Here is a 60948-nt window from a genome sequence, read left to right as displayed (position 1 = left end):
TTCACACACAGGCCATAAACTGCGACTGCTTGGGTGAGGATCTCTGAGACATTTCCCAGGCCAGCAGCGGCTTTTCGCCTGGTTGCTGAGCCCTGTCACATTCCACCCCGGTCACCAGTCGCTGCCCGCGGTGGCTTCGTCACCCTGCTCTCTCCGCGAGCTGGTCTGCATCTCTCAAAGGCTGCTCTGCCACCCACCCCAGCGTGCTGGTCTCCCACCGTGCGCGTCCTTCAGTCTTCTCTTCTTGGCCCTGCACCTCTGCGGGTTTCAGGAATGCTGGTTCCTGATGGGTGCCTCCGGCTGGGGTCTTCTCGCTCCTGCTGCCTCCACAGTGCTGCACTCAGGTGCCCCACGTGCACCCCCAACTCGACAGGTTTAAACAGCCCTCACTGCAGCCCTCCCAGAACGCTCCTATGCTGCTTCTCTTGGCAAATGGCCCCGTTGCCTGCCTTCTTGCGCCGGCCAGAGGCCTGGGAGCCGGTCTCGGCGCCTCCCCTCCATGGCCCACCAAACCCGGTCAGCCAGGAGGTGCTGTCTATTGTATTTCCTCAGCATCTCTACAGCTGTCCCAGCCTCCCGCTGCCTCGGCGCGGACCTAATTTTCTCCTCTGGAAACCACCTCCTCACGCTCTCTCTTCCCTAATTGTCTTCCAGGGATACCAGGCGTAGCTTTCTAAAACTTATATCTGATGACATTTAAAAACCTTAAAATCTGTCCTTGTTTAAGAAGCTTAATAGTGTCCCAATCACGGAGCACCTTCAGGAAAGTTCTGGTTCCTCCGGCCCATAGAGCCTGGTGACGCCCGGCCTTGCTGACTTCAGCTGCAAAGCGGCCACAGCTGACTTCCCCGTTCCCAGGACACGCCGTGCACTCTGACACTTTCCTAACCTTTCCCTTGCTTCTCTCTGCTGTGGAATGCCCTTCCCTCCCTGTCCCTATTTGCTGGCCTTCGGTCCCTCACCCTTCAGAGCACTTCTCTCCAAACTACACTAAAATCTCTGCCCACAGGGCCTTCTAAACGATGAGTTGCTTCCTTTCCCTGCTCCCAGGCTCCCAGAAAACAGGTAAAGACACTTATCGCAGCTCTAATCAACTTCCCATTCCTGCCTCTGTCTCCCCACCAGGCTGTGAGCTCCTTAAAGGTGAGCCCTGTGTCTTACCTTGAAACCTCAGCACCAGGACAGACATTGTACACAGCAGGCACTTAATGTTACTCAATGCCCGAATGACCTGCTCCGGGTCACTTTCCAGATCTTCTGGGCAGAGATCCAGGGATCCCTTTTTCCCATGTCATTGCCTCATCTGCAAAAAGAAGTTTGCACAGTAATCTCAATGTCCCCTTTAGTGCTGAAAAATTCTATGGCTTTTACAAACAGATCCTGTGGGTACAAACGGTTTCATAAATCCAACTCCTGCTCTCTTCTCTTCAAGGAGCCACAAAGCTTCAGGTGTCTCATTGGACAGCCCCTGTGACCAGGTATTTCACAAAAAGGCCCTAGTTTTTAATATGCCTTTGGGAAGGCTGATTTTCATCTTATTTATTGTCATTTTGCAGTGATAATGCGCAGAGGGCAAACAGTTTTCATGGTCTCAGTTTTTACACTGTATTTTAATAAACCATATATCCTGAGAAATTAAACTTTGAGAGTCTAAACAGCAGGTTTGCTAGAAACTAGGTTTGCAGTTGTGAAAATGAGATCACTAAATCACTCAGTACTTTTTCCCTTCGGTTTTCGGTTTTCCTGAGCCCAGGCCAGGTTGCTAATTAGGTAACTTCTTATCATAATTACCTAGTGGGCCTCAATGGCTTCACACATGCCACTCAGCGGCTCACAGGTCCTGTAGGACACTTTTCAATTTTTAAAACAGCTGCTGAGTTCCTGCCCAGGAGGCTGGGTGCTCCGGTTGGACGGTGGGCAGGCGGGAATTGGGGGGGGGGGGGCACGGGGGCAGCGGGACACGCAGGCACAGTGTGCACCCTCCTCCTTACTCCTCCTACCTCCTCCAGTTCGCTGGTCTCCCACCCCGTCCCCAAATCAATTCTGAGCCCCCCTTATTGTGCACCCGGGTCTCCGTGACGGGGCGACGCTCCCGCGTCCGCGTCGCCCTGGGTTTTGTAGCTTGGAGAGGGGTCCCGACCGGCCTCGTCTCCTTCCCCCGGCCGCTGGAGGTAGGACCGCAATCTGCCCCCGCGGCGCTGCCCCCGAGGGCCCGGGTTCGGGGAGCGCGGGTCGCGGGGCGTCCGAGTGTGTGCTCGCGCGCGCGCACGGTGGCGCGCAGCGGGAGCGGGGAGGAGGGAGGAACCGGGAGGCAGCGGGCAGCAGGGGGAGGAGCGGGCGGGCGGGCAGCGCGGGAGGGAGGCAGGGCTCGGGGCTCCGGCGGTGACACTCGGGAGCCAGCACACTCCCTGTTCGGAGCCGCCAAAGAGCGGAGCGAGCCGAGCCGCGCGCCCGCGCCCGCGCCGCCGCCCGTGCGCCCTGCTCCCCGCGCCCCGCCGCACCCGCGCCCGCCGGGCCGAGCACCTCCGCCGCCGCCCGCTCCACTTCGCTGCAACTTGGGCGGCCGCGCGCCGCAGCCTCGCCGCCTTTGAAGTTCGCAGCGCCGCCCGCAAAGTTGGGACGCGCGGGCGGCTGTTCTCTCCCGCTGTCCGCCGCCTGCGCCGTCCCGCGGGTCCCGAGCGCCGCGGGTCCTGGACGTTCGGCGCCGACACCGCGGGGACGGAGCTTCCCTCCCCCAGGAAGAGCCAGCGGATTTTCCCCAGGTGAGCGGGGAGAGGAAACCCCCCGACGCCCGGCGCCTCCGCCCGCCCCGGGACCCGCACTCGGGGCGCTGCCGCCCCCTGGGAGGGCCACGCGCGTCCCCTCACTGGGCCCGGGCGGGCGAGGGCGCCGGCTCCCGGGATCCGAGGGGCGCGGGCGGGTCTCTGCGGCGTCCCGGCCTCGCGAGGGGGCGGCCCGAGCCGCGTGGACAGGCTGGGACCGGGTCCGGGGAAGCCCCGACTCGGCCGGGACGCTCACTCGGCTCGCCCGCCGGCGGCGGCGGCTCCCTCCGCTCCCGCCCTCCGCGCGCCGTCTGCGGGCTGCCCGGGCCGGCGCGTGCGCGGCGCGCGGGGTGCGGGCGGCGGGGCGGCGCGAGCTCCCGACCGGGCAGCGGGCGCGGGGATCGGGGCTGCTCGGCCGGTCCTCCCCCGCCGCTCCGGCTCCGCGCTCGCCCTCTGCGCGGCGGGCGAGAGTCGTGGAAGTTCCCGAGCTGAGCCGGCGGCCGGGGACCGGTCCCGCTTTGCCGGGAGAGCCCCAGAGTCGCGGGACGGAGAGTCGGGCGTCGCACCCCGGCTGGGCCCGGGCGCGAGGCGGGGTTCGCTCCAGCTGGCGAACCTGCAGGACAGAGCTGGGAGCAGCCCGGGCGCCCGGGAACCCAGACTAGCGGTTCGGTTCCAGCTGTGCCCTCCGGCACGTCGCAGGCTGCTGCGCCCGCCGCGCCCTCCTCCCCGCGCCCGCCCGCCCGCAGCCCCGCGCCCGCGCCCGCGCCCGCTCCACGCGGTGGGCGCCTAGGTCCCCGCGCCCGGCCCAGCTGTCGTGCGGCGGGGTCGCAGTCTCCCTCCCGGTCCCCTTCGGGGCGCTGTCCATCTCCTGCTTTGGGTTCAAGGAGCTGCCTGAAACCAAGACCTTGAGCGGGAAATGAACCTGACCAAACGTCTCTGGGTTTTTTTTTGTGTGTGTGTGTTTTTAACTGAGTTTTGGAGCAACTTAGTTGGGTTGTTAAAATTTGTTTACTTATTTTCGACTCGACTAAATCATAAAGAAGAATTTATTTCTTCGTGTAGCTGCTAATCTCTCTAAACACCCTGCCCCCCGTCCTGCCCGCCCCCTCCCCGCGCCTGGATTCCAAACCCTTTCTCTTCGGAAGGGGGCTCCCCCACCCCTTCCTCTCCTCCCACCAGCCGGGCGCCGGGGGAGCCGGGCGCGTCCTTGGAAATCAATAGGACCCGCTCGCTTCTCCGCCCCCCGCGCGGGGCTGGAGGCTCCGAGCTGCAGCCTGCAGAGCTCGGCCCTCCCCGGGGGGTGGCGCGGGTGTGAGGCCCGGGAGGGTGCTATTATCCCGAAGGTGGGAGGCACGGATGCCAGAGCAGACAGGCGTGCAGAGCCCAGCGCATTCAAGGCGATCGGTGTTTGTTATGATTCATTATTGTTTATTAAGAGTGATAATAAGGCCCTAACCCTGGCCGACGACTGGGCTTACATTCGGCTTTGATTATTCGGTCCTCTTACTACAGTGGTTCCAGAAAGTGGAAACACCGAAGGGGCATTAACTCCTCACACTCATTCAGTATATGCCATGAATCAGATGTCAGAAGATACTGTCATTTTATCAGTTTTAAGTCTTGAAATGTCCTCATTTGCCTCCTCCGTCTGGCTTCTTAAAGTTCAAAAAACTTGGCAACATAATTAATTATAGTCCCAATTCCCATTTTCAATCTAAAGGTATATTCAGGATTATATTAAAATATCACATCATTTATCCTTTAAAAGTGAGTCTGATGATTTTAAATTCTTGGGGCTGGGTCAGTTGGGACTGAGGGGCTCAGAAGTTAGAGAAATTAGTACTCTCAGAATACTCTAAAAAGCCCCAAGTTCTTCCTTGAAAGAAACGACAAGTGCTTCCTCGGCACAGCTCTTAGCTTCGGTGCGCCGCGCACTCGGACGTAAGGGCTGGCAGCTTTGTCCGCGTCGTTGCTTTTTGTCAGGACGTTTTCTGCATTAAACTTGTGTGCTGACTTCGCAGGCTCAGCGTGGTGGGGACACTCTGTTTTAATTAGTAACTATCATAAAAAAGAAGCTAGAACTCTGTAATGGGCCTAAATTGCTATGAATTATGTGTGGTTTAAATTATGCCTTTATTTCAGCAGAAATGAAACCATGAGCATAAAACATCTCTTAATGACTTGCAGATACAGCTTTTATCTAAGATGTAACAACATATATAATTGAAAAATATCCTTCTGAGCACAAGGGCAGCCCCCACTGCCAGTTTATTTGTCCGGGGTCCTGTGAACACCCTGTAGTAAGGCGCGGACGGGAGACAGTAAAGAGCAAAGGTAGAGCCCCGGCCGTGGGGCCCAGCGCACGCCGCGCTCCTGCAGCCGCCGCGGCCAGCCTTCCCGAGACTTCACCAGTGACCCTTTCAGCTGCCGTCGTGGAGCTGGCCATTCAGATTTTGGTTTCCTCACTTGGATTTACTGACCGGACTCTGTGGATATGGGGGGGAAATATGTGTTGTAAAGCTAACAGATTTGAAATGAAAAGGGGAAAAGTGGAAATAAAAGATATCTGTCTCTTATCTTCCTGTGTTCATTTCTGTAGTGGTTTCATTCAGGCTTTATCCGGAGGTCAGAATTTTCATTCCAAAACCGATTGTGTTTTTGTTGTCATGGTAATTAAGACAGGACTGACTTTTTCATTTTGGCTGATGGATGAGTCGGTATTGGAAATGGAATGATTGTGCCTGAATAAACAGATGGCATAGGGGTAGTGTGAGCTGCACATTATTTGTGCTGATAAATATTATTTTAAACTTTCTTCCGTAGTTTTCCCAGCGGTGAGGTGGTTGATTGCAATGGCTAAGAAGTGCTCTCGCACTTTTTTTTGCTCCCTGTCTTCTTGTCAGGCCTTGCTTTGGGGAGCCATGCACCCACTTCTTGTCAGGCCTTGCTTTGGGGAGCCGTGCACCCACAGTAGCCACCTGGTAATGGGTAAACCTTGCCGGTGTCCATTGCCACCAGCCAGTCACCAGGAACCCTATCCCATCGTCATCTGTATTGGGTCAACGCAAGCATAGCCTATACAAACCATTCAGATTATTCACTTGACCTTGAAACAATATCTAGAACCTCTAAATATTTATTTTGGAACGATGATTCTGAAGGACATGATTTATTCTTTCCTGTTGGCTCACAATCACTGAGTAGAAGCAACAGCTAAGTAAGTTATAATTGAACAGTAAATCCAGATTTTTGCTTTGAAAACCAGTTTCAAAAGCAAAGTCCTCCAATATTTACTCCATTTAGAAGCACTCTCATCTGTAGCCTGAAGTTAGGCTAAATTCTGCTGTTTTCCCACTTTATTACGAACGCAAAAGGACCCCCAGGATGCCTGCAGTCCCGCCTCCGCTGGCTAATTTTTGCTGCTGCTGTTATCGTTGTTGTTATGAAAGAGTCACATCATATGAATGGAGAAACAGAACGGCCGGGGTTTTATTGCTTCATGGAGTGGTGTGTTGACATACGTTCAGTTGTGTTTCTGGGAAAAACCACACCATCAGAGTGTGCCTCTGCGTTTGCGTGGACGTGGGAACAGATTCGAGCGTCTCTCGCCACCTCCGAGCGGACGCCTGGCCTGTGCTGTTCTGCAGCCCGCCGGTCCCCAAGCCGGTGCCCGGAGCAGGTGTATTCTTCACAGCTTCCTTCCTAAACACGCTTCCTGACCCCAAGACGCAAGGCCCGCACCTTCTCCCGCCCTGCTGGTGTTTTACCAACAACTGCAAACCAACAAATCCATGCATTGCAGCATTTTGAAAAATTTTGAAGACGTGAAATATATGATATTAACTCACCCCAAATAAAAGAGGTATTGCTCTTACCGCACTTTAAAAATTAAGCGTAAGGTTTTAGGCCTGTATTGGAATGAAGGAGAACTTGCAGTATTTTCTGCAGATTTTCGCCTTTGAGATGAAGAAACAGATTCCACCACAGAACAACTGGATATTGGGTCCAGTTACAATGTCAGTTTTTTAAAGAGCTCACTGAGCTCGACTTGATTTAAACTTCACTCCTGAAATCCGCAGATCTTGAGGTCGTCGGTGCAGAAACTTTCCAGCCTCCCTGTCATCGTTCCCTCAGTGATTTCCGATCCTTTGGAAACGGATTTATTTTAGTAAGTTGGTGAATAGTTTTTGGTTTTCATTTGTTAATTTCTTCCTGCAGCAGATTTGAATGTGACACATATTCAATGCTTCATATATTTCTCTGAAGTATTTATTTTTAGTTTCACTTGTGAAAACTCTGGCTCTTTTCTTTAGAAAAGAAAAATGGCATAATGTATACCGTTAGCTTATCAAATGTCTCCTTTAATTATTCTTTTGAAAGAATTAGCTGCCTTTTATATAGTTATGAGAAAAGAAAAACATTTTTTAGAAATAATGGGGTTATATAAAGTTTGGAAGGAACTCAGTAAAAACATGATTCCGCATGATTGGAAATGAAGTTATTTGAGTGGAACTCTTAGCCCCTGCCTCTGCGGTGTGATGTTAAATATAATCGCCAAATAACAGAAAGTGAGCTAGCAACATGCCTGCCTTCTAGGGGGAGTGACTTCAGCCAGTGTCACACGTGGTGGTGACTGAGTGAAGGAGGGGGACTGGATGAGTTTCTGTCTGTTGCTGTTTTTTCTCCCTAACATGAAATCAAGGCCAACACCCTCTCCTGCCAGCTGTGTGCTCCGGGACCACCTACTCCACAGCCTAGAGACAGAGCCAAAAATAGGCACTATATTCAAAAAGGGGTTTTATCACAACTAAAATTCATCGTAACTACATCTCGTTCTCCGAGGCAATGTCCCAATATACACAGATCAAGATAGAATGTGAGGCTGAAATTTTTCAAACGAGGGGGAAAACTAAGCTCAGAAAGACTGACCACGGGTGGTGTCTTGTTCTTCAACCACCATGGCTCTCTCCCAGAACCTGTGAGCACGCGTCGCGATAGGTAACCGCGTACGTATCTGGATAGCTGACAAGCAGAGTGGGGCAGCGCTGTGGGATTTACTTGAAAATATTATGTCTAAAAGGGAAAAGGTTCGCGTGCAAGGGCTCGATTTCTTTAGGATTCGTTTCTGCAACTTAGATGCCGCAGGAATCAGTGGGCTCCCGGGGTGTAGATGGTTACAGTTCACAGCACATGCGGCGAAGAGTAAGCCAGAGCCACCCGCAGCCGCTCGCGCCCCTTCTCCAGGTCACATGTACTCAGCCCATAGGCACTGCCAAGTGTAACATCATGCATTTTATTCCCGTATTAAAATGTGTTTCTGATTAAATTATCAGTCCTTTTTTAAGACAAACACACACAAACATAAATGTACTTAACCCATTTTCGTTATATTGTTTAAAATACATTTAAAGACAAAAAAATAAATACACTTTACTCATAAGGATACACTAGATTTCAATCTAAATAATATTCATATGCTGATGGCGCTCAATAAATGCTGTAATTTCCTATTAAATTACATAAGTCACTGAAGTTCACTGATGTTATTAAAAGCGTCACGTTGGGGAGGATTCCGAAGTAATGGATGCTGTCATCGAAGAGATTTGTTGTCAACAGTGGTGACAGAGACCAGACACAGCAGCGCCAGCAGCAACACCTGGTGAACCGAGAAAACAGCGCTCGTTTCCCTCCTGGCCTCCTGAGTCCCGGACAGCCCCGTGCTGGGGGATCCCTCAGCCTTGCTTCAGTGGCTGGAAAGATGCATCCCCCTGCATAGGAGAATAAAACTGCCTCTCCAGTGGGAGATAACACGTCACACTCCAACGATCCAATGGCGGGATTGACGCACTGGGGGGTTGAACTCATAGGCGGGGCACATGAGCCATGGGTTGAGGGGTCTGGGGAAGCCGCTTCTTCCCCACCCTGTCACCAAGGTTTCTCCTGGTACTGAACCACCGCCTGCAAAAAGGTGACTTTTCATTTTCAAAGTTCGTTTTTGTTCCACAGTGCCCCCTAGAAATACCCCTGGATGGATGTCAGCTGATGTCATAAAGGTGTTAATAGCTGGATAAGCCAGGCTGGGTGAGGCGAGCTTACGGCAGAGTTTGAGAGAGGGCTGTCGGATGTCTTCAGGCCTCTCCTCCTTTGGACAGCCTGCCTCTAGTATCTACCTGCTTTTTGTTCCCTTCCTCAGATCACTGATTCTGTTTCTAGACTTGAGTATAAATTATACCCGGGGTGGCACGTAGAAAGCCCTGACCTAGCGGATGCTCTGTTGTTGCCGTCTTGAAATTCTTGATTTTTGAACAAGAGGTCTTCTTGCATGAGTCCCACAAATTATGTACCTCACCTTCATCCTACCTTGATGTGAATTTAAGACATCGAGTCTTGATGTTGAGGAGTCGGAAAGGACAGTTGAGAGTAACTTTGCAAAGTTAGGCCCAATGAATACTTGTCTTTTAAGGAAAGCGAAAGATACAAGTATTCTTTTTAAGCAGTTGGGGTGGAGGTCTCCGGTTGCCTCTGACATCATGCTGAACAGCGAGGCGCCAGCTTCCGAGCGTGCCAGCCTGGCAGAGCAGAGGCCTCTGAGCCCAACTGGCTCTTGCTCCGTGATGGTGCACAGGCGTCTCGTTAAGATGAAGGGAGCAAGCATCCGGAGGTCTACTTATATTTACTTTATGTATCGAGAAGGAAAAGGCTTGGTTAATATTATTTTATATATCTATTGACAAAGGCATTCTTGCCCAGATGATCAAGAACAATAAAAAATGGTAAAGGTGGCGGCTCCTGTAGAGTAAAATAATACCCTGATAAGGAGCCATCCCTGCCCACAGATTAACCAGAAGAAGATTTGAAATATACAGTTTCGTCCTCTGTAATAAACTATGATACTTGTTCTATTAGAGAGTGCTCTAAGTTCTTTTATATATATCACACATATATAGGATATCCCAAAAAATGTATACACACACTTTGAACAACTATAAAAGCCTTGTTTATTAAAGTACATTTCATTTTCACAGTTAAGCTATCAGTTGTTAAAGTGTGTATGCATTTTGGGGGAATACACACACACACACACACACACGCACACATAAAACAATTCTAAGGGATTTGGAAACAACACGTTAGAGTCAGAGGTCTTGAAAGGAGGTGGACAGGAAGCTAGAAGGGCCCCCAGATGAATCAGTCACCATTGTCTTCAGGAGTGTTCTTAGTCATTTATATAAGAATTTCATAATTCTTCATTTACCAATACATAGATGCCACATTCCATTATGTTCTGAAAATTTCGGTATTCTAAGAATTAGAAAAAATGCTACCCAACCTTCTTATGCCCTCATAAAATATATATTGTATATATTTTTATTTGAAATTTTTATTTGGAACTTTACTGATTTTCGGAGAGTTCTCAGTTATTCACTTTCGTTGGAGATGTGTCTGTGCTTTGGATTTCACACTGTGAATGAAAGTGGTTCTGTTTATTAATAATGTTATAACTGTGTGTAGCCCTGCGTTGTTTACAAGGCTTTTCCACACCCGTCATCTTCCTTAATCTCCCCGGGAAGCCAGTGAGGAAGATATTGCGCCCCTCCCTCCCCAGAAATGCCAGTCCCGGAATAAGAGACTCACCTGAACTCAGAAACCTGCAGAATAAAGTTGATAACGCTTTGATTTCAGAAGTAAAATGTATGGGAATGTCTAAATATTTTAAATTGAGATTGTCAAATTAATTTGCAGGGACACAATTCGCTTAGATTTTTTATAATTTAATGATTCAAAAGTATCATTAATTTAGTCTAATTCCCCAAGACCTTAATCGTAGGCTGCTCATGTGCCGAGTGTTGTTTGTTTGTTTTGCTAATAGTGAACTTATTAGGGACTTCAGTATTTGAGGTCCTGCCTGAACAACTTGTCTCTGAGAGTGAAAATATTCTGGTTCAGAATAGCACAAAGGGCTACGTAATGCCCCCGCCTGCCCTGCGAGAAGGTTGAAGACGTTTTAAAGGGGACCTGGTGAAAGTGACATGGGTATCAGTTTCTGAGTATCTCCAAGTCCTGATGTGAGCTCCGCCCCAGCCACCATGCACGCAAATTCTACCCCATCACTAAAGGTAAACTAGTTTGTCACTTTGCTTTATTAAGTTTCCAGGTAGCCAGGGAATCAACTCTTGGAGGCAAATCTCTTTTCCTTTCTTTAGCCCTCCTCTTAATTAGTCCAGTGGACCCGCCGTTCAAACCTGGGTGTTCAGATGCCCTAAGACACACCATTTGTTGAGTGAGTGAGTGAGTGAGTGTGTGTGTGTGTGTGTGATAGATAAGCCATGAACACACTTCGGAGACAAGTCGCCAGAAGAGAAAGTAATAAATCATATTTTCTTGGAAAAATGAGTTACAAGTTTGGTAGAGACAGAACCCATTATGGTTTTGAAACATATTCCAATTATACTTGGTAGGCACCAAAGTAAAAAAGTCAGTGATAATTCATAGTAATTCAGCTCTACAGTTATTCCGTCATTCCACTGATAAGTGGCATGTTGGGGTGGTAAGGTTTGAAGTTAGGTCAGTTCTAAGGTTTTTAAAATAAATGCTATTTTATTCACCCCCATATTGGATCACATTGTGGGATGAGAGAGATTATAGACACAGAGGATGTTTTATTCCAAATATTCTGAAAGTTGAAAGCCCTTTAAAACATAATTAGGAAAAAGTAAGTTTATATAGTGAAAGTGCCTATGTACACACACTGATGTTAACACTCCAGCCACCAAATCCATCCCGTTATGAAAAGATCTCCACATTTCAAGTTTATTCACACTTGCAAGGCAACGGCGACAAAGAGGCCGTTTGGAAACCTCCCCCTTGGCAGGCCCTGTCTCCGCAATGACCGCTGCTCACTGCTGCTCCAGCTGCAGCTTTTCCTTAATGCTTTTCTTACTTAAAAAAACCAAAAAAACCCACTCCTAGCTGTATGTCTTGCTTTTTTGGGGGAAAGGAGGCAATAACTGTGAGTCTGAATTCCCACGTGGGTCGGTGTTTTGTGGTTTGCCATCTATTTGTCATGGGTTTCTCTGCTCGTTTTATTTCACCCCCCTTTTCTAGGGTCTCTTCATTAAACGTGACTGTGGGGTCTGTCTGTGTCGTCTGCACTTTGAGTGTCCTGTTCTTTAATCGTCTTTTAATCCAGACATAATCATGCAGAATGTCCCAGGAACTGAGCCTAATCCCCGGCTCTCTAATCTCAACACGTGCGTCAAATCCGCCGCTGGATCTGAGGCCTGTGGAGCCTGAGCACACTCACCTCTGGACCAGCTTTCATCCTGTTTTGTTTATTAAACAATACCGATGTCCTCAGAGGTGGCACACCGAGGCGAACACAAAGGATAGTGAGAGTTTTCTACTGTTTGGGCGATTATTTTAAAAAACCCAACATCTTGGCCTTTCCCTTGTGTTTCTAGCCAGTCTCTAATTGAGTAGGGACCTAACGTTTCGCCTGGCAGAGTGGGTAAGTAAAGGTAAGAGAAGTCAGAGAAGGAGTTTCAGCTTCAGATTTTGGTGCTGAAACTCCTCTTACTTCTGAGAGCAAGTCAGAACCTGTGCCTTCTGCTGTTGAACAAAATTTTGCAGCTACTTCGAGAAGCTGATTCATACTATTTGTAAATAAATAGGACCTTTTTTAATTCAAATTTTACAAGAGCATTCACATCCACTATTTTAATCTTACAACAGTCCTGGGGATAACTGCCTCCGTTTCGTAGATGAGAAAACTCAGACTCACAGAGATTAAGAGACTTGTTCTAAGTATAAAGCCAGTGACGGACTAGAGAGAACTTCAACTCAGGTCTTCCCAGGCCAGGTCCAGTGATCGTCTTCTGTTTCACTTTGGCAGCCTTTTAACTGTCCCCAAACTTGAGTGAATGAATGAATGAATGAATGGGTGAATGAATGCATACAAACATACATCCATACACACGCACACACATACATACATACATGCACGAAAATCACATGACAGTAAAGGATAGAAAAGAGTAAAGAACAGGCCGGAAACTAAATTCAAGTGTTGGTAAGAAAATCCAGTTCTGAATTGACAGGAACCAAGACTTGGGAAGAGCTCACCTGAGTCGTGAGGTTGGAGAGAGGCCGGAACAGGAAAGGAAAGGGAGGTGACGTGTTAACCCCCCTCCCACTGGCTTTTTCGAGCTACCAGAGTGTCAGCGCCCAGGGTCCTCAGAGGACATTGTCTCATCTCTCCAAGGACATGGCTCCTCTCAGCCTGAAGCTTGGTTTTGGCCGTGGATTTTATAAGAGGGACCAACATACTCAGAAACTGTTACTTTAACTTCCTTTTACAAGAACAACCACATACTCGAGCGCCTTCCCCTTTGTCTTCTTCCTGGAAATAAGAATCATTTAGGCTTTAACCATTTTAACTACTTAAGGCCCCTGGTATCTCTCTCTCACTCATCCGTCTTTGTATGTCTTGATTGGGGTTATTTTTAAATCACTGTTTTGATTTTTCCTGTGTTTGGCACTGGGAGCCACCTCAGATACTCTGAGGGCTGTCATATAAAGTAAGCGTCGGGGGGGGGGGGGGGGGCGGGAAGCTTTGGAACCAGCAGATATTTGGGACAATATGGCATTGGGTCCACCCATGGAATCAAACTCCGCTTCTTTGATCCATGGTAGTTGTTATTCTATAGTGACAATAAACGGTTTCTGGAGAGCACCTTACTTACCAGCATTGTATTTGCAAACTTCCCTTACGTATATAAACAAATGAGAAACTTTGGTGTCACTTTGAGTCTTGTCCCAGTCTCTTGATGGTCCACTCTACTATTACCAGCTTTAAGATAATCAGAGACATATTTCCCAAAGGGAATAAGTCTTCATGTCTTTTTTTTTTTTTTATGTCGAGAAGGTAGAGAAAAGAGAAAGCTGTGGAACCATGTGGATATAATAATAGTTCTCAAAGGAAAGAGAGAAAGGGTGTGGACAGTCGGTTTCACTCATGCTCCTCCCTACGCAGGTGTTGAAAAGATTAAACCTTGGTAATGAATGAAAATTAGAAACCAGAAAGTTCGAGCCATGGAAGCCCTAGAGATGAAAACAGTGCTGCTGTCACCAGATGGCTGGTCGCAGGACTGGAGACACAGCTAGTCCGAGTGCAGCCCGTGGGCCAGCAGCATCCAGCCCTGGGAGGCTGCCGGGAGGGGGAGGCGGGGGCCCCCCAGACCGGCTGAGTCGGAATCTGCGTCTCAGCGGGAAGCCGGCCCTGTGTGTGCACATTGGGGTTGGAGAAGCACCCCCTCTTCCATTCCCGTTCTCAGACCAGAACGTATCCCAGGCAAACTGGACTTCACGTGTCTTCAGAGGAAGGAGGCCCTACGCTGTTCTTACCAGGACATTTTGAGCTAAGGACAGAAAAAGGTTCATCCTTATACCAGCCCTGGGCCGCCCAGCACACCCTGGGGTCCACCCACGGCAGCCACGCCAATAGATGGCACGCTGTCCCCCTCTGAAGACACGCTTCCCAGCCGTTAGGCTTCACACCGTAGCTTACTATAAAAGTTGAACACTTCTGGATTATCAGGCATCTGCAACTTATTTCCCATTTAGCTCATGTTATCTCTCTCTTGTGAAGCAAACTCATAAACCGGCAACAAGAGCCAAATTTTTCACTTATTCATTGCACACCCACAAAATGTGTCAGGGGCACCTGCCTGGTGTTGGGCTGTGTGACCCCATTGTAACTGTTGCAGGTGAAGAGGGTTTCCTTTCCACTCCTTCCACTCCAGGATCTCAAGAATATGGACGGTTTGCATGGTCTTCAACAGAAGTATGAGCACAGCCCAGCTGGGGTGGCTCAGCGGTTGAGCGTCGACCTAGGATCCAGGCGATCAGGGTTCAATTCCCGGTCAGGGCACATGCCCGGGTTGTGGGCTCGATCCCCAGTAGGGGGCGTGCAGGAGGCAGCCGATCAGTGACTCTCTCATCATTGATGTTTCGCTCTCTCTCCCTCTCCCTTCCTCTCTCTGAAATCAATAAACACATTTAAAAAAAAAGAAAGTATGAGCATAGGAAGGTGCACAACCGAGTCTCCGCGTGGTTGGAGCTGCTTGAGTCGCGAAGGAGAGGAGTTTGCATCCAGAGAGGTGGCAGAGGCGGCCGGGCCAAGGAGGGAGCCTGGCCGAGGCCCGGGGGCCCTGCTGGGAACTCGGAGCAGAGAGGGGAGCTGTCGGATGTGAACCGCTGGAGTGAGTCGTGGTGGAGGGTGTGGGACCTCGTGTGCCATGAACTTCTTCCTCTAGTTCATGGGAAGCCATCTGACTTTTTTTTCTTTTTTTGGAGAAGATTGGAACAGATTTTTGCCTGTAGGGCAACGATGTCAGTCCTGTGCAGAAGGGTGGGGGAGAGATGCGGGAGTGGGTGTGAGCAGTGAGTGACGTGTCGCATGGGCGTGCGGCTTGGGAAGAGGGGACCCGTTGGAGAGGTGGTGCGGCGGGTCGATGGACGGGATTTGGTGGTTGGGAATGGGATTGAAGGAGCGAATAACATCGAGGCGGTACAGGTGTGCGCGGGTCCCCCAGCGTCGCAGGCAGCCCTCACAGCCGTGCCAGGACTGGTGGCGCTCCTCCGTCGACAAACGGAAAGGGGCTCAGGGCCGTGGTGTGCCCACACTGCGGGGAGGGTGGCGCTCTGACAGACGACGGGCCGATTCGGATCCCCATCCTGAGCCCGGCCGGTGCGGGGCCAGGTGACACCCTGAGTGTTCGGTGCGGGGCAGGCGGAGGGCGGGGGTCTGCAGCTAAGAGCAGACAACCATCCCGGCTTCCTTGAATCCTCCGGAAATTTTAGGGATTTTTCTGATGGGAGAGATTTCCAATGACCTTACTCTTTCCTAAGCTTCTTGAAAGCAACCTAAAGTAAGTATTTATGTATTGCCAACTGTATGCAAGGACTTAGAAAGCCTACATGGGGATGTAAAGATAAGTACAGGTAATCTGTGTCTTCGGGACGCTTGTTTGTGAACCGGTGTTATGTAAGCCTCACAGAGAGCTTTCTCAGGGGCAAGAACAAATATAAAAATAGCTGCAATTCAAGTGAAATAAGAAAGTACCACGAACATCAAAGTGCCTGGTTCCCCCGGAGGACGGGCTCTGCCTTGTCTGCCTCTGGGGCCCCTGGCAGCTTGCAGTGGGCGCTTCATACACCAAGTTCACTCTGACCATGAGCGGACAGCCCTCAGACAGCAAGCCATCCGAGTGCACGCGCGGCCACAGCCCCCCCCCAGCATTGCCCTGACGTGCCCGCGCTCCTCTGGGGGTGGGTACCTCGCTCCAGCGTCAGGCGGCACCCTTCCTCCCTGAGAACACCTCCTGCTCGCTAACCTGCTCCTTTCAGCTGGAAGGGTGCGGTCAGGTAAGTCTCTTCCTGGGCCCCCTGCCTCCCTGTCACCAGGGCCTCTGATCTGTCTTCCTCTGATCAGGGGCCAGAGGGCATCCGGTGTCCCTGCCCACCCAGGCGCTGGCTGAACCCTGGCTACTTGGTCCACACCGGTCAGGGCTTCTGTGACTTGGGGCCTGTCTTCAGTCTGTGGGGTGCCACTGTGTCCCCCTTGCGGGCTGAGGCTTGCAGTGAGCGAGCAGGCAGGTAGATTCTAGGTGTGAAGCCCAGCAGACCAAATCCATCCTTCCCCTCGGCCTCCCTCGGTTTCCTCATCTGTGAGGAGTCCCCGCCAGTCCCAGCGCTCTGTGGGTGTCCAGGGCTCGCTCCTCTCCACGCACAGCCCTGCTGAAATGTCCCTCCTGACCACTGAGCCCGGAGGGCCCCTCCCTGTCCCCCCACCCTGTGGCTCCCTTCTGCCTCCCCCGGCCTCACCCTCTCCCTCGGCTGCTCCCTGGATTCCTCGGGCAGGGTCCCCCCAGCTCCCCCTCTCTTCTGCACCGACATGTGCACGGCCCACGCATGGGACCGTGGTTTACCACAGTGTTCCCAGAGCCCGGGCAGCGCCTGTGGGGTGGATGCCCAGCCAAGGGTCCCTGCCACTCCATGGTGCCCGCTCTCTGAGAACAGGCCTCTGTTGCCCTGCCTGTGGGTGAGGACCGTGACTCCCTTAACCACCGGAAGCTCCTGACACAAGATTTCTTTCACCAGAACTTAATGGTCGGTGCAGCCCATGTGAGCAGCAGATGGAGCTGCCGGAGTCATCAGAGCCCTTTAAGCCAGGCTGTCGTAAGAACAGGCCCGTCTTTGAGTTTGAATGATTTTAGCACCTGGTTTTTGTTGGTAAGTGAGGAGAATTCTAAAAGCCTTTTGAAGTTCCTCTGCGAAGGTCGTAGGTAACCCTGAGGCCGGTGGGAAGGCGATGGGAGTCTGGTCGTTGCTGATGGACACGAGGATACTGATGGTTTTGGAGTCCCGCGTTCCTGCTCGGGAGTTTGGTTTCGCCTCAGTTTTAGCCTGGCTGTCTCTAGCACAGCTGCAGGGCTCAGTGTAGACGGTGCCGTGGTTACTCAGCGTGGTCTGTTGGTCCATCAGCATTTAGTGAACACAATGCGATTGTCACAGTGTCTGAAGATTGCTGCTTGTCTCTTCTAGAGTATGCAGCCTCCGAGCTTGGGTTCTGTCCTGACAACCCTGCGGGTCACCTCTTGGCTTTCTCAGCCTGATTTTCCAGCCGTTGCTGAGCTCACCGCTGTGTCTGGCCACGCCCGTGGGTCCACCTCATCGTCACAGTGGTCACTCCCCCAGGTTCCTCTCTTCCTGCTGTGTCCAGAGCAGTGCCCGGGAGCTTCAGTAATATGACACTGGGCAGATGGGTGCACGGGGCCTCTGTAAGTTTCATTTAGCCTGTCTGGTCACCTGTGCCAAATTGTAATGTTTTCTTCTAAGATTTTCTTTATAACTTCTATACCTGTTTCTCTGGCTTCCATCAATAAGCCCTTACCTGGTCACTTCCCATCAACCAGCCTTTACCTGGTCACTTCCCATCAACAGGCCCTTACTAGAGCTAAAATATGGCTTTGGATGTCTCCTTCCAGCTGCTTTCAACAAATTAGTTGGCCTCAAATATTACACATCCCTTCAGTTGAAGTGTAAGTTCAAAGCAGCAACTCCTGGTGTGCTTGCACACGTGTGTGCATGTGTGTGTGCACACTTAGCGCCTTTCCCTGGTACGTCTCATCCACCGTGACAATTGAAATCAATATTTTTGTTTTTCAACCCACATGCCTTTCTGCGTCCCACGATGGCACTTGCTCCTCTGTTTCACAGCATGAAGGGAGTGACTCCCTGTTCCTCCCTTCTAACACCTTACTAAGAATTCACTCTAGAGACTGCATCTGGGACGGCCAGCAATTCATGAATTTCATGATGCACCTGCGAAGTCTACCTAATTCCATTTCTCTCGGCTTTCCCCCATCTCTTCGTTACTTACGCTTTGTGCGTTTACTGTGCCTGTTCCTATAACCGAGGTGTGATCTCTGATGCCGCCTTCCCTCACTTCCTGCCTCCAGCTCACCTGCACGTTCTGGAGACTGTGCAGAACACACCCCAGCTCACCATTCCTCCCCTGTCCCCCATGAAGTTGAAACGTCACCTGCCTGTGAGGACAGCCGCAGTACCCTTCATCTACTCTTTTCCCTTCTACAAAGATGACATTGTTTTTCCTTTTAATATTGTCCCTTTCCTAAAATCTATTTTCTACACAATCGACAGTTATCTGTAGGAAACACTGACCGTCAGTCCTTGGCCTGCCCTGCTGAGAGGACTTTCCGTCACACTCAGAATGGAATCCAGACGCCCAAAGAGGGTTTGCATTGCTCCCTGTGATCTGCCCTTTACCCTCTGCTTTGCCCTTGACTGACTCTGCTCCCCACTGACATCCTTTCCTTTCGGTGTGCCCCATGCCTGATGCTGCCTCAGGGCCTTTGCGTGGGCTGTTTCTCTCCAAGAATGCTCTTCCCTTGACATCTGTTTCACTGGCTTCCTCTTGTTTGTATCTCAGAGTCAATGTCATTCGCTCCAAGGAGCCTTGAACTGTTTCACCTACAGTGGCCGTCGCCACACCCTTCCAGACAGCCCCGTTTCCCTTCTCTGCACAGCAGTGAATAGCAGTCCGTGGTGCTTTCTTATGATAGCACCTTATGATCATAAATACGTCAAGAAGAGAGGAAGTCTTGTTTTACTGGCACAATGTTCAGGGGCTAGCACGTAGAAGGTGCTCAGTTAACATTTGTTTAACTCTTACTGATGCAGTTCTGTCTCCGCCTCCGCTCCCTGACCTTTCCACCGCCATCTGCCATCCCCAAACCTGGTTCTCCCTTCTCCCATTTTCTCTCCGAGTCCCGCTCTGTCTTCGCCAGCTGTTGGCGAGTCTTCACTCCACCTCCTTGAGCGCTCCTTATCCGAGCCACCCTTTCCTGTCCATACGGGCTGTCTTACACTGCAGGGCACTTATGCACGATGTCCACTCAGTGGCACTGTAAAGAACATGGGTCCGTATTAAATATGTCTGTACTTTTAGTGTATTTTTGGCGTGTTCCACACTGCAGGGGCGCAGTATTTGTTGAGCGTGATAATTCCTGTCCCCCTCCTAGGCTGGCGTGCGCTGCTCGGTCCCATTGGCGGGCTGCTTTAGTCACCCTTTGCAAACATGGAAAAGAGGATATTTCTGTATTTATAAGAATGGCCACACTCTGCAGTTAGACAGCCGCGCTCCGCAGTGAGTGCGGACCAGGAGCTCAGCGGGCACGGCGGGTAACTCCTCCTTCGGGCACATCTGTCAGAGCCCTTTGCTGCCACCTGCTTTAGTCACCCTTTGCAAACATGGAAAAGAGGATATTTCTGTATTTATAAGAATGACCAACTAATTTCAGTTAACATTTTCATTGTTTGCAAAAGATGAAACAAAACAGCTTCTGGGAATTCGGCTTTTTTATGGCTGAGCCTCTGGCTCGAGGGACGGCGTGTGCCAGCGGGCATTTTAGCGCAAGGCGCAGACAGAGCCCGGGCTCCAGAGCAGTCGGGCAGGCGGGGGCGGGGGCCCCCAGAGCCACCCTTCTTCCTTTACACGAGGTCACGTGCTTCACAGTCACCATCAGATGTGGTATGGCTGATTCAACAAAAACAAATGCCCCTGAGTTTAAAAATAGGGCTAAAAGACTAAATATTTGCACTTAGAAAGGAAAAGAAAATAACAGAAATCTCTGCGGCGGACGACTCCTTGCAAGGATCCTAAGTTATAATCATGCACTTTCCACACTCTGTAATTAAACATCAGATTTCATTTATCCCAGATGCCTTTGCCTCAAGTCAGTTCAGAATCCTTCTTTCTGGTTGTTGTAAATTTGTTTCATGTTTGTAGCCTAGACATGACTGGGGACATTGGATAGGTTTTAACTGAATCTCGATGACACTATGGTTTTTTAAAATTGTATAATTTGTGTGGCATATTTATACTGATGACGCTGACCGTGGGAAGTTATAGAACATGCAGTGTCTATGAAGGCTCGGTGACATTTTTATATATCTGTTCATGTGTTTCTGCAAGGCTCCTGAGGACCTTGGTGGCCACTGGAGAGGGACGGAGGTTAGCTTTGGTCACGTGACGCTCGGGTAGGCACAGCTGTGGGCTGCTGTTCTGAGGGCTGGACAGTGCTGGCAGAGGTCATCAGGCCCTGAATTCGGGAGACACCTACTCAGGGAGCCTTGGACAGTTACATGAAACCCCCCGAAAGAACTTTGTATTCACCAGATTTACAAATTCCCTACTTTAATGAGATCATGTAACTAAACAGCAGTCTGTGTATGTATTAAAGGCAAGCTTTTCAGTGGTGGAAATCTTTCCCTACTCTGAAGAGTCTCAGTTAGGATTTGTGGTTAAATTCATTTAATACATTTTTAAAGAAGTAAATTAACTGGATCCATTTACCTGTTGTCATTGTTCACATAATTTCAAATAATAGTTTTTTATTTTCACTAATCTAACCAGCAGATATTAGCCTACGTGGTAAATCGACTAGCCGACCTTATACAATTAAAGATAAATTTTGCACAGCGACAGTGATATGGCTGCTGCAGACACCCTGGGGCGGGTTTTATTTGCTTTGAGGCATCTTGTGTTTTCTGAGGCTAGAGGGCACCTGGGGAGTTGGTTGATACACTGGTAAATTGTTCCAACTTCCTTTAATTTTTTTCTTGCCATTTTCCAGTTCTCTAACATTTCCTTGGGTTTGTGGGGAAAGGATACCCCAGCTCGGTCTGACTATTTATTTTAGCTACACTACAGGCTGCATAGAATAAAAAGCTCAAGTTAATGCGGAGAGTCTGAGAGTTACTTGTATGCTTTCAGTTGTCCATCAGCTCCCTTTGGGGAGCAATAAAAATGCTCCCGGTGTCTTCATTGCTCTCTCTTTACAGTGTCTTCAGCTTGTCCCTGTAATCCATATGTGTCCACTTTTCCCCGTGGAGTGGTGGGCAGAGAGCACAGTGGAGAAGGCGATGGGTTGAGCGGGAGCAGCAGCCAGTCCTCGCAGTCCCCAAACATTCCCAACAAAACCCTCTCCACGCCTCTTGAGCTGGGTGTTTGCCCACTCACCAGAGGGGGCAACACATAGAAAAATGGACATGCATGTAAAAGGGTCTTTGGGGCCCACTGCTCAGTTACCTTTTTTCTAACATCAACTCATTGGACTCATATAACGTTTCTAAATGGTTTGACCTTAAATGTGTGTGTGTATCATATAAACGAATTACATTTAAAATTATTTACTCTTCAGTGCCCAACCTCTCTCTCCTTCTGTACCTGCAGGCCACATGGTCAACCCACAGACAATTATATTTCACAAGCAGCTTCTCTTTAAGATGCATTAGCATTCTAAAGGCTAAAACTGACTCACATCACCAATACTCTAGATTATTAACCATCTAGATTAAAGACTGAGGTGTCACACCATGGTCCTTTCCCCCTTCTCACTTCTGTCTCAGCAGGATCTGAGGGTATGTGTCCACCGTGACAGCCTCCGAGCACAGGAACAAAGTCAGTGTGAGGTCAGCACCTGTGGACTCGACTCATCAGACTGTCCCAGCTGAAACTGTCAGTCTTCTCGGTACAAGAGAACACTGCCTAGATTTTCCCTTTCTGGGCCGGTGACTCGATTGATCCACCCAGCAAATTAAAATATTTGGAATCATCCTAGCAACTTTGTACTTCTGTGGGGACTGGACCCTTGATTGTAGAAAGATAGCAGGATTTCCTGCTCTGCAGACGCATTTCCTAGATTGTCCACCAGGAGCCCGGAGAAAAGAAATAATGCTGAAAAGGAAGCCCTGAGAAGCGTTACTTAATTTAAACTTCAGACCTAAATAAGCTCTGGGCACCTAGAAGTCACAAAAAGAAATGAGAGGAAACATTAAGCCATTAGAGGGCACTTTTGCAATCTCAGAATAAAAGTCTGCTCTATGGACTGGCTTACCCAAGGCTTACTCTTAGGAATGTATTTTCAGTTATTTATTTACAGTGACTCATCCTTAAGCTGAATGTCTGAGAGAAAATATTTTATTGGCCTGGAAATAAAATGTATAAAATCTTAAAACCGTCTTTAGAATATACAAGTAAATAGATATTGCATCACTGAATATAAGTTGTAAAAATAGGTACAATATGTCTGCATAGTAGTTTTTCGATTAGCTATATTCAATGCTGCTTTTAAATACATTTTGTTAAAAAAAAATTTGGCCTGGCCGAGCATGGCTCAGCAGTTGAGCATCGATCGAGGATCCAGGAGGTCGCAGTTCGATTCCTGGTCAGGGCACAGGCCCAGGTTGCTGGCTCGATCCCCAGTCAGGGCGTGCAAGAGGCAGCTGATCCATGACTCTCTCATCATTGATGTTTCTCTCTCTCTCCTTCTCCTTTCCTCTCTCTGAAATCAATAAAGATATATTTAAAAAAAAAATTTGCCCGTAAACTGATCACATGGAATAAGTGATTAACTTCCCTTAATACCTGACTACTTTTTTTCACCAATAAGTGAACGTTATTTGGTAACATTTTGGAAACTATACTCCTACAGGGTATGAAGTCCTGTGTATTGGGATTATACTAATTCTTCTTGGAGTTTTATTGAAAAGTAATTGACGTACATCACTGTATCAGTTCAAGGTGTACAGCATGATGGTTTGACTTACAATATTGTAAAATGGTTACTACAGTAGGTTCAGCTAACACGCATCTTCTCCTTTAGATACAATAAAAAGAAAATAGAGAAGAAAAGTAAAAAGGAATCATACTTTTCTCTTGAAGACATCTATTTTGCCCATAATTGATGGAACAATTAAAATGGTTAAAATTGTTTCAGAAACAAAAAGTGTGAACTGATAGGCTTTTAGCCAGGGAAAGCTGATGTTTTATATAAAGAAAGCAAAAGATAAAGTTGAGTTTATTCCCTACTGGTGGTAATCTAAATTAAAATGTCTACTGAGCCAGTAAAGTTGATAAGCTAGTAAAAAACTTAGTAAGTCAGTGCTTAGTGTCAAGAGCTAGGAGATTTGAGATTTTTATCCTACTTAAAAGCTAATGAGTTGGCCTGCCATCGTTTTCTGAGTGCTGGATGGCACAGGACTCTTGGGTCAGAGATAAAGGACTTCCTTATCAGAGCAACAGCAGGGCCCACAGTATCATCATTTTCTCCCATTGGCTCCCTGACCCCCAATTCTCACAGGATGGCGCAAAGAGGGCCAGATAGCACCAGCCCATGCAGTGGGGTTTATTACAAGAGAGGAGCCCTGAGCCCAGGGAACCTACACCTTTTATAACGGGTAGTGATCATGCCCGCTGTTTGCTCCGAAGGCTTTATCTCCCAAGGCTGTTCACTACACAGACATCCCTGGAAAGATCATCTCAAACAAACACAGCTGTTCTTCTGCTCCCAGGAGATGCAAAACCTGCACAGAGACCCCTAGGGAACTTTCTCAGCACTTCCTCTGCATAATCTTATCATCCGAAGTTGTTCAGCTTGCTAAATATTAAATTGCAGAGTAGCTGATGAGGGGAATATATAATAATCATATTTACATTTTTAAAGTCACTCATGATAAATAGGTCATAGTTCTCACATTCTATTCACTCTGGAGTCTTATCTGTCTATGCCACAGTTTGACCATTTTGGAAAGGGGACAAATAGCAGTGCCTGCACCAGAGGGTTGTTGCCAGCATCACATGAGATCACGTGTGTAAAACACTTAGGAGATTGCCTGGCATGCAGCATGTACGCAACAAAATTTACTGATGTTATTCAAAATCCATCTCATAATGATAAAGAGAAAGTATTTCCCACAGCAGCTGAGGATGCTGGGAAATTCCTCACCAGTCAGAACTAGCTGGCTGTCTAACTCGGGCTGACCTGCATACCCCAGATGTCCTGGGGCTCTGGCAGCTTGTCCTGCTCTGCTGTACAGGGTACTAAGTGCTTGTGCTAAGTGCTTGACAGCTTCATGGACCAACACAGGGCCTAATGAAGCTTCTTTGCCATGAGTGGTTCTAGGGCAAATACGCCTGCATATGTCACACTCAAGCGGTGCCATGTGGCATGTGCCCTCCAAGTTCCTAATGAGTGTTGGAAGCCAAATTCTCACCACTTCTGAAAGGGCTTATTTCATGGTCTGGCCTCTTCTGCTCTCAGGAGGCAGAGTTTCAGAGATGTTCCTCCATAGTGCTCGGAATATGATTTCTTATGCTAAAATAATAAGAATTTCTTTTTTTTTTAAAGTTTTTTTTTTTTTTTTTTTTTTTAATATATCTTTATTGATTTCAGAGAGAGGAAAGGAGAGGGAGAGAGAAGGATAGAAACATCAATGATGAGAGAGTCATTGATTGGCTGCAGCCTGCAACCTGGGCATGTGCCCTGACGGGGAATCGAACCCCGATCTCCTGGATCCTAGGTCGATGCTCAGCCGCTGAGCCACGCCCGGCCGGGCTGAAATAATAAGAATTTCCTAACAGAGGCAGTGTATCAAATTCTATCCAGATCGAGGGCCATCAGAGGGGAGGGGTCCCATCCACTTTGGTTCCTGTTTGTTTCAAGTAGGTTCTCTGAGTTTTAATTTTTATTCATCCGGCCACCTTTTGTCGATAAAGCCCTTGTCTGCTGGTAGAAACTCACCTGAGCCACTCCTGCCCTTGGATTTCATCTTGACAGTCATCTGGATAGCTGAGGGACAGATCGTTGGAGAGTATTTACGGAGGCCTGGTCTTATTCCTAAACTGCTAACTAGTTGGGGAGGAGATTAGTATTGTCAAATCATCACTCATTTTCAGAGTTCAGAGGTTACCTACCCAAATTCTTCAGAAAAATGAAGTCTAGAGTGGTTAAGTGCATTGCCTAAAATGCCACATCCAGGTAGGAGCTGAAACCAAAACGTCAGGTTTCTTAGCTGTTGTCAGGTTTCATTCCATTACAGTGCCGTGGAGGAGGAAGGTGGCATTCAGAGCCTTTGGTAAGCAATTGTAGCGGATAAACAGTTGGGCTGTGCAGTCAGACCCACCTGGATTTATACCTTCTCTCTGCCCATGTAAAAGGGGGCGTAGTTTTGTATAAGACTAGTACCCACTCCGCGAGGTTTCCGTGAACTGGGCCCGCTCTGCGCGGTAACTCAGGAACTGGAGAGGTTTCTGTGGAGAGCTGCAGGGCACCTGGCAGAAACAGCCGCTGGGGAAGAAGTTAAGAACTTCTTGAGCAAGCTCGCTGTGAAAGCTGCTTCTCACACCTCATAAAAAAGAAGAGTTTATTCCCTTCAAAAATTATTTTAGTTGTATGGGTCTATTTTTAATAGCCTTCAAAGAAAGATAAAATTAAAGTCAAAAGATGGCTTAAGTCCAGGTGCCCTCGCAGCTACAGTAATGACTCTTTAGAAACAAAACTGGCCTTCACTGCATTATAAATGATGGAAAATATTTGCATTTGACTTTCTCACTATTTAAATTTCTTAAATGTAAAACACTCTATTTCCCTAATGCTCCAGTTCCCTGATGCACAAAGTCAGAGAAATAAGGTGAAACACTTGACCTGGAAAGAACTTGCCTCAGTGGGGACACTGAGTCATGTAGAAGTTGGCGTCCTTGCCAGCATCCCTGCAGCAGCGGGCAGTAGACAGTGATCCATAATGACTTCTAGGGCCTCTGATGAGAGCCAGTGATGAATGCCACAGTATAACTCAACGACAAGAAATGACCAAGCTACACAACTACTGTGCCGTGGTCTCGCTTGAGCTGAGAGAGGGAATCCAAGCCCTCTTTCTAGTGCAGCAAAGGCTTCTCTCTAAAGGTTGTATCGAAGAGCCTGGTATTCTGTAATACTTAGACGTCAGCAAAGAGCTCGCCTTGTGATTTCGGACAAAGTGCTTAATCTCTGAGCAAGTTAAACCTTACACTCTCCAGCACTCCCTGGTGCGTGGAAATCTGATTTTGGGAATCAGAACACTGCTGTACATGTGTAACGCTGGGTCGGGTTTTGAGGAGTAGAAACAACTGTGCAGTGCCCTGGCCCAGGTGGCTCAGATGATTGGCGGTGGGTCCCATACACCAAGAGGGTGGTGGATTCCATTCCCAGCAGGGCACATCCCCGGGTTGCGGGTTCAATCCCGGTCGGGATGCATGCAGAGGCAACCAACTGATGCCTCTCTCTCCCCTCCCCCCTTCCTCTCTCTCTCTGTCTCCCCTTCTTCCTTCCTCCCTCCCTCCCTAAAATCAATAAAAAAATAAGCAAATAATTGTGCAGTGGTTCACTTCAGGCCCTCAGCAGGTCTCTTGGACTCACTAAGGTTCAAACTCTGAGACATTCGCTTGCAGGTACCTACAGTGACCACGCCGGCTCCTGGACTATGAAGTGGGGTTTCCTCTCGGAACACCCAGGGAGGCCAGTGCTCCAGGACCCCTTTCCTCTCAACATCTTTTTACTCTGAAATTCTAGTGAATTCATTATCAACTCTGTGCTAAAATTTTTGGGAAGAAAAAAAAACACACAAAGTTTTCAGCATCACGTGCGTGATCCAAAATACGTAAGGCAGCTCTGACCTGTCAACACTGCAATCGCGTGACCCCCATAGAAAACGTGCGGCTTCCCCGGTGCCTGCAGAACTGACAGAATGCTTCCTGTCCCCCAGGATGGCGCCCCTGCGGTGGTGGCTGCTGTGGCTGCTGCTCCCGCTCAGCTCGTGGGCCCAGAAGCTGCCCACCCGCGACGAGGAGCTCTTCCAGATGCAGGTCCGCGACAAGGCCTTCTTCCACGACTCCTCGGTGATCCCGGACGGAGCTGAGGTCAGCAGTTACCTCTTCCGAGACACACCTAAGAGGTACTCTCCCCACAGCCCTTTCTTTACCCACAGGCTCAGCGGGGTGCCCCGGAGAAAGGCCGCCCCTTACACTGGGCCTCGATGCTCTGCCGTTGACCTGAGTGACCTTGCCTCTTTCCTCTAAGTAGGAAGAGACGGCGGAGCCACTGCTCATCCTCACGGGAGGCTCTGGGTCTTGCTCACTGTGACCTTTGGGTGGAAAGGGCGATTTTCGCATTTCTTACATTCTGGAATGACTACTTTCTTCAGGATAGAGGGCGATTGCTAAGAAAGACTCTCTAGGATTAAAATGAAATTCATTGAATACATACGCTTCCTCAAAGGGTTGCATTTAGCCTTAGAAGGGTAGTGTTTCTGTGACCAATGTGGTCAGATTCTGATAGAATCAAAAGGAACAGTGATAAAAGCTGTCCATTTACCTTCACGCTAACACCAGTAAGTTCTGCTCACACAATGCTGCTAACTATTTTGACCTTTAAAAGTGACCTGTTTGTTCTGTAATTAAGTACGGATGTGTTTGCCTTTCCTATAAGCTGATTCCATGTAAAGTTAGTTACCTTGCATTTCCCAAACCCCTCTCAACCATACTTCAAAAGCAGTTTCTCCTCCTAGCATTCCGAAGAGTGAAACTATCTCCCACCATCGATGGTACACTTTCCAAAGACCGAGGTGCAGCAAGTCGTTCCAAAGACCAAGTCGTTGGGGCATCTTTCTCTCATCGCTTCAGTTTTGATCGACAGTAATAATGGGAGGTGGTTCCCTCCCGCCATGGCCCACATGTCACCTTCTGGTAGCAGGGGGTCAGTTTTCCTAGCTTGACGGACGTGACCTGTGGTTTGGGCATGCAGCCCTGCCCGAATGAAGTTACCTGTTAGAATGAATGTGATAGCTTAGGAATTGAACTGTCAGTAACGTGTAAAATAATCACGAATCTCTCAATGACAGTCGTAAGAGTGAAGGCACCAAATGCAAGGACAGTGACATTGAAAGGACCTGATGTCCTTCTGCTCACAGGCTCAGTCTGTGGCGGCAGGGAAGGGCATAAGAGGCAGTCTAATCACTCAGCTGCATTAATCTCAGAGGAATTCTTGCTGGACACGTGCTTCTCGTATTATTTCGTCTGGAAATTTTTGAGCGAATCGCAGTTTTTCTTTAAAAATGACTCTGATTTCCCAAATGCACCTGTGTCCTGCTCTGAGGCGTTCTTTCCATACAGCTTTTCACATGGCTGCTCCTACCACTGAGTCACGTGAGGAGCTTACCCGTGATCCTCCGGTCTCTCAACATTAAATGTTTGGTCCTAAGAGTTGTCTTAAAAATTAGATTGCATTTTTTTCTTTGAAACAGTGTGTATTTCTTTCAACACATTTGAAACAGTGAGCACATGCTCCTCTCTTCCCTGGGTTTCTGTTTCTTTCACTTTTGTTCATTCTGTCTGTCCAGTTGTTCAGGTTTATCCAGATTGCCTTCCATCCCTAACTGCACGTGCTTCCCCATGAACCTGCCGGCTCGGAGGGACTCCCTGCTGTTTTGTATGTGCGGTGATTACCTGTGCAACGCGAGCCTCGTTTTATTCAGTATTGGTCGCCTATGGCCTGTACCTAGTTACTGAGACACAGTTGCTTGTTTTGAGAAGTAAACACCTTTCTTTGAAATGAGAACAGAAGGTAATAGGTGAACTTGCACATTGATTTCTGCTGCAGAGTGGTTAGGTCTGCTACCGACATAAAAACCAAAACCAAACAAAAACGGAGCGTTTGCATACTTTGTTACCTACATGATGCCAAATAAATTATTTTGCGGTAGCTATTTCTTTGTAATATTAATAGGTTCAGTTGTGTTTATGTGGTTAACACCTCCTTGCGATCTGGCCAAGGCAACAAAATGCTACTTCCCAAAAGTAGCCGGAATTGAAATTAAGCCCTCTGGCACCTGTCTTTCGGGATGCTCGTGGTACATAAATTCCGGTACAGTAGGCAGTTCAGTCATCTGGTTATTTTGTCTGGGTGGCTGCCTAAATTTATTGTTTTACAAACAAGTTATCTTTGCTATTATAGTTGTTTTTGCTATCATCTCCCAGCCCCGTCTCCAGCCTCTAACTCCTAATTTCTGTTTGAATAGTGGGGAAGGGGCCACATGTATTTTTTTTTTTAAAGATATCTTTTATTGATTCCAGAGAGAGGAAAGGAAAGGGGGAGAGAGAGAGATAGAAACATCAACGATGAGAGATTCATTGATCGAGGCCGCAACCCGGGCATGTGCCCTGACCGGGAATCGAACCCCGATCTCCTGGATCCCAGGTCAACGCTCAACCGCTGAGCCACTCCCGGCCGGGCTTTTTTTTTTTTCAATCATATTTATATCTGCAGATGGAAACAGACACGAGGTGCAAGTAAGCTCCGGCTACAACTATAAGGTTATTGTTGAGATTCTTGGGTTCCAGTCATTCTCTTAGTAATTCATTCATTAAGAAATGCTTATCAAGCACCTACCACATGCAGAAATCTGTGCTAAATGCTGGGAATACTGTGACTGAGAAATGAACCCTAAGTGGGCCCTCGTGGGGAAATGACATTAATCTAGTTATAATATAAATATATAGCCACTGATCGCAGTAGTGCCCAAGGTGAAAAGTGAAGGATGCTCTGAGGGTGTGCAAGAGAACCGGACCCTGAGCGAGGAGTCAGGAAAGGCATCCCTGGAGACATGAAATACCAGTGAGGGCAGAGCGTGCATTGCAGGCGGAGAAAGCAGCCTCGGCGTGGCTCTGAGCCGGGGGCGCCGGGAAGCCAGGGAAGCCGTGTGTGGCTGGATCACAGAAGGCAGCAGGCAGTGAGGCGGCACTGAGGGGGGCAGGCGAGGCCCCGCACCCAGAAGGTGTCAGACACTGCGAACGATGCAGGACTGTCCCCCCGAAGCTAAAATCTAAACCCAGTCATCATTTCATCCAACAGGTGCTTGAGAATTATTTTAGTGTCTAAATCTTCATCAAGGAATCGACTGCCCTACCCTCTCGTAGCTTTTATTCCGATTGCGAGAAATGGAAAAACACAAAAGTGAGCAAAGGGGTATTTGCTCCGCCAGGTAGTGACAGTGCTTTGAGGGAGAGCGGAGGTGAGGGAAGGGCGCCTCGGGCAGGGGGGTGATATCTTCCGTGAGGGCTGAGGCGGGCCCGAGCGGAGAGCCGGGGAAGGGACCACGCACCAAGGCCCCGCCTGGAGGAGGAGCGGCTCGGGCACGCGGGCGCCTGCGGAGGCCCAGGCAGCTGTGCCGGGACCGCGAGGGGCTCAGGGAAGGAGGCGCGTGAGTTTAGAGACTTGGTTGGGGACCCAAATCATTGCAAGGCCTGTGGCTTTTACTCTGAATGAAACAAGAAGCTCTTGGGGCGTTGGAGCCAGGGGTAGTGGCTTGTGCTGACTTAGGTGTACAAGGATCGTTCCACCTGGAAGGGAATAGACTAAGGGGGTCCAGGGGGCAACGAGGAGACCAGTGGAAGGCCATTGTGCTCAGGCAAGAAGTGGTGATGGCTTGGATGGGACGGTGACACGGAAGGTGGGGCAGAGTGATGGGTTCCGGATATATTTTAAAGGTAGGGCCAACAGTGTTTGCCGATTCCGTGGACGTGGAGTGGCAGAGAAAGAAGTCGGCAACGACTCTAAACTTTTTATCCTGAGCAACTGGCAGGTCGGGGTGTCATTCACCGAGCAGATGGGCTGCAGGAGAAGCTGATTTGGGGGCAAGAGTTAGAAGTTTGGATTCGATACCTTAAGTTTAAATTCCCAGTAACATCTAAGTGGAGATGGCAGAAGATAGTTGTACCTAAAATTGAGGTCAGAGCTCAGGCTGGGAGGTCAGTGTAGACCTGGGAGTGGCTGACGTAGCAGAGGGGGAAGCCGTGAGCCCAGGTGAGGTCGTGCAGGAGGGGGCGCAGGGAGAGAGGAGGCGGGCAGGCACAGGCCCCTGCCCATCCCTGGTCCCCGGGCGACAGCTTGGAAGGTGGAAGGAACCACAGGGAAGACGGATGGAGTAGAAGACCATGGTGGTCCCTTAGCAGAGGGTGTTGGGGGGCTACGGAGAGAACACGGAGGAAAGAGGCTCCCAGGAGGTACAATGCACAGGAGGTAAAACCCACGTAAGCTTTGCCGTGGAGCCAGCGAGCAGCTCTGGGCTTGCTAGAACCGAACCCAGCGGGTCCTCGTGGCAAGATTATAAGCTTTGAAAGCCCATGAAATGAGATCATCTGAGTTACCCAGAGGAAGAATATACAGCATTGTTACAGTTAGGCAATGTTTTCTTCTTCAAGAGTCTTTTGAGGCACTGTAAAAAAATCTGAGGGGAAAGGATAGAGCAGGATGTTTTGATTTTTTAAAATTTGTTTTAAAATCGCTAGGTTACTTAATTCCAACAGAAAGTCTTAGTGATGGAGAAACGAGTCTTTGCACTGATCGAAACCGTGATCTTTACTTTAAAAAATATCCTCAAATGGGATTAGATACCTCCATCCAAACAGGTGTGGACTGGCAGAGCTGCGAGTAACAGTCGCTAACGTGAGAGCTGAAGACAGCGCCGTGTTGCCAGAGACCAGCACGCCTTCTAGGAGTCCGCTGCCGGGGAAACAAGCTCTTGAAATAGTGGGTGGCTCTGTCAGGGTTCCCTTGGGGTAACTTACAAATTTATGGAAAACGGTACCTGTAGGTCAGTATACCCAGAAATTTCCTTTGGTCATGACTTGCTTTGCAATGGCAGGGCCCGTGTTAGTTGAATAACACCCCAAAATAGCTAAGTGTTGGTTCTTCACGCAGATAACCCCCGTATTACACATGTCGGTTCAGCATCTTTTATTTCACACTGTGCTGTTGGTAAATCTGGTTGCAGACCTTGGGGTGGTGGACAATCACAGTTAACGCTGGACGTGTCATGATTTGTGTCAAAGAGTCAGTTTTGGCCTCTGTTAAATGACAAGTGAAGCCGCGTGGGCTTTCCAGTGAGTCTTGGCTGTACGGGTTAGAGTGAATTACCTCGGTCTCAACGGGCCCTCTCCCCCACAGGTACTTCTTTGTGGTGGAAGAAGACAACACCCCGCTGTCAGTGACAGTGACGCCCTGCGACACGCCTCTGGAGTGGAAGCTGAGCCTGCAGGAGCTGCCAGAGGAGGCGAGCGGGCAGGGCTCAGGTGAGCAGCCGCAGGCCCGGGCCCAGCCTCCGCGCGGGGGCCGCGGGCTCAGGAAACACGCGGCCTTTCCCCAGTGAGGAGACTCAGCAGGATGCACAGGTGAAGGTGGAGACTCTCCACGGAGATGAGGAAACTGACGGGGTGGCATCAGGTCACGGTGATCTCGGTGACATGGGCGGTTAGGAGGGCAGGTGTGGGGCTGAAGGACTGAGGAAAGGGTGCAGCTGGGACTCGCCTCTCTGGCTGTGCTTTGTGATCCTGCCTGAATGTTGGAGTCGCCACTCGGGGCTTAGAGAAAACTGCCGTCTGGATTCTGTCCTCGGAGGGTCTGATGAGTTGCCCTGGGGTGGTCTGGACCTTGGGACTGTCACCAGCTCCCCGCAGTGATTCTGACAGGCAGCCAAGGTTAAGCACCTCTGGTCTCTGGGAAATAAGGGTGGAAACAAGGAGGGGGCAGAAGGGTGCTTAGCACCCTGAGTGTAGGACAAGTAGAAAGTCACAGGAGGCGCGGGGTTGGCATTTAGAGAAGGTGCCGGTGATGGAAAGCAAGGTACAAAGAAACAAGAAGAGCCTGCAGGAGGCCCTGGGATGACGGTGCTAAGGGGCGAAGGCATCGCTCGAAGGATGCCGCGCTCAGTCACGAGGGACGGTTGTAATTAGAAAGATACTGACCTAAGGGCAGTGGTGAGGCTGAGAGAGAAAATTTATGGCCATGTGATGGCTGTTGATCTTGTGGTTTAAGTAAGAAGCCCTGTATGCTTTGGGGTGAGCTGGAAAAGGGGGGTCCCTACTCGGTACCCAGTCCTTTCCTGGGTCCCCTGAACTCGTCCCCACACTGATCTCTGTGTGATAGCTGATGCTCACAGGGACAAAAGACGGAAAGCATTGTTTTCAGTATCTCCTGGACCCGCGTTCCATCCGTTGAACACGGGGCTCTTACTGGGCCTTTCCAGTCTACATTTTAAGGGGACTGTCCTGCTAACAAAAGTGAGGTTAGTGAAACAGCTGGCCATCCAAATGCAACGGATGGAACCCGCTCGGTAAGCAGATTGGCAGGAGGGGTAATCTCGAAAAGGATTGCAGTCTTTGACCTAAAAATTCCACTGATTGGAGTCTCTCCTGAAAAAAGAATTTAAAATCAGAACAGCCTTACACATATGTAACAGCACTGTTCATAGTGGTCAGAAACTAACCAATAGTATTATTTTTATGCTATAATCTTAAGTGAGAAAAGCAGGATTAAAAAATGCAGGTTTGTCTAGGTACATGCATGAAAAAAGAATGTTATTAAGTTACAAAGAAAAATGAGAGAGGATACTATCTGTAGCATAAAAATAGGTAAAAAATAAATGAAAGACTAGATGGAGATAACCCAAAATCTTTATAAAGGGCTGTTTCAGGACCATGACTATGGGTGATTTTTTAAAAATCCTCACTTGAGGATAGCTTTCGTTGATTTTTTGTTTTTAGGGAGAGGGAGAGGGGGAGAGAGCGAAACATCAACCACTTGCCTCCCATACCTGCCCTGACTGAGAATTGAACCCACAACCTTTCCGTGTGCAGGACGACCTGCAACCAACTGGGGCACCGGCCAGGGCAACTTTTTTTATCTGTCCTCTGTTTCCCAGTTTTCTGCTGGGAACAGTGTTTTTTTAAATTTAACTTAATTTTTAAAAAATATATCTTTATTGATTTCAGAGAGAGGAAGGGAGAGGAGGAGAGAGAGAGAAACATCAATGATGACAGAGTCATTGATCGGCTGCCCCCGACTGGGGATCGAGCCCACAACCTGGGGCATGTGCCCTGACCGGGAATCGAACCCCGATCGCCTGGATCCTAGGTCGACGCTCAACCGCTGAGCCAGGCTGGCCAGGCGGGAATAGTGTTATTCTGACAGCGGCGATGGGCGGGGAGCCCAAGCAGGCAGCTGAGCTCGCCCAGCGCGGCCTGGGCCTGACGCGCCTCGCGGTCTGTCTTCCAGGTGAGCCCGAGCCCTTGGAGCAGCAGAAGCAGCAGGTCACGAACGAGGACGGCACGGAGCTGTTCTCCTACAAGGGCAACGACGTGGAGTCCTTCGCGTCGTCCAGCTCCCCCTCCGGCTTGTACCGGCTGGAGCTCCTGTCCACAGAGAAGGACACGCACTTCAAAGTGTACGCCACCACGACACCAGAGTCCGACCAGCCCTACCCAGAGTTACCCTACGACCCCAGAGTGGACGTCACCTCCCTGGGACGCACCACAGTCACCCTGGCCTGGAAACCCAGCCCCACGGCCTCTCTGCTGAAGCAGCCCATCCAGTACTGCGTGGTCATCAACCGAGAGCACAACTTCAAAAGCCTCTGTGCGGTGGAGGCGAAGCTGAGCGTGGACGATGCCTTCATGGTGGCACCGAAACCGGGCCTGGACTTCAGCCCCTTCGACTTCGCCCACTTTGGATTCCCTCCGGAGAAGCCAGGCAAAGAACGCAGCTTCCTGGCCAAGCCGCCGGCAAAGCTGGGCCGCCCCGTCTACCCGCGGCCCAGGGCCGACATCCAGAAGATCTGCATAGGAAACAAGAACATCTTCACCGTCTCGGACCTCAAGCCCGACACGCAGTACTACTTCGATGTCTTCGTGGCCAACAGCCGCAGCAACATGAGCACCGCCTACGTGGGCACCTTCGCCAGGACCAGGGAGGAGGCCAAGCAGAAGACGGTGGAGCTGAAGGACGGGAAAGTGACGGACGTCTTTGTGAAAAGGAAGGGAGCCAAGTTTCTGCGGTTCGCTCCCGTCTCCTCTCACCAGAAAGTCACCTTCTTTGTCCACTCTTGTCTGGACGCTGTGCAGATCCAGGTGAGAAGGGATGGGAAACTGATTCTGTCCCAGAACGTGGAAGGCATCCGGCAGTTCCTGCTCAGGGGAAAGCCCAAGGCCAAGTATCTCATCCGGCTGAAGGGAAACAAGAAGGGAGCGTCGATGCTGAAAATCCTGGCGAGCACGCGGCCCGGCAAGCACGCCTTCCCCTCCCTGCCCGAGGACACGCGGATCAAAGCCTTCGACAAGCTCCGCACCTGCTCGTCCGCCACCGTGGCCTGGCTGGGCACCCAGGAGAGGAACAAGTTCTGCATCTACAAGAAGGAGGTGGGTGACAGCTACAGTGACGACCAGAAGAAAAGGGAACAGAACCAGTGTCTGGGGCCAGATACAAGGAAGAAATCAGAGAAGGTCCTGTGCAAGTACTTCCACAGCCAGAACCTGCAGAAAGCGGTGACCACAGAGACTATCAAGGGTCTTCAGCCTGGCAAAGCTTACCTGCTGGACGTTTACGCCATAGGACACGGCGGGCACTCTGTGAAGTACCAGAGTAAAGTCGTGAAGACCAGGAAGTTCTGTTAGTGACCCGGCGGGCAGGTGCGGCCGCGGGACTCGGGGGCCACCGCAGGCGCTCCGCAGCTGGGAGAAGGCGCGCCTGTGCCTGGCGGGGAAGGAAGGCCTCGGCGCGTTTGTGGATGCTGGCGCAGTCACTGCTGGAGGGGACGTGTTCTCGTGGGCCCCGAGGTGCCTGCTGTGCTGACGTCACAGATGGGACATCCTGAAGGAACTGCCACCCCTTGCTTTGACCACTGCATGAACTGCTCCTAAATTATTTTATTACCTAAAAGTTTAAAATATGCCGTTCATTGCACACATCCACAAAATGCAAGTCATCCCTCTCTATAGATGCTAGGATATATCTATATAAATTATTTTATAAAGTCTTGTTTTAAATGTCAGTGTTTCTATGATCGTAAACTATTAAAAGTCTCTTCCTGTTAAATACAGATCTAATCTAAGCGTATGAAGTGGACAGCCCTCTAGTCAGTATATTGTAAATTCTTATCTGTTGGGTAAAGTGTTTAAATGCTGTATGTATCTCATGTACAGAGTTGACACATTATATTCGTGTACATAAAATTAAAGATATTAGATTATATTCTTCTCATTCTCCCAAGCAGCTACCTTGGTGTATTCAATTAATATTCTGTCCCCCAAACTGTGCCTTTATGTGCTTTGGAACCAGAACTGACCCTTTCTCATAGTTAAAAGACATGCTCTTCTCCCTGAAGTTACTATGGCAGTAGAGACGGCTATTCCAGTTCGCATTTTGACATTAAACAGCTCACTGTTGTGAGAAGAGAGGGCGCCGATGGATTGGTTTCCATAGAACAAGACGAGCCAAACACTGCAGCTCCCTAGTGTCCAACAGATCGTCCTTAACAACCCAAACTACGCCACCTTGATTTTAAAAATAAGTATCTACTGTAAGTACAAAATTGGGATAATTCCAAGTGTTTTCCACACAACTGTGGTTAGTAATGAGAAAACAACGGAAGCTGCCGTTTTGTAACAGGGACAGTCTAATATTTTTCACTTTGATTTTTCATGAATTTTTAAAAAATAATTTAGGTGTAGGAATCGGGGCCACAAGTAACAACGACCATGTGTCAGAGGCTGTGGGAGGACAGTCCTAGGCCGTTCGCTCTCCGCGGGCTCTGTAGCTGGGTGTGATGAGAACACCGGAGCAGGATGCAGAAGGGACAGAACTTGCAGTCACCTGAGCTGTGTGACTTCAGGACACTCCGTTGTCCCCCTTCCCGTTTATAAAATTGGGGGTTATCAGATTTGGATAAGATGACATTACAGGATACCTTCTATCATAAGGCATAGTCTTTGGTAGAAGAACTCTGCAATTCTCAATTACAAAGTGTTTCTGGAGCTACAGATGGGGACAGGTATGACCTCACCTCTCCATTGGCCCTGACCTGCTGGCTCCAGCCGTCCCGTGGGGCAAGCACGGCTAGTGTTCTGTGGAGGGCACCTCGCTGTGGCCCAGGTAGTGTCAGTGATGGTCCTCACGACAGGTGCTCTGCCCCCCTGAGGAGGAAATATCCCCCGTCAAAGTGTGCCATCCAGCGCATCAGCGTTGAGACCAAATCCAAATGTGTCACCCCCGTCTGTACAAAACAGCAGTGACACCTGAAATAATTTTTAATAAGAGTGTGTATGTAACTAACCAAGGAAAACTTTGTTGGTTGACAGTAAACCTTTAGAATGGACAACGTCCCAGAGATGTTCTCTCCCGAGTTATAAACGTGGCGACTTTGGAAGGGGACACGCTTCCTCCCATTCCTCGCGGATACGCTATTACACAGCAATGCGCTAAACTCGCTGCGGCGAACCCGAGCTGTGGCAGCTTCCGAAGGTGGTGGCCCCCGTGCTCGGAAATCCTGGGAACCCGGCCAAGTCAGTTTAACTGAGCTTTCACTTCCCAGCCGGCTGCGATGGGGGTTTCTACATTCTCTGGATAAGTCTGAGATTTCTTTCATGCGCCAGTGAAATTTGCCTTTTAAAAATTATAAGAAAATTAAAGACACATTGAGAAACTTCTGTCATAAAGAAGGAGAGAAACCTGTTAAAAATAAACTCCCTTATTTACTAATGTGTTTATGTTTTAGGAGCATCCAGGTGAACTGAGGACAGGAAAGAAAAATTTGTTCTTAATTAACGAACTAGAAAGTAGCTCCTAGGAAAAGGCAACACCTCGTGTCCGTGAAGCCGCAGGAGTCTGCTGAGAACGGCGCCCGGAGCCCCCGGCCGGCAGTGCATCGGCGAGGGCCGTCTGCACGCGTGTAGCCCACGTGCGCTGTCTTCATTTTTCAGGTGCAAAAAGAAAATGAAGACTAGAGAAATAAAAATAGAGCTCTCAGAGTCAAAACAGATACGCGGGGGCACTGCTCAGACTCCAAAGTCCTTACCAGAATATAAATGACCAATTCTTAGAAGGGGGAAAAGTCACGTGTGGATCATTTTCTGAAAAGAAATAAACTTTTCGCTTTATTGGTGATTTCAAAGCAACTTATTCTTAAAGGCCATTCAGATTTCTTTAAGAACGGGTGTATAATCTATAACCCATAACTCCAAACTTGTAAGAAAAAAATGGCACAGTTGTTTTTAGAGAGAGAGTATTCTAATCTAGGCTTGTATTCACACACACACTTGAGGCGGTAAGATCATCAGGCAGTTGCTTAAATGATAGCCCCATACTTTTTAAATCTAAAATGATTCAGAATCTATAAAAATTGTAGCAGATGACTTTCTTGGTTCAGTCACTTTATAGTCAATGTCTAAATGAACTTTCAAACGTGCATTAAAGGATTAGTGCTGGAAAAGACCTAGGCACCCTTATTTTTGCTATTCAGAAAACATTTGAAAAATTATGATTTTGGGGGATCTTGAAAAGCAAAACTAAGTGACTTCAATAAGATCATCACTTCGATGCACTTTAGGGTTCGAAATCAGCTTAGTGACTCTTAAAAGTTTGGGAGGTCCAGACACCTTCAATGAAAACACACTGTTTTGCGTACAACTCATGGGTTTTAATGGACCTGTAACCAATCAGAATGTCAGTGCCAGCCGGCCCCTCAGAGACCACTGGTTCACGGCTTCATTTAATACGTGAGGAACCTGAGGCCCAGTTGCAAGCAGAACCCAGATTCCTGTGCCCCCCATTTAACCTTCGCTCCAGAGCCACAGCGACTCACCCGGGTGCACCTCTGTTCACGGGCTGGCGCCGAAGCAACAGCCGATGACACCTAGCACCTAGGACGAGGCCCTGGAGCTCCCGCAGCCGCTCCCTTCCCTCTCGGATGAGTGCAATGGAGAGAAATCGGCTGGGAGCTGGCCTTGGGTCCGTCCCTGCCCAGCGATGTGACCGCTGGCGAGCTTCAGTGGCCCTGTGTGTGCTTGTCCGCAGGACCTGGGCGCTCCAGGGACGCTCACCACTCTGTTCTCCCCAGAGAGCCTGGCCATAAAATTAACTGTGGTTCACTTGGGCCTTTTTTTGTTATTTTGAAGGTGAAAAGTGGGAGAGGGAGGCATAGTGAGGAGATGGAGAAAAGTATAGTTGTACCTCATTTCATTCTCTAATGTAGCTGAATTTTATTATGTTTTGGGATTCTATCCTACAGGCAACCTTACCCTGGAAAATCTGACCTTGGTCACCGTCTAGTAATCAACGGCAGGGGAGCTCGGTTGGCTGGGCATCGTCTTGTGCACTGGAAGGTCGAGGGTTCAATTCCCGGTCAGGGCACATACCTAGGTTGTGGGTTTGGTCCCCAGTCAGGGCTCTAGGGGAGGCAACCGACTGATGTTTCTCTCTCTCCCTCCCTCCCTCCCCTTCTCCCCCTTCTCTCCCTTCTTCTCTGCCTAAAATCAGTAAACATATTCTCAAGTGAGGGTTTTAAAAAAGTGAATAATTATAATTGTATCCCACTGTGAGACACCCTCATCTCCTGGGAACAGTGGGTTGTGGATCTGGGTAAATTTTCCTTCATTTGTTTATTTACTCTCCTCAACTGTTGAGAAACAAACTTAGTAATCAAAGTTTAGAGAGGAAGTTAATTAGAGCGGCTTTTCATCTCCATCTTTATACTTCTTTTAAAGATATTTTAAAATATTCATTCAACTTGTAAAAGAAATGGAAGGCTCTTGGTGGCCACCACAGGAAAAGAACTGGTTCCAAAACTGAGGAGTCCAAGGCCGTAAGCGTGGCCCCGGGCTGCACTGTCACTGGTCAGATACTGATAAAGATGGGGTGGCGTCAGCGATCCCAGGGTGTTCGACGGGGGAGCTTAGTGCAGAGAGGGACATTGGGTCCTAGTAAAAGACCCATTAAAAACAGAAATAGGAACCAGTGTGGCTCACCACCCCATTATGCGACAGGGAAGCACTTTCAGGAAAGTGAAAGATGTCTTGAAACTTGTTAGAAATGTCGAGCCTAGAGGCTTTGAGCAAGGGACACGTTGAGCCTCCTCGGATATGAATGTGTCCCAAGACCTCAGACTTTGGAACAATTATTTGAATTGAGACTAGGGTGTAAAACAGAGACGTCAGAGCTGGTGGGTTCTTGCTATGGGGGATGAGAGCCAGTCAGAACCGTTTAGAAAAAAATAACCGTCTTACAGCTAAGAGATGGGATGAATGTGCTGCTTTGAGTCCAGAATTATTGTCAGAAACTGGTGAACTTTCAGCAGCAATTTAAAAATATTTGTCGTCTCTTCTTGTGTAAATAACCTGTCCAGATTAATATCCAATCAGATGGCCATAATTTGGAAATAAGCAAATATCCATTTCTTGTCTACAGTTAGTTCCTTGTGCAATCCTTCCAACTTAAATAAATAGGGCGGCCAGGATAATATAAACGGTTGTTTTAAGATATATGTACTTGACAAGACCCCAAAATGTCCATATTTAGTTATAACTCTGAGGGGGTTTTGCCCCTGAGAGAAATTGTTTGTAATCAACAGAACCAAGTATATTAATACACAGTAGGGCTAGAGGTTTGACCCTCCCGTCTCATTCCCTCCGATGACACAACTCAGACCTACGGAAGGAGATGGCACCTTCCATGCCGCAGGCTGGAGGGGCTGCGCTCGCCCCAGCGAGCAGTTTCTGGAAGCAGCGCGTTACCCTGGAGCACCTGGGGGGCTGCCAGGCCTCTGCGCCCGCCCGGTCTGCGGGGCTAACAGGCCGCGGCCTCGCCACTTCCAGCCACAGCTGCAGGCACGCGCTGGGCCCGGGGCTGCCGCTCACCGGGGTGGCCCGTTTCCAGGGCCTGCGTGCCCGTGTGGCGTGGCAGCCACAAGTAGCCTTAGCGACGTGTAACGGTTCCGGCTCTTTCTGGATGTAGCAAGAACTTGACTTGAGACAGGTAAGGAGGCAAGTGGGACAAATGAGAGAGACAAACAAGTATACACCTATTTCTTAACTAACCAGGTAAAACTCAACCCGTTTTGATGCAGTAAAACTTCATTTTAAAAACTATGTTTTTAAAGAAATCACAGACTCTTTCTTGGCTGGTTATTTTTATGTGGTAGTATTGAATATCCCCTTCCTGTCAAATAAAGCTTAACATTTTTCCTCGACCGAAGGGGCCAACATCTAAATTACAGGTTGCTGAATTTTGCTTTTTTTCGTCACGCACATGACCACGGGTTCTCGCGGGTGATCCTCGGGTGGGTATGGAAAAAGATGACAAAGCTACGAAACCGGGGTAAGATCGCAGCACTAACATTTAAATTTCTGTGTTTGTCACGTTCCGTTGACTAACGGCGGGGAGCTGTGTGCTGAGCAAACTTGACGGCTCCCAACACTGGCCGCCAGTCCCGGGCAAGCGTCCCGGGAGCGCGGGGCTGGAGCTGCAGATAAATACTCCGATCTGGGGTTTCTGGCGCCAAAGCACACAGGATGCTTATGTTCTGCTGTGGAAATCTTGGAGGAGCAGAACTTCTGTTTTTAATATCTCCGAGGACTTAGACTACTTATTGCCTTTCATAAAACTCACTCCTACTTTCCAAGTGTCTTGGTGGCTCACCTGTGATAAAAAGAGGGAAAGAATACTCCTTGATTCTGCTGAGTTACCTCTTCTCTACTGAAGTCACAAGCTAACAGGAGCCCCCATGGGAAGGCCAGGGAGAGTGCAGATACAGGACCTGGGGCGTGTGTGCTTTCAACTTCTGTGACCTGAGCAATCTCATTCTTAAAACCAGAGGGGCGATGATGGCTGAGATGCCTTTTGGAAAAGTAGGGAAACTAGGACTTTCAGCAGACAGGCCTCTCAAATACAGCTACTGAATCCTAAGGACTCTGAAATGAAGACATCATGTTATTTTCATTGGACAGACGCAGAACACAAAGCACAAAGAAATCACATCTGTGCTCAAGGCCACCAGGTGACTAGGAAGCGGGTACCTGGCTCCCAAGGTGTAATTTCTCCACCTCCACCCACATGGTCATGGGCTCTAGTGCTTATCTGGGAAGCAGAGATTCCCCACAACAGAGCACATGAGGGGCAGATCAGCAAAAATGGGGGGAAATTAAAATAATATTTTAAAATATTAAAATATCCAGCAGGCGTGGATAAGTGTGGAGGGCCAGAGGCAGAATCAATCATTCATAGTCTGTAAGTTCCTCTGACGGTGCGGATTTTCATTTTAAAGGTGTCTTGTGCTATATACACAACAGCCTTGCTTGGTATTTGCTTATCACATAGAATTTGCTGTAATGCTCACATACAATATAATGTATTTATAATATGATGCCAATAAACCTTTATTTCATGCTTTTGTGTTTTCTGGTTTTGTTTCCTTTTTGCTGTTGTTTTGCCTTCTTTTGTTATAGTTTTTTAATAGCAGGTAGTTACTAAGGCTTCATTATGAGCTGAGCTGAGTTATATCCTAACCTGAGGCACTGTGCTGTTAATCCACAGGACAACCTGACAAGGTTGATGCTACTATTTTCCACATTTTACCGATGAAGACACCAAATGTCAGAGAGGTTAAGTAACTTCCTTAATATCACACAGCTAATCAGGGGTGCAGCCCAGGGTCCAGCCCAGGGTTGTAGGGATGATCTCACTCCCTGCCTTTGGGACAGGGCCTCAGGCTGTGCTCCTCGTGGTATCTGTGGGCACAAGTTTACCTTTAAAGTTTGTTGGACTTGTGCTCACTCTTTTTTTCATTGCTTTTCAGAGAAAGTGAAAGGGAGGGAGGGAGGGAAAGAGAGAGAGAGAGAAATATCGACCTGAGAGAGACACATCAACTGGTTGCTGTTGGCTGCCTCCCCCATAAGCCCTGACTGGGGATGGGGAATGAACCAGCAACCCAAGAACATGCCCTTGACGGGAATCGGGCCCGAGACCCTTTGGCGTGGCTCTAACCACTGAGCGCACCAGCCAGGGCTGTGCTCACTCTTTTAAGCACTTGCTTGTTGCCATGTTAAGTACTTGCTGTTGATATTTTTCTGATTCCCTTTATGACACCTTTGTTCCCATATAAATTCTTCCTCCGTCCTTGGCATTTAGGAAGCTCATCCAGCCACTGCCGGAGTCCCTGCTGCACGCTGGTGAACCTCGAGCCTTGTGTGGGGCAAGGACACTGATGGCAGGACTCAGGCGTCACCTTGGAGGCCGGTGAGTCAGCCGCCGTGACTGCAATGGTTGATCTCTTTCCTTGCTGGGCCGGGCTAAGGGGGGATTAGGGCCCTGGTGTCCCTCCTCCACTTTAAAAATACTTTTTCCTAATTCCTAAAGTAATGTTATTTAAAAACTACATGAGTAAAACACATAACATGAAGCTTGAACCTTCACGCTAATTCCACTCCCCAAAGGAAACTCTGACAATCTGTTTACATTCCAACACCCCTTCCCTATACATAATCTAGTATTTGTTATCATTCGTATTGATCAGATATGGAATTACACTAAATACAGTTTTACAACTGGCCTTTTTTCATTGAACTTGCTGTTTTGGCCCATAGTCTGTCACACTTGACCTCGTTTTTTTAAAACATTGGTTCTTCCTGGACATTCTCTCCAATGTGCAAAGTGTGTCAGTGTGATCCATGGTGACGGCCTCTGTCGGTTACACGTGAAACCACCCTCAGATCCCTGCCGACTGTCCCCTGCCTCTCTTGCTGTCACTGTTGCCACAAGCTTCCTCTGTGACCCATTGAGGCCTGGATCGCCAGGCCACTCCCCCGCCCCTCGCTGGGCCGCTGCCCAACTGGAGCTGGAATCCTGGTGAGTCAGTTTAGCCGGAATCCCCACCTTGGGGAGCTGGTAACTCTCCACATCTGACCAAACTCTGCGCCCCTTCCCACGCCAGGGACTCTGTCCTCACCTGCCTGCTTCCGCACGGAGCCTGCCCGGTCAGCTCAGCAAGGACGGCCAGACTCCTACGCAGCTTCTGTCCACTGACCCACCTCCACCCTGCTCTGGGCCCAGAAACCCCCACTTTTTTTTTGGTGCTGGAGTTGAGGCAGACCTGTCCCCCCTCCTGCACAGCCCATTGCAGTGTCCCTCCCCTGCAGCACCCGAGCCCATTGCCTTGGCCTCGCTGGGGCCGCAGGTGTCAGAACAGCCCCTTCTTTCCACCGTCAGATGCTTCCAGACTCTGTCCGCTGCCTCCTCAGCATCCTCCTGGGAGGGCTCACCCCGAAATAGAGAACTTTGCTTAGGGATTAATGCACATGTGATTCTAAGAATCAGGTAACTTTATTCCAGTGTAAGTTCACAGAAAACCTCTCTAAAGCCAGTTGGAGCGATTTTTCTGTCAACATTTCTAATCAACACCGTTTGGGATGACCTGTTTCTGCTCCACGCCAATCAAGTTGGCGTTTGGCGAGTAGAGCTGACATTCTATGTAGAAATTGTCCCTGAGTCCACTTGACACAGAGGCTGAGTTAAAGCAGGCCATCCCTGGCTTCTCTTTTCCTCTCCGCATTGGAAACCTGTCCTCACCCACGGGATCCAACAAGGGCGGGGACCAAGGCCCTTCCATCAGCTCCTCTCTCCGCCTGGGTCTTGAGCCCCAGCAGGCGCCCTGTTCAGGTGGGAGCAGTGGGGAGGGAAAGGCCCACCTCCCCGCCCGGCGCTCCCCAATAATGCTGGCCCTGGGGAAGGGGACAGCCACCTCAGGCTGCCCGGGGCAGTCACAGAAGGGGGCGCAGACTCCGCCTCAGGACCTGGGTGTGTCATCAGGCGGGGGCTTAAATGTCATGACACTTCCCTGAAGGGCCCCTGAGCAAACACCTTTCAAATTCCCATTTTGTGCTCATTCCAAACTCTGGTTACACGAAATGACCGTAAAAAGGTAAAATGAAACTACTCGCAAGGGGTCTATAGAGGACCAAACTATGAATTGAAAAGTATTTTTAAAGAGTATATGATAAAAAATGGTATTGCAATCTGCATTTTGGGTAAGCTAAAAAATATACAGTTAATACCAACATCTGGTTTGTTGTACAAGCCCTGATTTTATATACATTTACAAAAAAATTATATGTATTTTATATAAATACAAAGAGAATATAAAGTTATTTACAAAACCATATATAGACTATAACCATGAAATATTTGTTTTGGATTTATGCTCTCATGATCCAGAATGAGAATTCGTTCTAGTTTTTTTTCTTTTTTAAAGATTTTTTTAATTTTTAGAGAGAAAGGAAGGGAGAGGGAGAGACAGAGACACTGATGTGCAAGTGCAACATCGATTGGTTGCCTCCCAAACACCCCCAGCGGGGATGGAGCCAAAACCACGCCTGTGCCGTGACCCAGAATCTAACTGGCAACACTTTGGTGCACCGGGCGACGCCCGGCCAGCTGAGCCACACAGGGCAGGGCCTGGTCTCTCTTTCTCTCACTGCCTTTGTCCACTTTTCTAATTACAGTTGTCTTTGCCTCACAGACTTAGTTAGGGAGCTTTCCTTCTCTCTACCACACCCAGGCATAATTTGTGTAATATTGTCGGTTTCTTGAATATTTGACAAAACTCACCTGAGAACCATGTGGTTTACTATCCTTTGGAGCATTATGTGCTTTATTCTATTATTTACTGATCCTATGCTACTCAGGTTTTCTACTGCTTCTTGAGTCAAAATTTTAATTCATATTTTTCTTTAAAATTTATCATTTGACTTAAATTTTCAAGTGCACTGCTCCAAACTTGTTCATAGTATTAGGTTGTAGTCTTTAAAGATTCTACACCTTTATAGTTTAATTTCCTTTATTATTTAAAAAAAATTATTTATGTCTTATTTTCTTAAAATCTTCCCAGGAACTTGGCTAATATTATAAGGGGATTCTGGAAAATAAAAAAGACATTAGGCAAAAACTAAAGAAATATCAGTAAAATATGGGCTTTGGTTAATAATAATGTATGAATTTTGGTTCTTTTATTTTAACAAATGTACCATACTAACATAGGATGCTACTAATAAGGGAAACTGGGTGTGGGGTGATGGGAACCCTCTATACTATCTCCACAATTTTTCTGTAAATCTAAAGCAGTTCTGGAAAATAAAGTATATGAAAAGAAGTAGATGTTGCCCTGGCCCGTAGCTCAGTTGGTTAGAGCGTCATCCCCATACGCCAAGGTTGTGGGTTCATCCCCAGTCAGGACACATACAAGAGTCAACCAATGAATGCAGAAATAAGTGGAAAACAAATTGATGTTTCTCTCTCTCTCTCCCTCGCTCTCTCTAATCAGTAAACTGTTTTTAAAATTTAAAAACAAACAAACAGATGTTGCCTAAAGGCCTTAGGAAAATCTCAAAAACACTGTTAGCACATGTCTAGTGTTGAAAATAGTTCTCTAGACACCAGAATGTTCTATGTGTCTAAATGAATGTGTCCACCATACAAGGCTAATGGGTATTTGCTGAATGAACGAGTGTGTATATGAACCATTCAGAAGCTCAAGTTGCCGGTTCTTCATTCATTCATTCATTCATGCATTCATTCATTCACTCCACAAACACTGAGTGCTTCCCAGGAATTCTAGTCTAGTGGACACTAAACCATTCTTTCCGAGAACCAGGTTGAGGCAGAGGCCTGCGGCTGCCGGCCCAGCAGCAGCCACGTACAGCCGACAGACAGAGGCCCCAACGTTTTGAGTCTCCAATATTTTAGCTCGGGAAGACAGAAAGAAGAAAGCCCCGGTTCTTTAGAAGCCGTTTCAATCATTAAGGGATAAAGTAAAGTAAGAAGAAGGAGTAAAATGAACTGATAGAACGTAGCCCTGTTTTCAAGGACCTGGTGGCCTGGCCCTGACTCTGAAGCTGGCACACAGGTTAGAAGGTAGAAGCTCTTTCTCTCTGCACCCCTCGAGGGCCTGGCAGACAGCAGAGCCTGGGTCGTGGGAGCAGGTGGAGCTGCAGACAGCAGGGCCGCGGAACAGAGTCACAGCCAGGAGCTGTGGCGTCGCAGAGCCATCCCTTTACGAAGCAAGCGCTGCCAGAATTTTACAAGCATTCAGGAAGGAAGTGGAAGCCTTCTAGTGAAATCCATACGCGTCTAAACCACTGCTATTGACTACATGTGAGCAAGCCTCTTCACCAAGAAAATAAACCTTCAGTGAGCACAAGCTCAAAGCCAGACATCTCAGGTTCCAACGCCGGCTGCTCCAAACAAGGTCGCCTTGGGCATGCTGCTCGGTTAAGCAAACCCAGGCTCAGAAAGGTTACGCAAACTGCCTGCCTCGCCAGCTGAGCCTGGAGCTCAGGCCGGCTCCAGCGCACAGGGCCTGTCCACTTCCCAGTGCTGCCGTCCTGAGCTGAGAGCCCTGGGGGCCTGGGCAGCCTCTCCATCCCCGGACAGAGGCCCATCCCCAAGAAAGGAAGGCCCAGAGTGAGCCGCCACACTCCTCCTGGGTGAACTAACGTGCTAGTTCCTTCCTTCCACAGGAGTTGACTGTCTCTCATTTTCAATGTGTAATAGGACGTTCACAGAGTGGGCCAAGCATATCAATCATTCACATAAACAATAGAAGTGGTAACGAAAGCTCAGGGTTTCTGCCAGTCACAAAGGCCGAGAAAGGTTCTCGTGCCCTTTGGATTTTGCATTATTTTACTGTCGAACCCGTTTGAGAAAACCTGTGACATTCTTGGTTGACACAGCGGTATTTCAGGCACTTGGCTGCATACTTGGACTTACTCTGAGTGGGTTGATTAGCCAAAGCACATTTTCAGAAATTTATCTAATGTTATAACCTTCCTATAGAAAGGGGGGGAAGAGAAAAAGCTATCAGCCCTCTTACACTGAGAAAAAAATTGTATTTCAAATATTCTGCATAAACTGAGCCATACATAAAACCCACTGAGATAAAGCACAATCCTACAGTGGGTCACAGAGTCCAGAGAACACTCACTTTCCCACGTGGAGAAAGCAGGTGAGAGCTTGTGAGGCTCTGAGCAGGCCCTCAGCCTGCTTTCCGGATCTGTGACGGGCGGGCAGTTTGTGTGGAAGGTTATTTTCCCATCTGATCAGGGATTGCAAGGATTGGCACGCTCCCTGGAATCAGACCCTACAAAGTCTGGGATCAGTGCACTTCAAATTAGAGGCTGCGTGTTTCCCCTCGTGTGTGGCTGTTGATTGCTTGGAAAGCCAATATTTCCAGGCCATTTACTTTAACTTCGTTCTACTCCGAGGTGTGATTCTGCATGGCCAGCACTCCTGTGTTCCCCCTGGCACGGCTGCTGACTTGTCTGTAATTAAAATCCTTGTGGGGAGAGCAGAAAGCCGGCCTTTTACACCGTTTTCTCATTAGTTTGGTTTTTCACTCCTATTGGGTCACTGTTTAGGTTTGTCGCAGGGAAAATTTCATTAGGGTCTTTTGGCTGCCGAGTTGTTTTCACAAAGCGAATGGAATTCAGAAACCCAAACAAACAGCTCATCATCGTTTTTGGCTGATGAAAGACACTACAAAGCAGAATAACCTTTCTTAAGGGTATTATTTCAGCTATATTTAATGTTTCATCTTTGAGTTTTGGTAGACTATCGTTTAAGAAAATTTTACTAATGTAAAGTCAAAATTGTAGGGGAGTGCGTTGAGCTTTCTACTCGATTTGGAATCTAAGTGCCAGAAACTCCAGGACGTGGGAACACCCGGTGTCGCTGGCTTTCTTCCCGTGGCTGTGGCGTGAGTCTTCCCTGCAGACTCCAAGGTACACCTGAAAATTGCTGCTCTGGGGCCACTGCAATATTTTTTATTTTTACTCTTTTTGACCTCAGCCATCTCTTCCCAACTCAGCTCACCAGCCTGGATTGGAATGCCTACTTAGGTGTCCATTTTTGGAGCTATAAAAGGCACGTCCTTATAGCCACCGTTACACTTTCCTGTGCTGGAGAAGCGCCTGGGAACGCGGGCTGGGCGCACGGTTGCTAGGTTGTCGCTGGGCCACAGGAACAGAGCGGAGCTCGCTGCTTCCCTGTCCGGGCGGCTCTCACTGACCTTTATCGCTGCCGCATTCAGGGAGGCCTGGTACCAGGCTTCACAGGGGCCCGATTATTCCGAGGAGCCATAAATAAAACCCCGAGGTTGCTGACACCAGTGCAAACATCGGGATCAAAAGAGGAAATTGCCTTGAGACGAAACCCAACTTCAGATAAGAAAATCTTAGCCTTCAAAGTTTTTCTCTTTTGTCGACATGAGTTTTACTCCCAGAACGGAGCCAGTGGAAAACCCAGCTGTGACAGGGTCTGGGAATGCACATGCTTTTAGAAACTGTAAAAACTCAATGACTTCCCATGGCCTGTATCAGAAAATAACCGGAGAGTTTATCACTTTAATGAAGGGGAAAAAATTGTGTGTTAATAATGACCTATGCACAAGGAGCTGGCAAAGCCCACCACTTAAATGTATTATCCAAACATTACCCTCTGCCAACTAAAAATGACTGCAGTAGAGGGGAAATGCCCCTCGTTGGGTCTGCTTAATGTTACGACGTGAGCTTCTGCGATTAGTGTCTTCAACACGGGCTTGTTCTGAGAAGCTTCTGTAATGGTCCTGCGGTTCTGTCCTAACTCGTTAAAAACACTCTGACCCTCCTCATTTCAGTATGGACAGTGTGGGTGCTGCAGGGCTGTCAGTCTTCCTCGTTACAAAGCAGATGGGCTCAAACAGGAGAAATGGACAATGTGCCTTGTCAGCAGTTCAGACACCGAAGGAAAACAATCTCCCCCTCCACACCGAGTAATTTCTAGCAAGTCATAAAACCACGGAGATAGAGGCGTGCAGATAATTACTCCTGGAGGAGCTCCCGGCCAACCCAGCCACACACTCAGTCTAAGGTGAAGCAGACCGTCTCCGAGCGAAGCCACCGGTTGCCCAGGGTGGCACAGGCTGTTCCTTGATTTCTGCTCAAAAGCTTTTTTTACAATATTTTCCTCGTTGCGCTCCTCCATTCAATTTCAAACTTAAAGTTTGACCTGATAGTCACAGTGACTTTCCTACAGTATTTTCAAAGATCAAAACTCCAGACCAATATAAGCTTCAGCTGTAAATGGTAGAAGTGGCGGGCAGGGGGCCTACTGATCGTCCACGTTCCCAGCTCACCAGGACACCGATCGTGACCAACCCTTCCATGGGCCTTTGCTTTAGAAACACGTTCTCCGGTTTGCAATAAGGACATTAAATGAGGGGCCGGCCTGTAAAGCAGCTCTGGGTCCCGCTGCACTTTAAGACGCCGGGTGCGCGGAGCCTGTTCTCCGGGTGAGCCGGGCCTGGCCACTCTCCCCAGGAGCCGCCCCATTAATAACAACTGTGTGAAGCTTACGAGGTGCCTGTTGTTTGCGAGCCTCAGGTGGAGGAACCACCGCTCGGCCGAGCGGGAGGCGGAGGGGGCTCGTAAACGCCGAGCTGGCCTGCAGACAGCAACTCTGCCTCCTGCGGGCTTCACGGTGAGAGCAGGCCCGGGACACACAGCAGGGGCAGGGTGGCCTCGTGGAGGACCTGCTGGGCTCTGTCGAATGTTCCCCGGGAAGCCAGCCCCGTGGGGGGGAGCAGGTGATGTCAGCCAGCCCTTTGGTGGTCAGAGGGATGTGGTGGAGGGGGTGGTGAAATGGGGACAGGGAATATAGTTAGTAATATTGGGATACGTTTGCTCGGGGACAGATGATTACTAGAATTAGTAGAGTGATCACAGTGTCTAAAATATGCATTATTTTACTAATGTTGAACCCATTTGAGGAAACCTGTGACATTCTTGGTTGACACAGTATATCTGGACAACCAGAGCACGGTGTAAGTAGTTTATCAAAATATAACTAAAATTACTACCGCACCCATAACACTCAAAGAGGAAAAACCTTGGAGGGACTCAAAGATAATTACCAAAGATAAGCCCGTGATTCGGAGAGAAAACTGGGAGGGAGAAGGCATGCTGCTTGAAGAAAATGTCATGCGCACAAAACTTGCCTGGTCAGACAGATAATCCTGTGGCTCTTAAAAAAAATGCTTCATTATTTTGCCCAAAACAACACACTTAAATTGGCCGTGATATTCGACCATCATTGGCTGGGTAGTTTTAAGAGGACTGCCAAGGATGTTTCCAGTGCGGGTCTAACTCACCAGCCACACAGTCCTGGCAAGACTCTCCCGATGGGCCGTGGGACTCAGCTCTCCTCTGATGCCTCCCCACCCAGTCGCCCCAAAAGTGGGCAGTGAGCGTCACCTGGTCATCGTTTGCTTAACCTCAGGACATGCTGAGGCATTTTGCTGCTGGGAAGAAAGACACTGATGGTCCTGAAAATGTGTTGGATATTTTTGTTTCTGCTGTGGGGAAATGTAACCCATCTCTCCAGTGGCAGGGCACACACCTCACCGGGATCCTTCTCAGCGAGCTCTGCAAGGCCTTGGCTTTTACTAGCAAAGCTTCCTCCGCAGTCTTCAGGAAACGGAGAGCACATAAATGAGATTCTAAAACTACGATGAGCAATGCTTTCAGAGGAACTCAACTCCCCTTGGCCTGCGGTATGTAACTGGCTGGAATGAGACAATGAAATCAGCTGCTTGGGGATACCTCAGCTTTCCCCTTATAAATTAAGAAGAGGCCACTCCAGGTATTTAGGATTTCACCTTCAATCCCCGTTGCAAGCTCATGTGGTCAAGGACCGAAATGGACTCCTGTTCATACCCATTCTGACCATCAACAAAGCAGCCTCCCCGAGCATCCCGTCCTACGAAGAGGCTCTGAACATTGGGAAACGAAGAGATTTCATTGTCTAGAAGAAGGCTGCCCGCAAACTGACATAAAAAAGACCTTACAGATAGTGGTACCAATGGTACCATAGTAAGCACCTAGGCACTCATCCTTGAATTCATGTTTTCTAATTTAAAGAACACAAGTCATCTTCCCTAGACCATCAGACATCCATTTCATCAGGAGACCCAAACCACGGATTCTGAAGAATCCTCCAGAAACGGACGCTCGGAGCAAGGTTGTTAGCCCGAGATCTTTGGGTCAAGCTGATGATCGTGCATAGTGGGCGGCTTCCACCTCTGACGATGCCACCAGATTATTTTTCTGGTACCGTTGCTGTGCTATCTATCCTTTCTTTTTTCTTTTTTTAATCCTTACCAGAAGATATTTTTTCCCACTGCTTTTTAGAGAGGGTGGAAGGGAGACGGGGGGAGGGACATCGATGTGAGAGGGATACATCAATTGGTTGCCTCCTGCACTCACCCCGACTAGGACCAGGGATCGAGCCTGCAACCGATGTGCATGCCCTTGGCTGGAATCAAACCCGGGACTGTTCAGTCCATGGGCCTACGCTCTAACCACTGAGAAACCCTTTCTTTATTGGGGCTATCCTTTCTTTATTAGTAATCTTAGTAGTTACTTTACTTTGGTGACTGCTAGAATTGCCCCCCCAAATCGTTTATTAATATGGTGTCACACGTGTACATAATTTCCAGAAGTCTCACTTGTCCTAGTTCTTCTGTACCACCCGAGAGGAGAGAATCTAATGGATCGCTGGGTTTGTCACCCCCCTCCCCCCATCTGATCCTACTAACAAAAATTTGATAGCTCTTCAGTTAAAACATCAGAAGGCATAGTGCCTTTCACTGGTCCTTTTGGGTACTTGAGTTCACCAAACATTATGAAGCCAGTCTTCAGCATTCAGGAAAGACTTCTGACATCCACACCGCCGTGTCAGAGGTGTTGACCTCGTTAGCGTTGAGAAAGATACTGGATCTATCATTCTGGCTGTAGTAGTCTGTTATTTGTTTTGTTTTTTAGATTTTCCAGCCAACTTTGCAGGAACTATTTAATTCCACTCGAGGAACCTGCCAACCAGTGGTGAGGATTAGTACTTGACTGACTCCTACTATGGTCATCTGTACCCTACTAAGACACTGCTCCTCAGGTGGCCACCAGGCTTGTAATTCCTTAGCATACACAAAACTCTCTTGTGTTTAGAACGTGACAGCTAGAGACGTTCAGAGTTACCTCCAACAGGAGTACTGTAAGGACTCCTGAGAACTACGTGAAGGGGTGCGTGAGGGAGCCAGGCTCCCACTCCCTGTCGAGGGCATGGACTGTTATTCCAACAGTAGGCATAATTGAATTGGGGGAAAGAAATGAACCAACTGTGTTTCTAACCCAGGAAGAAGTTATTAGTAACACTGCAAGTTCTCTTGAAGTCCCCCCAAAACTAATTTGAGTTCATTAGCAAGGATTACCATGGGTAATCATACAGCCTCGGTTTTTCTTGGCTCGGTGAGGGGTGGAATGTGTCATAACTAACACTCTGCTGCACCTGTGTAAATACCGCTCGTCAGGTAGGAAAGTCTGTGGCCAGAATTTAAGAACATTCCACCTGTTTTTCTAGAACAGACCCAGCTGCATTATGAGTCTTGTTTTCATGGCCTGGATGTAGCCACCTGGCTTCCTGACTTCTCAGTCATTTGCAGTGAATGATAATTTTGGCTCTGGTTACTGTGTTCCAGGGAGCTGACGAAACCTGTCCTGAGTCTTAGCTGCTGCAGGACAACCTGTAACATCAGATGATCCAACAGCTCAGCAAAAGGAATGGAAGCGATGGCCTCGTTCCGGGCAGGAAAGGACTGTCTTTTGCCCTTTTTGGATGAGTCATCATCTCTCGTTCCTTTAAGGGGAGCAATTGGAGTTGTACTTTGCAATCAACCATCTATCCTTCAATATAAGAATTTTCCACACATTTAAAGCTCTGGCCACCGTAACTGATACATTTATACTGTGACCAGTATCCATATGCATGTGTGTAGAACTGAAAAGGAATTCTATAAAATAACATTGACCCTTGCCATGCATGATGTTTTCTATTCTGTTTTACTTTTAAATTATATTTTATTATTATTTAAAGAATAAAAGGGGGGGGAGAGAGACAGAGAGACAGAGACATCGAAGTGAGAGAGACACATCAATTGGTTACCTCCAGAACACTCCCCTACCAGGGCCAGAGATTGAACCTGGAACCCAGGCCCATGCCCTTGACTGGGGAATTGAATCCGAAACCCTTCAGTGCGAGGGTTGACACTCTAACCACTGAGCAACACCAGCCAGGGCTTATTTTATTTTTTTCCATCACCATGAATCCCCTCTATGCCCTCTTCCACCCACTCCCCTCGCCATCGCCACACCGTTGCCCACGCCCACAAGTTCTCTCTCTCAGTTTTGAAAAGGCCAGATGCAGCACAGTTCATTGATGGCTCACTCATGGGTTGCAACCCAAGGTTACCCCATGTGAAGTTTTAATAATATATATTCAGTTGTAAAAAATTTGCTTTTTAAACATTTTTCTACAAGGTCTTCTCTACCACATCCTGCCACCCACCCTAATGGTAGAATGTAAGATCAAGGAGTCCCACTTCTTTGGCATTCGCAGTTCAGGCTGAGTTGCTTTTTGCTGCCTAGAACCCCCCTGACTTACAGGTATTTTTGCAAAGCATCGTGGCATCGGAGGGGGGCACTTGTCTCCCATAATGAGCTCACCTCTGTGGGACCATGTCCTGTCTGTAGCTCAGGGGGCGGTGCCTCTCCTCATGGAGCGGAACTGAGACATCAGTGACCCCGATTCCTTGCTTACGCAGGGTAGGGGGTGTCCAGGCCCCTCTGTCGATGCGCCGGTTTCACTGTGCTCTTCTGTGCTGTGTTGATGCCAGGAAAAGTCTGAGGTCGCTTTTCAACCCCAAGTTCATCCAGGACAAATTCATCTCGTCTCAGATACTCAACTTGCCTCAACATCCCAAACTCGATCCCAGAGCTGGGGTAGCTCATGCTGAGATCCACCGAAAACAAACCTCCTTGCCTTATTTTCCATGTCTCCTTTTCTCATCCCAGCTCTAGAGACATTTTTGTTCCATTTTTAGTCACAAAATGAATTCACGTCATTGTGTAGTTTTTCAAAAATCCCCTTTATAGAGTGAACTTTGAGCTGTTGATTCACGCGATTCCAGCTTTTTACCCTTACAAACCTTTCCTTCTAAGCTATTATCTCAGGGCAGGGTTTGCAAAGTCTGTTTAGAATTCAAGAGCCAAGTGTCGCCTCCTGTGTGTTTTATTGCTTTTTGTTCTGCCATAACTGACTTTCTCTGAAGAAGTAACTTTCTCAACCTTACATCCTAACACAGGAGCACAGAAAATGACTGTCAATTTAAGTACATGGCCCACCGCCCTTAGGACTCCCCCCCTTTAGTGAAATGAAGCCCTGGTAGCCTCACAGTGTGACGTGGCTCATTCTCGGCGGCTCCTCTTGACTTCACAATGGATAAAGGATGTCAAGTCTCAAGTGTGTGTGTACACGTACCTTGGCCACGTCTACTGTAACACAACTGAGCACACCTCGTGCTTATAATGGGTAAGCCAGACATACCGTTCAACCTTACAACTCTTATAAGGTTTATTTTGACTAGGATGGTCTATGATTATATACCTGTCACATGCAACATATCAGAGGCTTCCTGTGATAGACCCATGGAAGTGAAGTATATCCTACCTCCAGATTGGTTCCAAATTTAAGGGAGAATTAATTAGTTCATCGGTGAGTGATTTAAAAAAAAATAAATGAAATAAAGGAAGGGCCATCGAAATGGGGATGTCCTAGCAGCTCATTCATTTAGATGACAACTTGAATCCACTGGTTGGCATGAAAAAGGTTTCCATGGAAGCGCTGGGTTTTGAACACAGAGAGCAGAGACTGTGTGTGTGGAGAGACCAGCATAGGATGGGCCAGGAGGGAAAACTGATGAAAGTGAGTAAGCGAGCGCGAGGCTGGATTCACAGCACCCGCAGGTCAAAGGGCACACTGGCAGGGCAAGGAAGGAGAAACAGCAGCGAGAGGGTGCAGAGGGCAGGGGTGGTCCACAGAGCTGCAGAGAAGGTGAGCATTTAAAAATATTTCTTTTACATGATTATTGGATATTGTTTCCCTTGAAAAATACTTCAGCCCGCCAGGTGGGGCTCAGTGGGATGGGCATCATCCCATCGATGTTTCGCTCTCTCTCTCCCTCTCCTTTCCTCTCTCTCTAAAAATCAATAAAAACATATTTGAAAAACAACAACTTTAGAGTAGGAGTGGGAGTGGGAGGTGATTACAGCAAGGTAGGAGAGAGGAGCAAGGACATGAAGGCCGCGATGGTAAAGAATTGTGCAGAAGTAGGGCTTGGGATGAGGGAGGCTAAGGATTGGCAGAAAAAGGCTCTTCCGTGTTTGCTTGTTCCTGTGGCACGTGCTGGGCAGAAATATGTTGCTGTGGAAAGAAACAGAACCCGGAGAAAGGATGGCATTAAGGTACAAGCCGATGGGGACCGCCACGGATAAGCGGCTCAGGGACCGCGGCAGGAACGGGGTGACGAATGTGAGAGGCAGGATCAGCTATTTCTGAGACGCGGGCTATTTGCCCAATGACGGGGGTGAAGGAATTTGTGCGCATGGAGAGCAGAGGTGAAAGGATGAGTGAGTTACATAGTCTCTTCTGTGCACAAAGTATTTCACAGCTATGAGCTCAGGTTAGCATCGCCAGTAACTCTTAATTTGCAGCGTAACGAATTCAGGTTTAACAGCGTCGAGAGTGGCCGAAGTTCACACAATGAGCAGCGACCCGGTGTGTGTGAGATGCCCGCTCACCACAGCCATTTGAGGGTCCTCAGCCTGTGAGCCTCCTCGATATCAGGGCTTTAAAAATGTAAAGTCATCGAGGAGGAGAGAAAGCATATTCAGAAATATGGAATGTTCGGTGTGTTTGCTAAGAAAACTCAGGAAACTTTCCTTAGGTATGAAGACACGCTGGTAATAATGTCAACAAATGTAAAGAACATAAACGGGTGCCCTGGCCGGTGTGGCTCAATTGGTTGAGTGTCACCTCAGGCACCACAAGGTCACAGTTTCAATTCCCGGTCAGGCCACAGGCCCCGGTTGTGGGCTGCATCTGATCTCCATTAGGGGGTGTGCAGGAGGCCGCCGATCAATGATTGTCTTTCACATCGATGTTTCTCTCTCCCTCTCCCTTCCCCTCTCTCTAAAATCAATAAAAACATGTTCATTTGTTTTAAAAAAGGAACCGTGGGATTGAAAAGAGTGTACAGGCCTTAGGTTTTGTGTGTGTTTTTTCTCTTTATGGTTTTCTTTATGATTTTTTCTCTTTATAGGATGTGGTCCTGAAAAGTCCCTTTTTACCCTGAGATCATAAGGATATTCTTCTCTTACTATGAAATTTTTAAAATTTTTCCTTTGTATTAGGTCATAATATAAAACTGAATAAATTAATATATTTTATTAATATAAAGCTGGATAAAACCAGCAACCAGATATTTTCCCTTTCGATTAACTTCATTAAGAGATAATTAACAAGTAATAAAATGCACCCACTTAAAGCACTCAATCTACAAGTTGCAGAAAAACAACACACCCCTGTATTCACCACCACAGTGAAGACATAGAACATTCCATCACCCCAGGAATTCCCTCTCCCTTTCCCCCAGGCCAGGCAACCAAGGGCTGCTTTCTTTCACTCCAGGTTAGATTTCTCACCTCTTGGGTTTTCTGTGAAAAAAAGCCATAGAGGGTGCACTCTTTCCTGCTGGGCTTTTGCTCAGGATCATGTTTTTGAGGTCTGCCCACGTTACCATAGGGATCAGTGCCCCGATCGATCCTTCTTACTGCCGAGCAGTAACCGAGCGTGTGAATACACCACAGATCTCTTCACCCGCTGATGGAAATCCGGTAGCTTCCCGTTTATGCCTATTATGAATAAAGCTGTTATGAACATTTCGATTTAGGATGTTTTATGGACATAAGTCTTTATTCCTCTTGGGAAAAGACCTAAAAGTAGTATTACAAGCTCGTGGGGTAAGGATATGTTTAATTTCAGAAGGAACTTCTGATAAGTTTTCCAAAATAGTGGTATTATTTTGCACAAACATCAGCAGCGTATGAGAGGGCCGGTTGCCATACTCAGCCTGTTGCAAGCTGACTAACCCTGGCATGGAGATTACTGAGGGGTGGGAGTGTGTGTACACATGCATACATGTGTATATGTGTGTGTGTGTATACAAACCATATATGTTTCTCTCTACCACATATGCCATAAAGCTGCCAGCTCAGTTGGCCCTGCTCCGGGAGGTCTCCCAGCTGGTTAACGGGAGCATTTTCCACGCCAGTGTGCAGACCGCAGGCTGGGGCAGTGCCGTGAACAGAGCGCAGGTGGAACAGCCATTACGGTTTGAGTCCCAACCTTATCAATTACAGAAAACTGATTTTTATCTTCCAAGACCAAAAACCAAGTTAAAGGGGGACGGGGAGGAAACACCACCTCTACTTGTTCCGAGTGTTTGAGGATGACATTGACCTGCAGTTGCCCGGGAAACCGATTCTGCTTTGGGTCAAGGCTCTTGATAGAGGAGGGCGGCCACCGGGCTTCCTCCCGCCCTCCGCCAGGTAGTCCGCTCCATGAGGCCTCCAAAGGCGCATCCTCCCGCCTAGAAGCCGACATTGGCGAGCGGGGCGGCAGCCGCTGCTTACGGGGTACCGAGTCCGGTTTGCAAGATGAGGACGCCGCGGAGACGGGCGCACAGCAACGCGCGCGCGCGAACGCTGCCAGCTCTGCGCTCAGAAACGGGTAAGACGCTAAATGTTATGTTGTGGGCGTTTTACCACCACTAAAGGAATAAAACAGCATGCCGCCCTAGCCGAGACCCGGGGGTGGGCTGCTGACACGGCGTCTCCGGGGAAGACAAGTCTGGCTCAAGGTTGTGCTTCTGGAGGGAAAGCTAAGCGATGGGCCGAGGCCCTCGGCCTGGCCGCCTTCAAAGCCCGCAGGGCTGGTTCTGATCCCCGGACCTCAGACCAGCCTGCAGCGGTGCATTTGTAGCTTATTGTTTTTGTTTGTTTGTTTGTTTTTGCTATTCCTCACCTGAGTAGAAGGGAGGGAGGGAGAGAGGGAAACGGCGATGTAAGAGAGGCTCGATTGGTTGCCTCCCACGGGCTCCGAGCTGCGGACCCTCACCGCTGCCACCGCCCAGGACCCCTACTGTTTTTATTCCTACTCGGTCTGTGCAATGCTGCCGTCCCCTTGCTGCCTTTCTGTGTGGGGTGAGGTCAGTCTGTGTTGGGCACATTGCATTTTCCTTCCTGTCCAGGGACCGGATGCACCTCCAGCTCAGGTGCAGGGACAGCAGGCGTCTCAGGCGCCCGAGGGGAGCGGGGCGGTGACGGGATAAGGTGCAGGGACTAGCTAGAGACCACACGTGCACACCGGCGGGCAGGACAATAGCGCGGTGAAGGCCCAGGGAGGGGAGGGTGGGATTTGTGGAGGTGGGCAAAGGGGGGAAGGGTGACGCCTGCAATTATGTTAACATTAGAAATTTAATGAAGCCCGAGCCGGTTTGGCTCAGTGGTTAGAGGGTTGGCCTGTGGGCTGAAGGGTCCCAGGTTCAATTCCAGCCGAGAGCACGTACCTCGGTTGCAGGCTCCAGCCCCAGCCCCAGTCGGGGTGAGTGTGGGAGGCAGCCAATCGCTGCGTCTCTCTCACATCGATGTTTCTCTCTCTCTCTCTCCCTCCCACTCTCTGAAAAGCAATGGAAAAAATATCCTCGGGTGAAGATTAAAAAAATAATTTAATTTAAAAAATGCAAACCTGGATCAAATCAAGTTAGAAAATACTACGAGTCAGTTTCACACTGAATTTCCAAGGGAGACTAGGAGTATGAGTTGGGAGGCAGGCTTCAAAGGACGACCAGGAAAACTCACACTTTATCTACTGCACTCTTTTCCCTTTGTAATATTTACAGATTCAATTTGATGGAAAAGAATGGTCGGTAATGTCAAACTTAGAAGAAAGGACCCTCCAGAGGGGCTGTGTGGGCAGGACAGGGCAGCACCCTGCCTGAGAAGGGTTGGAGGAAGGGAGAAATCTTTGGAACCGGTGAGCGCAGGGGCCCCCGTCCCCAAGGTCTCTGCTAACACCCACTGCCCTCTCACCTTCTTCGCTCCCCCCAGCGTCGCCTGGTTTCTACATCAGCATCACTTCCTTTGTCCAGCAGAGAATCCATGACCCTGGGCTGTGGCCCAATTTATCAGCCCGAGCACAGAGCCATCTGAGTCAACCTCCGGCCTCTCAAGGACCACCCTGAAGAGAAACTTGACCTTCTGGGGCATGACCATTTTTCCCCTGGAAGAAATAGGCGAGCTCTTTCCCGCCGATTTCAAAACAGTTTTGTGTTTGGCATAAAATCCAAAACAGTGTTTCTTTCCTGGTGCGTATCTCAGAACTTGGACAGCAACAAAGAACATATGAAAATACAGCATCTTGCTGTACTGGTGGTTTGGATGCCAGGGATGTAATTTCCAGCAAGAGCCCAGAGTGTAGCTCCAATCGGTTTTGGCTTTTTCTGAGTTATGGTAGCTTTTTGGACACTACCTTGTGTGAACAAATAGCAGAAAATCCAAGGATTCATAAAAAAGTTAAGTCAAACGTGAAATTATTTAAGATAGCATTGAAGGGGATTTATTTGCTTGTTTAATGTTTGGTTTAACTCTATTTTCCTCTACCTGTATTGCAGAAAAGAGCTGGTGATATTTTTTAATGGTAAGGATGGTTTTAAAAAAGAAAAACATACATTACTGTGGCTGTACTGCTTTGATCAGTCCGGCTGTGAGAAGGTTTTCAGACACTAAGGTTGTCAGCACATTAGCTACAATTTCTTAGCACAAAGCCACCCACTTCTGGAAATCCCAAGCGGCCACAGTCAGGACAAGGTTCGGTCCCGCTTGGCCTGGCACCAGATGGCGTTCCCACACTCTGTCTGCCCTAGGCCTTTGGAA

At 48.6% G+C, this 60948-nt stretch overlaps 1 protein-coding gene across 1 annotated transcript; it reads left to right on the top strand.

Annotated features, from left to right (window-relative positions):
• Positions 1 to 2517: 2517 nt before the first annotated feature.
• On the top strand, positions 2518 to 36266 carry NDNF (neuron derived neurotrophic factor). Its single transcript, XM_087816222.1, has 4 exons — positions 2518 to 2762; positions 26928 to 27116; positions 32165 to 32289; positions 34271 to 36266. Exons 2-4 carry the CDS (start codon positions 26929 to 26931, stop codon positions 35662 to 35664), a joined length of 1707 nt encoding a protein of 568 aa, XP_087672348.1. The 5' UTR covers positions 2518 to 2762; position 26928; the 3' UTR covers positions 35665 to 36266.
• The last annotated feature ends 24682 nt before the right edge of the window (positions 36267 to 60948 follow it).

This window comes from Miniopterus natalensis, chromosome 4 (assembly GCF_054644295.1).
Source record: "Miniopterus natalensis isolate mMinNat1 chromosome 4, mMinNat1.hap1, whole genome shotgun sequence".
In the NCBI taxonomy this organism is placed as follows: domain Eukaryota; kingdom Metazoa; phylum Chordata; class Mammalia; order Chiroptera; family Miniopteridae; genus Miniopterus; species Miniopterus natalensis.
Note: the sequence above shows the minus strand (reverse complement) of the source record. Positions and strands in the feature narration are given on the sequence as shown.

Excerpts from the sequence above, each read along its gene's own strand:
- NDNF (XM_087816222.1), top strand. The coding sequence starts at position 26,929 with ATGGCGCCCCTGCGGTGGTGGCTGCTGTGGCTGCTGCTCCCGCTCAGC. Across the intron at positions 27,117-32,164 it reads TTCCGAGACACACCTAAGAG|GTACTTCTTTGTGGTGGAAG; the intron begins GTACTCTCCCCA and ends TCTCCCCCACAG. Across the intron at positions 32,290-34,270 it reads GGCGAGCGGGCAGGGCTCAG|GTGAGCCCGAGCCCTTGGAG; the intron begins GTGAGCAGCCGC and ends TCTGTCTTCCAG.